A 72,089-nucleotide genomic window follows, 5' to 3' on the forward strand; every position below is an offset into this window, starting at 1 on the left:
AGAAACATGAACTTAAGAAATTCAATAAGCATTGTTTTTCTGAAAGTTAAGATGTTTATGAATACATGTCGAAGCTAGTGGGAACATAAGTGTTATGTTTTATAATAATCATCATGATAGTGGGAGCATAAATGTTATGATTGTATGATTATTAAGGCACGTATTGCAAGCTGGCAACATTAATTATAGAAAGCAAGAGTTATACCTTGCAAAGTCGTAAGGGTTGTAAAGTTGTTTTGCTATAATTAAGGGAGAGAATATTATGCTTCATTTCAAATCTAAAGGTTTAGGTTGAGAAATGTTAATAAATTTAGTCAAGGGTACATAGTGTGTTCTTAAAATTTCGATTATGATTACGTCATTCCTCTTCACAATTTGATTTTGAGAACATAGCCAAATAAAACATTATGCGCCGTGTCCCATACGCTTCGGGTATAGGATCGATTGCAAATGCTTTAATGATTGACCATTCTAAATTTTTCCAAATCTCTAGCGCATTTAGAGGGAAAAAGGACTAGAATCGGTTTTGACTAGAATAATTAAACAACTATCAAAGGACAATCCAAAGTTCGATGAGGATTAGTCGCTTGTGAGTAGTTGGAAGCATGGTATTGGATGGACCATATCGACATTATTATGAATAGAAACGATTCTATTAAGAATGAGTTGTCATATGGAAAATATGGAAATGTGTCCATATTGGATGGACCATATCGACATCATTATGAATAGATGAGATTCTATTAAGAATGAGTTGTCATATGGAAAATATGGAAATGTATCCATATTGGGAATTGAATATTAAAAAATCTATGACTAGATTAGAAACTTTTATGCAAAAGGATGTTCAAAGGAATGTACTTTGAGTGAGAGACATCATATCTAAGGAATTGTCTTGTAACAATCTCCGATACAAGACTTTGTAATATCATTGTCAATAGTCTTTGTGACTTTGGTGCATTGGCATTACGAAAGGGTAAGTTGCATAAAATGTTAGAATCTAGCATATTCTATAAGTGGCAAGAATTTGAAATTCTTAAACTTATGAAAAATGGATTTGAAGTTCTGAAATGAGAATGATTGGAAATGTGTTCAATGTGATCTATTTCACAAAGTAAGAACCATAGGTAAACATTGTATGCATGCTAGGAGCATGGGACAAGTGTAATAATTCAAGTACGAAGTTGATTACCCGAAACGACAAATAATGAGTAATCAATATGGTGATAAATAAAATGTGTTTTATTTATACTCAAAGGCTTGAGGCCATATGGGATTAGTATTATTCTTGTGTTTCACATTTGCATGTTTTGACTTCCAGAATAATTGAGTTTATTAAGAATAATCGAATTATTCAAACGGGCCACAGTCGTTCATATGTTGGAAGTAGATATGAATGAAGACTGTCATGAATTGGTGTGTGGATTGTTTAAAGAGCATTAGACATAAGCAAATGTTTGCTGCAACGTTCATGAGTGCTTATGAATATGAATTTGAGCATTGGATTAACCCACGCTCACTTGGATCACTCCATGAATTGTATCACGAGTAATTGGTGAGACGATAACATCTTATATTCTTGAAACCGAGATGTGTGAGTTGTATCTTGCGAATCGGTTGCACATTGATAATATGTGAACGCACTAGTAACTTGGTGTTATAAAACATATTGTTGTGTGTGATTTGGTTAGTGAGTGCAAGCGAGCATTGTATCAAAGTTTATCCATTCCTTTTATTCAAAGTAGGATAAAAGCGATATCTTTGGGCCCCTCGATGGTTTAGTGATGACAAACGTAAATGCTCGGCCGGGCTGGGGCTAATTTGATTTGTTCAATTAGTCTGTCGTCATAAATCAGAAATCGAGAAGTAGTACAAAGAGAATGATTTGAAATCATATCTCATAAGATATCTAGAATGGAGGAATATATGATCCCTTATCTAAGGACACGCGTATTTGATATGATCAGAGTTGACAGCGTCTTTGGAAATCTACGATTGCAAATCGGGATCCGAAGTCATACGCAGAATAGTTGTTAGACTTATCTAAGTGGGAGACTGTTGGATTAGTGTCTAAGTCCATAACTATTTTGGTATGTACTTGACCCGATGGTGCATGGTCCTTTTGGGTTGCCTTCACCAAAGCAACTTGGTTGGAGAAATAAATAAAGAGAGAGGTTATTATGATTTATTAATATGTTATAAGAATAATATATTAAAGGAGAAATCATATTTGTTTAATTAATATTGGTCAATAATTAATTGAGAATTAATTTTGTGATCAGATGTAATTAATTAAACTAGAGGGGCTGAATTGTAATTATGTGATAGTTGCAAAATAGGGCAATGGTTATCCTTGTTAAAGGATGGACGAATTCAAGGATAAGGATATCCTTGAAATCATTCAAGGCCTAAGAGATAAGGGTTTTTCAAGGATTATCTTATGGTTGCTTGATGGGCAAGGAACTAGATAAGGATAAGGACTGAAACCCTAATCCCAACCCTATATAAAGACCCCTAAGGCTCATGAATTCGTCCAAGCCTTCCCAAGAAGTCCTAGGGACGAATTCTAACACCTCTCCTCTCTCTTTATACCTTCTCCATTTGCTCTTGGTGTTTGTAAGCCATTAGAGGAGTGACACTTGTGACTCTAAGCCTTCCAAAGTCAATTCAAGGAGGAATTGGGATTGTTATTACTACATAACAATCAAGGTAATATCTTAAACCTAATTATATGTTAATATTGATTTCCATATGCTAGAATTAGGGTTTATAGTCTTGGATTCAAAGCATGTACAATAGAGAAACCTAGATCCAAGCATTAGGGTTTGTATGAGCACATAGGGTGTCTTATGACCAAAACCCATCAGTTATAAGAGAACTCAACCAATGGCAGATACGTGTCCCAACTCCCTTCGAAGTCCAACATACATGCTCGGAGCATGTCCTCAAGCGTCTGGATCGTCCGCTCGCTCTGTCCGTCTGTCTGGGGGTGGTAAGCGGTACTGAAGTGCAACCTCGTGCCCAACTCCTCGTGAAACTTCTTCCAGAGCCTGGAAGTGAAACGTACATCTCGATCTGACACAATCGAGATTGGCACCCCATGTCGCGATACCACCTCCCTCACATACAACTCTGCCAGCCTCTCTGCAGAAGAGCTCTCACTGATAGCAAGAAAATGTGCGCTCTTCGTCAGCCGGTCGACGATCACCCAAATTGCATCGACACCCCTCACGGTCCTCGGCAATTTGGTGATGAAATCCATGGAAATATGTTCCCACTTCCACAGGGGAACCTCAAGTGGCTGCAACTGGCCATGCGGACGCTGGTGCTCAGCCTTAACCTTGCGACAGGTCAAGCACCTCTTAACAACCCATGCTACATCCCTCTTCATACAGGGCCACCAGTAATCTTTCTTCAGGTCTAAATACATCTTAGTGGCCCCGGGATGGATCGAGAACCTCGATCTGTGCACCTCCTCCATCAAAGTGATGCGCGCTCCGCCCGTATACGGTACCCAAATTCGACCCTGAAAGGTCATAAGCCCATGGCTATCGGTAACGAACTCAGGTGCCTGCCCAATCACCCGCTCCCTCTTGCTGTTCTCCGGTCTCACGGCCTCTGCCTGGGCCTCCCGAATGGTGTCCAACACCGGAGTCATCACTGTCAATCTCAAACAAACATCTCGCATCGGGGCACTCTCCGCCCTACGGCTCAGGGCATCAGCTACAACATTAGCTTTGTCCGGGTGGTACAGGATCTCACAGTCGTAATCCTTTACCATGTCCAACCATCTCCTCTGGCGCATATTCAGGTTGGGCTGATCCATCAAATATTTCAAACTCTTGTGGTCCGTGTATATGGTACACCGAACCCCATACAGATAGTGATGCCAGATCTTGAGGGCGAACACCACTGCCCCCAGCTCCAGGTCGTGAGTAGGATATCTCGTCTCATGAGGGTTCAGCTGCCTCGATGTGTATGCTATCACGTGTCCCCTCTACATTAGCACCGCACCCAACCTCGATATCGATGCGTCACAATACACCACAAAATCCTCCATTCCTTCCGGAAGGGCTAACACTGGGGCTTCGCATAATCTCCGGCGAAGTGTCTCGAATGAGATCTGCTGCTCCGGACCCCATGAAAAAGCAACACCCTTCTGGGTCAACCTAGTGAGAGGCACGATGATCTTGGAGAAATCTCTGATAAATCTACGATAGTAGCCGGCCAATCCTAGAAAACTCTGATCTCGGTGGGGGATCTTGGCACCTCCCAACTCATCACTGCCTCAATCTTGGCCGGGTCGACCAATATCCCATTCTGGTTAACGAGATATCCCAGGAACTAGACCTCTCGTAACCAGAAATCACACTTGGAGAATTTGGCGTAAAGCCTCTCCGATCTCAAAACTCCGAGGATCTCCCTCAAGTGCCCCTCATGCTGCTCTCTGGATCTTGAATACACCAGTATATCATCGATGAACACAATCACCGAACGATCCAACATCGGTCTGCATACTCTATTCATGAGATCCATGAACGCCGTCGGTGCATTGGTGAGCCCAAAGGGCATCACCACGAACTCGTAGTGCCCATAACGAGTCTTGAACGCCGTCTTCTGGATATCCTCATCACGTACTCTCATCTGATGATATCCCGACCTCAAATCAATCTTGAAGAACCAAGACGCTCCCTGCAACTGATCGAACAAATCATCGATCCTCGGTAAGGGGTAACGGTTCTTGACCGTTAGCTTGTTCAACTCCCGGTAATCAATGCACATCCGGTGTGAACCATCCTTTTTCTTGACAAAAAGGATCGGCGCTCCCCAAGGCGAGCTACTCGGTCTGATAAACCCCTTCCCCAACAACACCTGAAGCTGTGAGGATAACTCCTGCATCTCTGGTGGCGCAAGGCGATAGGGCGCCTTGGCGATAGGCGCCGCTCCCGGAATCAAATCGATGCGAAACTCCACCTGCCTCTCGGGAGGCACACCCGGCAACTCCTCGGGAAAAACGTCCGGGAACTCACGCACTATCGGCACATCATCAACAGAACTCGGTCTCCCTGCTGCTACTCGTGTGTCCATCACATAGGCCACAAACCCACTACAGCCCTGATGTAGACTCTGTCTCGCTCTAGCAGCCGAACAGAATGCTGACCCTGAACGGGTACCCTCTCCGTACACCGTAAGAACTCCCTCACTGGGGTCTCGTATCGTCACCAACTGTTGCTCGCAGTCTATAACTGCTCCAAAACGGCTCAACCAATCCATAACCACTATAACACACACGTCCCCCATCGCAATCGGGACCAGATCAATCGGAAACTCAACACTGAAGATCTCGAGTACACATCCCCGAATCACATCCGTAGCATATACCGCTCGCTCGTCAGCTATGGAAACTCGTAGAGGTCGACTCAACGCCTCCCGATGGATACTGATGTGCTGACTAAATGCTAACGACACAAAAGACCAACTCGCACCCGAGTCAAATAACACCAAAGCAGGTACAGAACTCATAAGAAAAGTACATATGCATAACATTATATAAGCACAATATCTCAAACTCAGCATAAATAAATGAAAGATTACATACCAGCCACGACATCAGGCGCTGCACGGACCTCCTCCGCTGTCAACTAGAAGGCTCTCCCGCGAGCCTTCGGTGTCTCGGCCTTTGTTGGCCGGGTCTCAGTAGCTCGAGCAGCAAGTGCAGATCCCTGCGCTGATCCCTGCAGTAGTTGTGGGCACTCGGCCTTCCAATGGCCGGTCTGGTTACAATGAAAGCAAACCGAGAATCCATTGGGGTAATCCCTCGCGTAATGCCCCTCCTTCCCACACTTGTAACACACCCCAGCTCTGCACACTCCCTCGTGGCTCTTGCCGTACTTTCCGCAAGTGCTGCCCTTCGGACCCCCAAATCTCGAATCAACGGGCTTTGCCCGCTTGGATGCCGACTGCGTGTGTCGGTCGCCTGTCCCTCCTTTGAGACTCGGCCTCCTCCCTGACCTGAGTCTCCAACTCAATCTCTCTCTTCCGGGCATTTTTCTGAAGCTCGGCAAATGTCCGGTATGACGAGTTCGCCACGAACTCACGGATGTCCCTCCTCAGTATGCTCAAGTACCGGCTCATACGTGCCTGCTCAGTCGACACGTGCTCAGGGCAAAACAACGCCCTCTCATGAAACATCCTTGTAATCACTGTCACAGACCCAGTTCCCTACTTGAGGGACAAGAACTCCTGGGCTAGACGTTCCCTCTCCACAGGGAAACATACTCATCTCGAAACATCGTGGTGAACCTCTCCCAAGTCACCGCAGTAAGCTCTGCCATAGTGAAGTCTGCCGTCACAAACTTCCACCAGTCCTTCGCTCCCAAGCGAAGCTGGTTCAGCGCAAACCTAACCCTCAGATGCTCTGGACACGAGCAGGTGTAGAAGCATCCCTCGATATTAGAAATCCACCTCATCGCAGCAATCGGGTCCTGCGTCCCATCAAACTCTGGTGGCTTCGTGTTGCTGAACTCTCGATACAGCAACGAGTCACCCCCCTGCGGCCTGGCAGCAGCGACGGTTGCGGTGGCCACAGCAACAGCTGCATCAGTAAGAGCAGCGTACCGCTCATCAAAAGTCTCGATCAACATGGTCTTGATAAACCCGAACATCTCTGGTATCTCAGCTCGAATGGCAGCAGCCACCTCCTCATGAATCAACCTACGGATCTCCTCATCACTGGTACCACTGGTACCACTGCCTCCTGGGTGGTGGCGCGTCCCAACCATGATGTCTCTGAAATACAACACAAAAGAAATCAGAGATCTACTGGAGTATACTTTCACTCGATAACTCAACCCTACTTTTCCTCTGGTACCCAAAGGATTCTTACTTAGAGTGTGCACTGCTCCGGTGTCTTCAGTAGTACGGGCCCTATACTACCGTCCACACCGCATCAGTATTCACCCTAAGTCCTCCTCCTTGGATCCCAGATCACAAGTACTCTATATCTCACTGGCATAGGCTACCCTTCGGTAGACCTCTCATCAGCTCCTCACTGCTACCTACTGGCTCTCAAGCATCACATAGTAGCAAAAATCCATCCTAGGCTAAGGCATCACAAAATCAGGCCAATCTAGTCCTAATATGAATACCTAGCCAACTCTAGCATGCATATCATATCATAACATATCTCATAACACATAACGTAAGGGTATTTTGGGAAATCACCGTTCAGGCGCTGGCTGACCGTACACACTGCTCTGTTCTGCTCGTTTCAAAACCTTTTACTCTTTTAGAAAAAAAATTGTTTTATTGCGAAAAATTTCTCAATTCCTCAGTTTGAGTTCAGAAACGCCCGAAGGTGCGTCCGAATCCCTCAAACCAAGGCTCTGATACCAACTTGTAACGACGTAATTTTTCAAACAATTTTTCACATTTTTAAAACATACATTCATTCATAAAATATCATAGTAATCCAATGTATCTCATGTTATCATAATAAACAAATCCCAGAATCTCAAAAACATAATCTCCACGAGTGTGTACGGATCATGTCGGCGCCTTCCCGCGATCCTCGCTAGTACCTGAAACACATCACACAACTGTAAGCATAAATGCTTAGTGAGCTTCCCCAAAATACCACATACAACACATATGCCACTCGAGGCTACAGTACGACCCTCCGGTCGATGTGTCTCAGCGGGACCCTCTAGTCCCGTAGCTCGTTGGACCCTCTGGTCCGGTCATAGCTCGTTGGACCCTTCGGTCTGGTCTGTATCGTTGGACCCTTCGGTCCGGTCTATATCGTTGGACCCTCCGGTCCGGTCTATACAACACATAGCATACATATAACACAATGCACATAATCTCATATATACACATAGCATACAACGCTCTCTGGCATACACATAAATACCACTCTAGGTAATGTATAGTGAGAAGACTCACCTCGGGTAACTCGGTAATCTCGAACTCGGTAATATTTACTCTAGCCTCCGCCTAATCGCATGGAATAAGCACTCTAATCAATACAACTCTCAAGGCTAGACTGATCCCTCTCTTAGCACTCTCAGAAGGGTAAAAGACCATTTTACCCCTCTCATGGCTCAAAGACCCTAAAGTTGACAAAACCCTAAAGTCAACAAAAGTCAACTCTCCGGGTTACGCTGCGTGTACCCGGTGTCCTCACAGAAACGGGGTGCGCGACCCCTTACGTCGCGCGTACTGGGATTACGCCCCGCGTAACTCCCAGTTTCAGACTCTAAGCTCTTGAGGTCTTAAACAGTTAAGACCCACGTCCAACTTCTAGATCTGACCATTTCTAAGCCTCTTAATCCATAAAGTTGGTGACTTTAAGCCTTTGCATGGCTGGACAAGTCACTAACACCCATAACATTCCATTTCCCAACTCTAGGAAGCTCATAATTCAAGCATGACCTCATAACAACGACCAAGATGGAATTTTTATGGATCTATAACACAAATATCACTTAAATGGGACAAATCTAGGTCCATGGAGTACATTACACTCATAAAGTCTCCACCTTTAGGACTTTTAACCCTAGAAATGGTCCATGCAACATTAAACCAAATAAAGAGGAAAGTTTTGAACTTTATACCTCTAGATGAAGCTCCTTTCACTGAAGATCTCAGATCCAAACTTGCACTTCAAGCCCTAGCCTCCACAAGCTCTTCTCCTTCTTCTTCACTAACACACCAAGACAAGTTTAGCTCCAAAACACACACACTCAAGCTAAGGACGATGGAAGGCTCTCTCTTAGGGTTTCACTCTCTGATATGGAGGCTGAGAAATGAGCCTTAGCATCCTTTAAATAGTGCATAAGCCAAACATTTAGGGTTTGCATCTGGACCCATTACGCCCAGCGTAACCCTGGGTACGCCCAACGTACCTGGGTGAGTCTGCGTCCAAAATAAGCGCATGAGTACGTGCAGCGTACTCCCCAGTACGCCTAGCGTACTCATTTGCTACAAGAATTCTATCAAGGGACCAATCTTGACAACTTGACAAAATGAAAGGGTTAAATAGCTTTACCTGAATTTTGGGATGTTACATGAGGCTGTCTGACTGCTGCTCCGGAACTCCCCGACTACAAATCCCATAAACACTAAATCAAATACAGATAACTAATCTCAGGGTTAAATGACTATTTTACCCCTGGTCAAAGTCAACTTCCTGATCAAAGTCAACTTCCTGGTCAATATCAGCTTCCTGATTGACCGGACTCGCCGAGTTGGGCCGCCAACTCACCGAGTCCCTACCATCCATTTTAGTCCTCTACCCGCTTCTACTCGTCGAGCTTGGCGAAGACTCGACAAGTCCTTCTTCGATACTAACATCGAGCCTATCTTCATCCGACTCGCCGAGTTTTATGAACAAGTCGTCGAGTCCTCCTCCTTCATATGAACACGTCCAGTCTGCGACTCGCCGAGTCGTAAGAACAACTCGTCGAGCCTGAAGAACAACTCGTCGAGTCCAAGGCATGCTATTACTATACAGTCGATTCTAATCGATTTCAGTTCTTCCAAATCATAGATCTGAGCTTCTAGGACTGGTTTTACACGTAAAGTTTCCAACTTTACGTGCATGCATGAAGAAATGAGGCTAGAACATCAAAATAAGCTAAGAATGGGGTCCTAGGGTTTGGAACTCGACTTTGGGTGCATAAAGGCAGCTACATTACAGCGTAAATATACTCAGATCTACGATCCATTTCCTTATAGGAGTCCAAATCTCGAGTTTGGATCCAAAAAGTCCCAAAGAGAAGCACATCTAAGCATACAAGACTATCAAATGAAAATAACAAGAAAGGTACAAGCTTTAGTACCAGAATGTGAGGCTAATGATCAAGAGACTCTGGATCTTCTTCTTCTCATTTGGATCTTCCTTCTTTATTTCTCTTTGAACTCTCAAAAATGGCACAAAATACTCAACTTAGAAATGGAGGATTAGGGTTTACAGATAAGATGATCTAAAAGTGTTGGAGGCTGGGGTGGGAGGCTATAATGATGTTTAAATAGGGTGCAAACCCTTAAAATTAGGGTTTCATCCAGACTGGCAGACTCGCCGAGACCTAGCATATGGACTCGCCAAGTAGCCAACTTAAATCGCGTGATCATCCCGTCTCTACTCGACGAGTCGGTCTACAGACTCGTAGAGTACCCCTTAAGAAAATGAAAATTACTTTATCAAATCACATACCAGAAATGGGGCGTTACAATTCTCCCCCACTTATCTTAGACTTTTTCCTCGAAGTCTGCTGCTGCTGAATCTATGAATATCTCTGGATAATGCTCCCTCATCTCCTCCTCAGTCTCCCACGTCCACTCTGAACCCTTTCGGTGCTGCCACTGCACCTTCACTAACTGAGCCACCTTGTTCCTCAAGGTCTTCGCCTTCCGATCCAAGATCGCAACTGGTCTCTCGATATAATTCAGACTGTTATCAACCTGAATATCCTCCAAGGATACAACCAATGACTCGTCCACCAAACACTTCCTCAACTGGGAAACATGGAAAGTGTTGTGGATCTGGCTTAGCTCTGCTGGAAGATCCAACCGATAAGCAACCCGACCTACCCGGGCCAAAACCCTAAATGGACCAATGAACATGGGGCCCAACTTGCCCCTCTTCCGGAACCTGATAACCCCCTTCCAGGGTGATACCTTCAGGAGGACCATATCGCCCACCTGAAACTCCAAATCCGAACGCCTCCTGTCGGCGTAACTCTTATGCCGACTCTGCGCAGTCTGCAGTCTGCTACGGACCTGCTGGATTAACTCTGTGGTCTTGAGTACCACCTCTGTACTCCCCATGACTCGCTGACCGACCTCACCCCAACAGATTGGGGTCCTGCACTTCCTCCCGTAGAGCATCTCAAAGGGAGGTCGGTCTATACTGGAGTGATAGTTGTTGTTATACGAAAATTCCGCTAACGGAAGATACGTATCCCAACTGCCACCGAAATCTAGCACACATGCCCGAAGCATGTCCTCGAGAGTCTGAATCGTCCTCTCGCTCTGTCCATCCGTTTGTGGGTGAAAAGCAGTGCTGAAATGGAGACGAGTCCCCATTTCGTCATGAAATCGCTTCCAAAACCTGGAAGTGAACCGAACGTCTCGATCTGATACTACTGATACAGGCACTCCATGTCGTGCCACTACCTTGCGCACATAAATATCGGCTAGCTTCTCGGCCGATACGCTCTCCTGAATCGGTATGAAATGCGCGCTCTTGGTCAGTCGATCCACTATGACCCAAATCGAGTCAACCCCACGTGCGGTCCTGGGAAGCTTAGTGATGAAATCCACGGTGATATCCTCCCATTTCCACATAGGAATCTCTAATGGCTGCATCTTGCCGTGGGGCCTCTGATGTTCCGCCTTGACCTTCCTGCAGGTCAGGCACCTCTCCACGTACCAAGCTACGTCCCGCTTCATGCAGGGCCACCAATAATCGGGTCGAAGATCTTTGTACATCTTCGTCGCCCCTGGATGGATGGAGAACCGAGACTTGTGAGCCTCATCCATCAATACCTGCCGTACTCCTCCCCAGTACGGTACCCAAACTCTCCCATGAAGGGTCAACAACCCTCGACTGTCATAGTCAAAGGAAGCTACTCGGCCCATAATCCTCTCACACTTTTGCTTCTCCTCCTTCAGGCCCTCAACCTGTGCCTCTCTGATCTGCTCCAACAATGGAGTAATCACTGTCATCCTCAAACAAATATCCCTGATCGGGGCGGCTACCGCCTTGCGGCCCAGGGCGTCGGCCACTACGTTGGCCTTGCCCAGATGATAAAGGATCTCACAGTCATAATCCTTTACCACATCTAACCATCAGCGCTGCCTCATGTTCAGATTCGGCTGATCCATGAGGTACCTCAAACTCTTGTGATCCGTGTAGATGATACAGCGGACCCCATAGAGGTAATGTCTCCAAATCTTGAGAGCAAACACTATTGCCCCCAACTCCAAGTCATGCTTCGGATAGTTAGCCTCGTGAGGCTTCAACTGTCTAGAGGCGTAAGCTATCACATGGCCTCGCTGCATTAACACCGCTCCCATACCTGTGATCGAGGCATCACAGTAGACTACAAAATCCTTTACTCCCTCTGGCAGGGTAAGAATCGGCGCCTCGCACAATCTCTATCTGAGGGTCTCAAATGTTGCCTGCTGCTCAGGCCCCCAGCAAAACACCACCGACTTCTTGGTCAGTCGGGTGAGCGGAACTACTATCTTGGAGAAATCCTGAATGAATCTCCTGTAGTACCCTGCTAATCCTAGGAAGCTCCGAATCTCAATTGGAGACCTCAGAACCTCCCACTGCATCACGGCCTCTACCTTGGCCGGATCCACTAGTATACCCTTTTGGTTGACGAGGTGTCCAAGGAACTGCACCTCGCGCAACCAGAACTCGCACTTGGAGAACTTCGCGTAAAGTCTCTCCCTCCTCAGCGTCTCTAGCACCTCTCTCAGGTGTTCCTCATGCTGCTCCTGAGTCTTGGAATAAACCAAGATGTCATCAATGAACACTATCATAGACCGATCCAACATCGGTCTGCATACGCAGTTCATGAGGTCCACGAACGCGGCTGGAGTGTTGGTGAGCCCGAACGGCATCACCACTAACTCATAATGCCCACAGCGGGTCCTAAAAGCGGTCTTCTGCACATCCTCATCCCTGACCCGCATCTGGTGATATCCTGACCATAGATCAATCATGGAGAACCAAGATGCTCCCTGTAGCTGGTCAAACAAATCGTCTATCCTCGGGACTGGGTAGCGGTTCTTCACCGTTACCTTGTTCAGCTCCCGGTAATCTATGCACATACAGTGCGACTCATCCTTCTTCCTCACGAATAGGATTGGGGCTCCCCATGGTGAACTACTCGGCCTGATGAAACCCATGTCTAGGAGCTCCTGCAGCTGCATAGACAACTCCTGCATCTCTGAGGGAGCCAGCCGATATGGTGTCGTGGCTATCGGAGTCGTACCCGGAACCAAGTCAATTCGAAACTCGACCTGTCTGTCCAGAGGTATCCCAGGCAAGTCCTCAGGGAATACATCCGGATACTCTCGCACTACTGGTACATCGTCAACTGTCACCTTACCCTTCTCCCAGGCGTCTATAACGTAGGCGGTGTACCCTGTGCAACCCTGCTGAACGTAGCGTCTAGCTCTCGCTGCTGAACAAAGAACTGGTCCGCGCTGTGGCCTCACGCCCTGAATCACTAACTCTCCCCCACTGGGAGTGCGAACCCTCACTAACTGCAGTTCACAATCAATCACTGCCCCATTGGGGCTCAGCCAATCCATACCCACTATAACCTTATTCCCTCGCAGGGGAATGGGAACCAAGTCCACTGAAAACTGCTCATCAAATAACTACAGCGAACACGCCCTATGAACTCTCGCAACCCTGACGGTCCTGTCATCACCTATCTCAACCTCTAATGGGCAATCCAGCCCCCCCCCCCCCCCCCGGAGCTCTGCAAAAACCTCTTGCTAAGCGCAAGAGACACAAATGATCGGGTAGCCCCCGAGTCAAACAATACTGTAGCTGAAATGCCGTTCACTAAGAACGACCCTATACGAAAACATATAACCATGAGGAACAATCAATATCAATAAGGAGATAAGAGGAAAAATATGTATCTGTCACCACATCAGGAGTCGCTCGCGCCTCCTCTGCTATCATCTGGAAAGCTCTACTCTTCGCCACTGGCGTCTCACCCCGGCCCTGACGGCCGTCTGTAATCCTCAAAGTAGCAGGGGCAGGTGTTGCCACCTTCCCTGCTGCTGCTAAACTCGGGCACTGGGACTTTTTATGTCCCCTCTGATTGCAATGAAAGTAAATCAGATCAACTGTTGCGGTGACGGTAGTAGTAGCTGTACAATCTCTACTCATATGCCCGGTCCGGCCGCACTTATAGCAATCGACACTACCTGCCTTGCACGCCCCATCGTGCAATCTCCCACACTTGCCACACTGACTGTGGATCTGCTGTCCCCTAGATCTGTGATCTGACACCTTGGGATTTTTGCCCGAACTCCCTGTACCAGAGGCCACCTCTGGCTTCCTCTTCCTCTCCATCTCCAGATCTATCTCCCTCTCTCGAGCCCTCGTAATCATATCATCCAGCGTTTTACAGCTGGACCGACTCATAAACTGGCGGATATCACTCTGCAACATCTCATGATAACGGGCCTTCTTCATTTCCTCATCAACTGCGTACTGAGGAACAAGAAGAGCCCTCTCCCTGAACTTGGCGGTAATCTCCGCCACTGTCTCTGTAGTCTGAGTGAGATCCTGGAACTCCCTGGCTAACTGCTGCACCTCAATAACCGGTGCAAACTCGACTCGGAACCTAGTAGTAAAATCAACCCAAGTCATGGCATCAAGCGCTGCGTCATCCCCGATGACATGTCCGACCTCCTCCCACCAATCTCGTGCCCTGTCCTTCAAAAGACAGGATGCTAGTCTGACCTTGTCCCCCTCAGGACATCTGCTGGTGCGGAACGCATTGGCGACATCTGCCAACCACCTGGTACTCGCAATGGGATCCCGCGCCCCATGGTAATCTGGAGCTCCACAAGCCCGGAACTCCCTGAAGGTGAGTGTGCGCGACCCCATCATAGCCGCCACCTCGACACGGAAGGTGCCCAACCTCTCGTCCGTCAGCTCTAAAATACCCTCCTTGATCGAACCGAAGATCACAGGAGTCTGATCCAGTATGATGTGAGTAACCTTTGAAAAGAGGAACTCCCTAGTCTGCTAGTCCAACTGCCCGGCCCCCAAGCCTGATCCTGATCCCTCCCCGACACCTGAACTACCGACTGTTGGTCTAGGGCGTACAACCACCATTCTGAAAACATACCACGATAAAACGTCAGAAACACGGATATATCTCGAGGGATCGTTACTACTACGAGTTCCCTAGTCTCATCTTAGCATTACTCAATTCAAGTACGGATCCTTTGCTTTCAGTAGTACGGGCCCATACTACCTTCCACATCTATCCGTACTTTCCTCAAGCACTGCTTCGACTCCACCAAGTCACTTCTACTGCTGCTGATCTCTGATACTCTCATCCTAGGCTTGCCCTAGGGAAATATCTGACTCCACCAAATCCAGTCCTCAGCTACTGAAGGCCTCCTTGTAATGCCAATTAGCCATCGCCTGAATACCATCACATGTGACGAGGCTTGGATAATCCTTCGAGTAAAAGACTCGTCCCTACAACGGTTAGACTCAAACAAGAGCTACGCAATAGGGACAAATCCAGCACTCTGAGATTATTCAACCCTGATCACATGAGACGTGACGTATTCACCCATTGGCTAACTCCCATCACTCTGAGTCCTACAAAGCACGAAGCACGCAACATTCGGACACAGGAAAATACTCAAGCAATCCTATCTTAATATCAAGAAATTGTACTAGTATACAATGCGAAGCTCATACTACCAGGCATAACCTAAATAGGCTATCCTACTACTGTCTACTGAATACTAACATGCAATTCTCATAAAGCTGAGACACATATAACAGGCACATAAGGCATCCTCCTAGATCCTTAGTCCTATTCTAGCATGCTGTTCTACTGAAACTGAAACTGATCATCATAACATAAACTTGTACGGGTAATTTGGGAGTACTTACTTGAGCTTGACTGATCGCATGCACCACACTCTTTTCCTTTTCTCAAAACTCTTTTCTTTTTAGGTTTTCTTTTCCAAAAATCCCTTTGAAAACATTTTTCTTTTGAAAATCTTTCTACCATTTCCTTAGTTTAAGTCCAGTCACACCCGAGAGTGTGCCTGAATCCCTCAAACCAAGGCTCTGATACCAACTTGAAACATCCCAAAATACGACCCGAAAATTTTTGTTTTAATATTACTAAAAATCACATCATCGCATGTCATACATACTAAAAACCATAAAATGAGTAACTCAAAAGTCGAGTAATTGTGTCAAAACAAATACTGTATCAATCATATCAAAATATCTGAGTAAAACTCCCAAGATAAAACTGAAACTGTGGTATGTGCCATGCCATCAACCCGAGCTCTTCCTGTTACTTGCGGAAGTGCCTGAAACCAAAAACTGAAACTGTAAGCACAAAGCTTAGTGAGTTCCCCCAAACTACCACATACCATACAGTAACATATGAAGCAACTACTAGGCCTTGCCCCACTGCATTGGACCGAAATCTGGAACTAACCAGGGCCTTGCCCTCTGCATCGGACCGAAGCCCGGAAACTGCATCGGACCGAAGTCGGAACTAACCAGGGCCTTGCCCTCTGCATCGGACCGAAGTCCGGAAACTGCATCGAACCGAAGTCCAGAACTGACTGAACATAGCATAACATAATCACAACTACTGGCATAAACACATACACCGCATACTGCATCAGACAAAAGTCCGGAACACATAGCACAAAGACATGCTTGAATCACAAAGACATCAAGCACACTGAACTACTGCATCAGACCGAAGTCTGGAACTACTGCTAACTAAACGGGCCGGCATTGTGGCCGTAGACCCGTTCCTACTGGAAGGAAACTCACTTCGTAATGCTGGCTGCTGAGGTGCTAAATCTGAGGCTGTCTGACTGCTGCTCCGAAACTCCCCGGCTACAAATCCCATAAACACTAAATCAAATACAAATAACTAATCTCAGGTTAAAATGACTATTTTACCCCCTGGTCAAAGTCAACTTCCTAATCAAAGTCAACTTCCTGGTCAAGGTCAGCTTCATGATTAACCGGACTCGCCGAGTAGGGCCGCCAACTCGCCGAGTCCCTACCATCCATTCTAGTCCTCTACCCGCTTCTACTCGTCGAGCTTGGCGAAGACTCGACAAGTCCTTCTTCGATACTAACATCGAGCCTATCTTCATCCGACTCGCCGAGTTGTATGAACAACTCGTCGAGTCCTCCTCCTTCATATGAACACGTCCAGTCTGCGACTCGCCGAGTCGTAAGAACAACTCGTCGAGCCTGAAGAACAACTCGTCGAGTCCAAGGCATGCTATTACTATACAGTCGATTCTAATCGATTTCAGTTCTTCCAAATCATAGATCTGAGCTTCTAGGACTGGTTTTACACGTAAAGTTTCCAACTTTACGTGCATGCATGAAGAAATGAGGCTAGAACATCAAAATAAGCTAAGAATGGGGTCCTAGGGTTTGGAACTCGACTTTGGGTGCATAAAGGCAACTACATTATAGCTCAAATATACTCAGATCTACGATCCATTTCCTTATAGGAGTCCAAATCTCGAGATTGGATCCAAAAAGTCCCAAAGAGAAGCACATCTAAGCATACAAGACTATCAAATGGAAATAACAAGCAAGGTACAAGCTTTAGTACCAGAATGTGAGGCTAATGATCAAGAGACTCTGGATCTTCTTCTTCTCCTTTGGATCTTCCTTCTTTCTTTCTCTTCTAACTCTCAAAAATGGCACAAAATACTCAACTTAGAAATGGAGGATTAGGTCTTACAGATAAGATGATCTAAAAGTGCTGGAGGCTGGGGTGGGAGGCTATAATGATGTTTAAATAGGGTGCAAACCCTTAAAATTAGGGTTTCATCCAGACTGGCAGACTCGCCGAGACCTAGCATATGGACTCGCCGAGTAGCCAACTTAAATCACGTGATCATCCCGTCTCTACTCGACAAGTCAGGCTACAGACTCGTCGAGTACCCCTTAAGAAAATGAAAATTACTTTATCAAATCACATACCAGAAATGGGGCGTTACAAGTTGGTTAATAAGATTAAATAAATATCAAACCTAAAGTGTAATCATATACAAACTAAATTTCAATATTAAAAGAATATCTTTACTTCTACTTATAAAGTTATGTTTTTTAACTTTTTACATATTATACTTAATTTATTAGTTTTAATATATTGTTTGATGTAAACCATTATCATTTTAAAGCTAAAACTTTTGAACAATTTATATAAAATATTAAAATTATAAACTTAAATATAACATTACAGGACCAACATAAATATAAATTTTAGTTTAACTTAAACAACCCAAATAATATTTTGTAAATAGTTAAAAGTGATAAATTGCAGTGTCTTTCTAATAATGATTATAATTTGGTTAATAAGGTTAAATAAATATCAAACCTAAAGTGTAATCATAAATAAACTAAATTTCAAAATTAAAATAATATCTTTACTTCTACTTATAAAATTATGTCTTTAGCTTTTAACATATTATACTAAATTTATTAGATTTAATATGTTGTTGTATGTAAACCATTATCAATTTAAAGCTACAATTTTAGAACAGTTTGCACAAGATACTTAAACTGTTAATTTAAATATAACATTACAATGTCAACTATTATATAAATTTCATTTCCACTTAAAAAACCCAATGAATATTTTGTGAATAGTTAAAAGTGATAAATTATACTGTTAAATTCAAAAACTAAATTATAATATCAATTTAACTAAAACAATTTCTAAAGTTAATTGTATAATCGTTAAAAGTTTTCAAATAAGTAGTTTAAAATAACTTACAATAACAACAGTTAAAAATAACTCTGTATAAATGATTATATTGTTACCTTTAAAATAAAAAAAAAAAACAATGTCTGATGTTTTAAATAATTATAATGATAGAAATTAAAACGTTAAGAAAATAACTTTTAAAAAATTAATTAACAATAACAAAAACTATAAATAACATTAAGCCATATATTATATTTAATTTTATTCATGAGTAACTCGCATGTAGAAGTCATTCAAACGGTTGAGATTATACAGTTATAATAGATGTATATATTATCAAATAATTCAAAATAATCAATATATTATATCAGTTTAGTATACAAATTATTATATCAAATTTAACAAAAACATTATTGTTATAATTAAAAAAACATATATTTGTAAAGATTTCAACTATATAGATGTTTCTGCGCAACACGCGGGTATTCGCCTAGTATACTTATAAAACTAGCATTTTTTCTTTCACCACATTCATTTGAAACTCCCATGCATTTTTCCTTTCACCACATTCATTTGAAACTCCCATGACTTTTCAATTTCTTTCTAATAATAATTATAATTTGGTTAATTATGTTAAATAAATATCAAACATAAAGTGTAATCATATATAAACTAAATTTCAATATTAAAATAATATATTCACTTCTACTTATAAAGTTATGTATATATGTTTGTATGTTTGTGTTGCTTTAAAGCAATAATTAATTAAAAATAATGGATATGTCATATTATCCATATAAGTCTCTTTAAAAATTCAAATTGTCTATCTTATCACTTTATATTTTAGTATATGTTTAATATTTTAATTATATTAATAAGTGTTTTTTAAAAGTTTTCTTTCACTTATTAATAATAATAAGTGGTCTTAAAATTAACGAACATTAGTTAAAATAATAAAAAAAAATTATAAAAATCATGGATATGTTATATTATCCATGCAAGACTCTCTTGAAATGCAAATTGTCAATCTTATCACTTTATTACTTAGTATATGCTTCATATTTGAGTCTTCTTTAACTTATTAATAATAATAAGTGGTTTAAAATTAATAAAAAATAATTTTAAATGATAATAACATCACATTATAAATTACATAACGTTAGCTACAAATAAATTGTATTTAAATGAACATCATTAATGAAATTAGAAAATAAATGCATAAGTAAAAAAATTAAAATTAATCAATCATAACAATTGTTAAAAATAATACTAGATAGATAATTATATTTAATTCTATTAATTAGTGTCAATAACACAACCATTATAAACATATATTTTTCAATATTCTAACAATATATTTTTTAATCTACGTCGCGCAACGAACGAGAATTCGTCTAGTATACTTATAAAGGAAGCATTTTTCCTTTCATCATATTCATTTGAAACTCCCATGTATTTTTCCTTTCACCACATTTATTTGAAACTCCCATTACTTTTCAATTTCTTTATAATAATAATTATAATTTGGTTAATTAGGTTAAATAAATATCAAACCTAAAGTGTAATTATATATAAACTAAATTTCAATATTAAAATAGTATGTTTACTTCTACTTATAAAGTTATGTTTTTTACTTTTAACATATTATTCTTAATTTATTAGTTTTAATTAGAGGTGTAAGTGAGCCGAGCTACTCGCGAGCTACTCGGGATCGACTCGTTAAAAGCTCGACTCGAGATCGAATTAAACGAGCCCGAGCCGAGCTCGAGCCCAAATATGAGGCTCGTTTATTAAACGAGCTCGAGCCGAGCTTCAACTAGTGGGCTCGCGAGCCTAAATGAGCCTAAACGAGCCTATATATATACATATATATATATATATATATATATATATATATATGTGTGTGTGTGTGTGTGTGAGAGAGAGAGAGAGAGAGTGTGTGTGTGTATATATATATATATATATATATAGGCTCGTTTAGGCTCGTGAGCTCACTAAATTGTTCACGAGCCGAGCTCGAGCTTCATTTTAAGGCTTGAATCGAGCTCGAGCTCGAGCTCGAGCTTCTTCAAATTAAACGAGCCGAGCTCGAGCTTGGTTAGGCTCGGGCTCAGCTCAGCTCGTTTACACCCCTAGTTTTAATATATTATCGGATGTAAACCATTATCATTTTAAAGATATAATTTTTGATCAATTTGTATAAAATACTTAAACTATTAATTTAAATATAACATTACATGGTCAACTTAAATATAAATTTTAGTGTAACTTAAACAACTCAAATAATATTTTGTAAATAGTTAAAAGTGATAAATTGTAGTGTCTTTCTAAGAATGATTATAAGTTGTATAATAAGGTTAAATAAATATCAACCTAAAGTATAATCATAAATAAACTAAATTTCAATTTTAAAATAATATTTTTACTTCTACTTATAAAGTTATGTCTTTAACTTTTAACATATTATACTTAATTTATTAGATTTAATATGTTGTTATATGTAAACCATTATCAGTTTAAAGCTACAACTTTTGAACAATTTGGACAAAATACTTAAATTGTTAACTTAAATATAATATTGCAATGTCAACTTAAATATAAATTTTAGTTCCACTTAAAAACCAAAGAATATTTTGTAAATAGTTAAAAGTGATAAATTGTAGTGATAAATGCAAAAACTAAATTGTAATCTCAGTTTAACTTAAATATTTCCTAAAGATATTTTTATAATCGTTAAAAGTTTTCAAATATGTAGCTTAAAATAACTTGCAATAACAATAGTTAAAAATAACTCTATATAAATGATTATATTGTTACCTTTAAAATCAAAAAATAATGTTTGATGTTTTAAATAATTATAATGATAGTAACTAAAACATTAAGCAAATAAATTTTAAAAAATTAGTTAACAATAACAACAACTAAAAATAACATTAAACCATATATTATATTTAATTTTATTCATGTGTAAGTCGCGGGTAAAAGTCATTCAAACGATTGAGATTATGAAGTTATAATAGATGTATAAGTTATCATATAATTCAAAATAATCAATATATTATATAAAATTTAACAACAAAGTTATTGTTATATATATATATATATATATATATATATATATATATATATATATATATATATATATATATATATATATATATATATATATATTTAAAGTCTTCAACTATATAAGTGTTTATGCGCATTACAATGTCAAGTTCAATATAAATTTCAGTTCCACTTAAAAAACCAAAGAATATTTTGTAAATAGTTAAAAGTGATAAATTGTAGTGATAAATAACTCTATATAAACGATTATATTGTTACCTTTAAAGTTAAAAAATAATGTTTGATGTTTTAAATAGTTATAATGATAGAAATTAAAACACTAAGCAAATAAATTTTAAAAAATTAATTAACAATAACAACAACTATAAATAATATTAAATCATATATTATATTTAATTTTATTCATGTGTAACTCGCGGTTAGAAGTTATTCAAACGATTGAGTTTATGAAGTTATAATAGATGTATATATTATCATATAATTCAAAATGTTCAATATATTATATCAATTTAGTATACAAATTATTATATCAAATTTAACAACAACGTTATTGTTATATTAAAAAAAAACATATATTTATAAAGACTTCAATTATATAGATGTTTCTGCGCAACGCGCAGGTATTCACCTAGTTTAATATTATATATACTGGGTGTATATAGATTTACCCCAAAACAATAAGTCAAACATTTTGGTGTGCTCGATTACCATGCATAACTGGCTAATTGATTGAAACTTTTATTATTAATTTTATTAATACTTAAATGATATAGTTTGTTTAATTTTCTTTTTCAAAAATATCATATCATATCATCATATCATGCTATATTATAAAGGAAACATTTTTCCTTTCACTACATTCGTTTGAAACTCCAATGCATTTTTTCTTTCACCACATTCATTTGAAACTCCCATGACTTTTCAATTTCGTTCTAATAATAATTATAATTTGGTTAATAAGGTTAAAAAAATATCAAATTTAAATTGTAATCATATCCTTTCTAATAAATGAAAGTTTTTTTTGTCACTTGTTAAATTCTCAAGAGTTTTGTCACATGTAATTTTGTGGGAATTTTAGAACTATTATTTTCCACTTGTCATTTTTTGGGAATTTCCATTTTTTTAAAAATAAAATTACACAAAATTCTAATGAGTTTTATAAGGAAAGAGAATCATTCTATTAATTTGATAATAAAGTGTTATAAATGTTCTAAAGAATAATTAATTTCTTTTATAAATGTTCCAAAAGATTACATTATGTTATGGAAAAATATTACTTTATAAAATATTTAATGTTTAATTATTGATATTAAATTTTTATTTTTAATAAACATGTGTAATACACGGGTCTCACACCTAGTATAAACTAAATTTCAATATTAAAATAATATATTTACTTCTACTTATAAAGTTATGTTTTTTTAACTTCCAAAACCAAGTCGTGTACCGTCCGGTTTGCAACCCCCTTCCATCTTTCCTTCCTTCCATGTAGGCCTCTTGCTATCCATATTGAAAAAAGAGAAGAAAGGGAAATGAAGACTTTTTAACATATTATACTTAACTTATTAGTTTTAATATATTATTGGATGTAAACCATTATCATTTTAAAAATACAATTTTGGAACAATTTGCATAAAATATTAAAATTATTAATTTGAATATAACATTACAGGATCAACTTAAATATAAATTTTAATTTAACTTAAACAGCCTAAATAATTTTTGTAAATAGTTAAAAGTGATTAATTGTGGTATCTTTCTAATAATGATTATAAGTTGGTTAATAATGTTAAATAAATATCAAACCTAATGTGTAATCATAAATATATTAAATTTCAATTTTAAAACACCATCTTTACTTCTACTTATAAAGTTATGTCTTTAACTTTTAACATATTATACTTAATTTATTAGATTTAATATGTTGTTGTATGTAAACCATTATCAGTTTAAAGCTACAACTTTTGAACAGTTTGGACAAAATATTTAATTGTTAATTTAAATATAACATTATCATGTCAACTTAAATATAATTTTCATTTTTCACTTAAAAACCAAAGAATATTTTGTAAATAGTTAAAAGTGATAAATGCAAAAACTAAATTGTAATCTCAATTTAACTAAAATATTTCCTAAAGATATTTTTATAATCAATAAAAATTTTCAAATAAGTAGCTTAAAATAATTTACAATAACAATAGTTAAAAATAACTCTATATAAATGATTATATTGTTACCTTTAAAATAAAAAAAAATAATGTTTGGTGTTTTAAATAATTATAATGATAGAAATTAAAACATTAAGCAAATAAATTTTAAAAAATTAATGAAGAATAACAACAACTATAACATTAAACTATATATTATATCTAATTTTATTCATGTGTAACTCACGGATAGAAGTCATTCAAACGATTGAGATTATACAGTTATAATAGATGTATATATTTTTCATATAATTCAAAATAATCAATATATTATATCAATTTAGTACACGAATTATTATATCAAATTTAACAACGTTATTGCTATATTTAAAAAAAACATATATTTGTAAAGAATTCAAGTATATAGGTGTTTCTGAGCAACGCGCGCGCATTCACCTAGTTATTAAAAGAATTGGCAAGTTGCTAGCACAAAACATATTACAAAAGACACTTAAATAAATGGGGAGCAATACCATTCCGACCAATCTAACACATTAAATTTTGACCTATGCTTAATTCAATTCAAAGCCAAAGATTGGATGTATCTGTGACATCCCCAATTTCACGGCCAGAAAAGACCGATTTCGTTTATGCTTTTTAAAATAAAATCAGAGTAATCATTTGATTAAAAGTGTTGTGGAATTTGTTCCCAAAACCAAACATGATAAAAATTTATCAAAACCTTTCTTTAAGAAATATATATATTTTTATTTCATAACAAAACATCGGGATGTCATGTTCCGATACAGATCAAAAGCATAAACAAGACATTATAAGCCTTACACAGTTATTTACAACTACTGGCCTATAATCCAAAATCACTCATCGTCATCATCCGACTATGCTCGGGGTCCACTACTTGTAATATAAAAAGTTGAGTGGGTCAGGCTTGGAAGCCTGGTGAGCATATAGGGTTTTCAACCTACAATACATAAATTTATTATGCTTAAACATCAATCAATCAACCAAATTAACCCTAATTACCCATTCCCGTTATCCTCACCTTACGTCCCTAAAACAACTATCACAAGGGACCTAGCCTAAGGATTTTCATTAGGGGTGACAACATTGCTTCGGGGGTTCCTCAGCAATTTATGTCAAATAAGACAACCAACGGGGTGACAACATTGCTTTCCTCAGCAATTTATGTCAAACCAGACATCCTAACATAAAACAACCAATAAGGTGACAACATTGCTTTCCTCAGCAATTTATGTCAAATAAGACCACCAACGGGGTGACAACATTGCTTTCTTCAGCAATTTATGTCAAAGGGTGACAACATTGCTTTCTCAGCAATTTATGTCAAAGGGTGACAACATTGCTTTCTCAGCAATGTATGTCAAATAAAACAAACACTGGGGTGACAACATTGTTTTCCTTCAACAATTTATGTCAAATGGGCACGAAGTCACATCGTCGCCAAGGTTTATACAACAGGCACTAACAATATCGATCCCCACATACTAATCCTATACAGTGATCTTACTAGATCTAGTCTAAATGATCGATATGAACAACCAACTAACGAAACTGCTTCAGAAATCCCCTAGCAGCAAACAAGGATCGATAAAGATATCGAATGAATGGAATAAGTTTAACCACGAACCTTTGTTCGTAAAAGAAAGAACCACAAGACAATTAAGTCAGGGGTAGTTATCAATGCCTAGGTTGTGGTCTGAATATCGTGAGGTATATAACCCCCAGACGCACCCTATCCGGCAATGGAAACGCTGACTAATGCCTAGGCTGTGGTCTGAATATTGTGAGGTATATAACCCCCAGACTCTCCCCTATCCGACATCGGAAATGAAAACACTGACTAATGCCTAGGCTGTGGTCTGAACCCCCAGACTCACCCCTATCCGGCATCGGAAATGAAAACACTGACTCATGAAGCTCGTCCGATCACTTCACAAAAGAAACGAAGACTCCAAAGCTATTCAAAATAAAAGCATAGGGAAAAATACTAATAAAGTACTCCCATACGCTCCCGTACCTCGACACGTAATAGTGTCAAAAAGAAGAACTAACGGATGAACACATAGTTCAAAAACACCTAAGGAACATATAGTTCAAGAACACTTTATGAACATATAGTTCAAACATACGTACCGATTACAAGTCTACTAACGTTCCACTGGACTATCTAAAATAGTCTGTGGCCGTTGTCTATACTCTGCTAGATGACTAGATCATCTTAAACATCGATACCTCTCATCACTTTTATTTCATCTCACATCATCTAGTTCATCTATCCATGTTTTACCCAACATATTTGTAGATAAAAATATATATACAGTTTAAAACTTGTATAAAACATCAATTCAACAGTCACCTCAAATAAACAATTAATATATTTACACATAACACGTATTTTAAGGTAAATACTTCATATCTATGTGTAAGGTGAAAGTGACTATACACTCACCTGATTTAATGAAAATTGGGCAGCAATTCGTTTCCTAAAACGATCGTTTCTAATAAAACCAGGAGTTTTATTGAGAAACCGGGCTCTGCGAAAGGTCGGGCTTCGAAACCGAAAAGATAAATTTTCCAGGCTTCTCGGGCACTTCGTGGCGTATTCCAGGGGTTAGAGTCGATACCGGGGCTTCGAGGAAGGTTAAGGTGAAGAAAATATGGAAAAAGGGGTTAAAAGTGGCAAAATCCCAAAAGTACCCGGGAGGGTTCGCATACCCCTTGTATTTATAGGGTCCGAAGTCGGTTCTGGTGGTGGGGTCCGCAGACGAGGGTCCGCAGGTGGCTGCACGTGCGAAGGCCTCGGTGGCAGTTGCTGATTAGACCGAGGTCTACTGGTCCATGTGTGAGGCTCGGAGGCTAGGCGGTGCGAGGCTCGGTCCAGCTGCGAGCTTCGGATTGGGCCTCCCTTCGGTCGAATCAGAATCCGACACGCGGCTACTGTTCATGCGAGGGAAGGCGACATGTGGCTTCGCATGACTCACCAATTTCGGACACGTGACACTCTTTCAGCGAACGTGCCGTGGCAAAACGTGACTATGCGAATTTTCTCGATTTTCGCGCCAAAACTTCTAAAATCCATAACTTTCGCATACGAGCTCCGTTTTTGACGTTCTTTATACGCACGAGTAGGTAAAATTACGCTCTACAACTTTCGTTTAGACTTCGTCGGCTAATTTTGACTTTAATTTTTATATTATTATTTTTAACAGACCGGGACAGGAAATCCGTTAAAAATTCATAACTTCTTCATCCGACTACCGTTGTGCTACTAATGACGAGACATTCGATTCTAGTTTAGGTTGTGTCGGCTAAAAATCACTCGATCTAAAATTCGAGTTTTTAGCTGTCTACTGCTAAGCTGAAACTTCGAAAAATCATAACTTCCTCATACGAAGTCAGATTTGGGCGTTCTTTTTATCGAACTTCTCGGTTTAACGAACACTACGAGTTTCATTTAGATCACCAAGGCTAAAAAGTATTTTATCAAAAACTCACTTTTTACGACATTCGGCACCGTGTCAGTTTTGTCGCGAAACTTCGACAGGTCATAACTTCTTTGTTATAACTCGGATTTCAGCGTTCTTTATATTTTCGGAAACCTTGAGACATATACTACAACTTGATTAAGATTAATCCTTATAATTAATCTTCCATCAAAAAGTCATTTTTCGATGCTTATCGTCTCTAAATTGACTAGTCTGGATCTACGGGCGTTACAGTATCCGTCGTCTTGAGAGAGCTAATGCTTAGAACTTGGAGACCAACGAGCTTATGCCTCTCCAAAATAAGCCACATGGTAGAATAAATAAGGGAATTCCTCAAGAAAACAAGAGCCTTGAACACCGTAAGCAATTCTGAGACCTTACTCGGGATCAAAGACAGCAAGGCCGACCACGGCTCCAACCAACTCCAAACATTTTTCGCATAACCGCACCCAAAAAAACATGATCCACAGATTCTTCATCTTCATTACAAAGGCTACACCTAGTAGAGGTGATCAACACTCCTTTCCGACTCAGAATTACAACAACCAAGAATTTGTTTGTTGAGAAGTCTCCAAACGAAACAATTGATTTTAAGAGGAACCCACCTAACCCAAGTAAAGTTGAAATCAGCCCCATCAAAAGCCATGACTGCCATCAATGTCTATGCGATTTGACAGAAAACTTCCCTGAGCCATCCCCCAACCGACATTTTTTAGGAGGACCAGTTACTAGTTACTGGAAAGCAGCAACATCACTCAATAACTCCTCTAGCTGTCTCAATTCTCAACCCCTCCTTAGTGCCCTCAGCCAATCCCATTGAAAGTTAACAACCGAAACATCTCATTGCACGATTCTAACCTTCATCAAATAGTTTTTGTTAGAATCAACAACAAAGAGGTTAGGAAATTTGCCTTTTAAAGGCATCAGCCAGACCACGCCAAACATCTTTCTAAAACATGTTGTCACCTAACCCCAAGACCGTTTTAAAAATACCATCCAAAGAGACACTAACGACCTAACAACTCTTCCTTAATATTGGAAATACTCAACCACCCACACATAATGGATTTTTTAGCAACAACTTTTCCATCGATGTGAGTGAGATTATGGAAGGCTTTAACACAATCAAACCAAAGATGCTTTCTATTAACACAATCACTAAAACAAAAGTAAACAAGCAAAAAATAAAGTATTAGCAACAAAATCCAATTTATTTCGACTCATAAAATTCTGAATGTTTCATTACAATGTATATCAATCTATTGAATCCAACTGTATAAATAAATAATAATAACAATAATAAAGTTAGGTTGAAAAAGGAAACATTCTATTTTTTTCAAAGAGCCATTACATCCGGTCGGTCATATAATCGAATTTGTTTGAACAATCCGACCTGTACATAAAAAGTTTTTTCCACTTAAATTTTTGGGAAAATGACTTGTCAGGGTAATTACTTTTTCATCTTGTTCACATTTAGTCAACTTTTTGTTTTGTATACATTTAATCATTTAACATGTTAAATATGTTCACATATTATCATTGTCATCTGTTATTTCAAGTGAGAATGGTAACATGTCAACACATTTAACAAGTTAAATGGTCAAATGTGTACAAAGAAAAAAAATTCCTAAATGTGAACAATTTTTTTTTATAAATTTCTTAAGACTTTTATGATTTCTTACAATATTTTTATGATATTTTTTCCCTATAGGTTTTTCTAATACAATGTTTTAAACTTTGCTTATAATTTTTTTTAACTTTTTTTTATACTTTCATATAATTTTAATACAAGTGCTTTTAAACTAAATATTTTCCAGATATTTTAATTTTTTCTTATAAGTATTTAATTTTTTTTTTTCATACAAATTTTTTATAAATTTCGTATAATTATTTCTAAACTTTATTTTACAATATTTTTAAAAAGTTTCATAGAATTTGTATGACAATTTAATACTTTTTTATAACATTTTAAAATACTTTCGTTAAATACTAGTTTAAAACGTTGTATTAAAAAAAGTTTATAAACTTTTACTTAAAAAGTATAAAAAGTTGTAATATTTTTAAAACATTTATATTATATAGACTTTTTTTTTATTTGCTGTGATATATATATATATATATATATATATATATATATATATATATATATATATATATATAAATATATATATATATATATATATATATATATATATATATATATATATATATATATATATATATATTAAAGACCCTCCATACTTATTATTACATATTTAATTTATTTAATTTTATTGTTAGATACTATTTACTTTAAAAATATTGTATATGTTTAAAAACAAAAGAAAAAAAAATAAGAGGCTATATAAAATATTTCAAAAAAAAAAAAACATAATCATTAAGTAAAAAGTAATTTTTAGAATTTATCAATATTTAATTAATATTTAGGATATTATGAAAGTAAGTTTTTGCTAAAAATAAATTAGTAGAAAATTGATTTGTCAAATTAAAAGATTATAAATAGGATAAATAATCAATCATTATGGATACTTAAAAAATACTGTTTGAAAAAAAATAAAACAATCAAATATAAATAATAAAATCGCCATTAAAAGTGGGAAAAATGACTTACTAGAGTAACTAATTTTCCGTTTTGTTCACATTTAGGCAATTTTTTTTTTACACATTTGACTTTTTAACTTGTTAAATATGTTCGCATATAACAAGTCAAATGGTCAAATGTATATAAAAAAAATTGCCTAAATGTAAACAAAACCAAAAGTTAATTATCCTAGTAAGTTATTTTCCCTAATTTTTTCTTCGAACATAATCTTGAATATGTTGATTAACCTAGACCAAAAAACTAGGTTACCTAAATTAGGAAAATAATAAAAGTTGGGTGTCATACCATGTTATTCCCCTCATTATATAATTAAATGCAATTCTGTATGGTACAAAAAATATTTGTTTTCTAGTTGTGTCCGAGTATTTTTTTGATTTCTCGGTTAATGGTCAAGATTTAGCATAATAATTCTGAGTGGTTATATAACCAACCATTTGACATTAGTCCATCTTGTAGTTATCACTTATCAAGAAACATAACAATCATATGAAAGGGATGAGAATGCTTGAGCATTTAGTAACAACAGATACAACATATTTCGTGAACAAAAAGTAAAGCAGAAATAGATCACGGTTCCTAAAGCATGAACACATCGAACCCAAATAAGCCAAAATGAATTAAGTCCAATCATGAATCTGCACACAAAGATATAAACTGAATTCAGAGCCCAAATAAAGCCCAAAAAGAACCTAGGACACAAAATGTAGGTTCCATCCCTTACACTCATGTAGCTAATTATGAACTGCTTTGGGTACAATAACTAAAAGAAAAGGATGTTAACTAAATTAAGAATAAAAAATAAAAAAGAAATCCTATGCCATAATAAATTATTCCCTTTTATGCAATTTCCATTGAAAATTGAAAAAAGAAGAAGAAGAAGAAGTTAATAAATCACTAGGCTACAGACTCGTGTATTACACGAGTTGACAACCGATATTGCAACAGATGGTACGAACCGGGATAAGAGACGTCGCAAAAGAACACGATGCACACACCAGATGCACTATGCACACTTGGAAAAATCACCTATAAATAGTTCATGTCGTATAACCTCCTCACCCGTTACCCCCTAGAGCCTCTCTCTCTCGATAGTTCTTCGGTTTTAGCTCTTTTTCCTTTGTTTTTATCATGAAGCGACACCCCTAAGCACTCATTTGAGTAGTAGCCTTCGAGTAGGAAATCCCGAGTCAGTATTTTGCCCGCTTAGATCCCAGTTTTCATCTAGGATACTCTGTAAGTGGACTAGACTTACTCTGCTTCCGTATAATTTATGATTATAATTATAGTCATCATTAGGAACCTATAAATGTTAGATCCGTCAGTAAATCCAGTCATAATACCGATTGATCTACTTACGGGAGAGGTGTCTAGAATGGTCATGTTGGCTTGGTTGTTGGATTTCAGAAAGGCTATACGTTGAAATGCTTCTGCATCCCAACTGTCTGGTCTGACTAATCCTTATTTGATAGAACTTTCGGTATTCATTGGGATTAGTGAAAGATCTAGTTTTCATTACTAGATCGTTAGATCGTCATAGGAATTAATAGGTTAAAGTATTATAGGTTAATACTTGTTCGGTGCGTTATCCGCCAGTTGAATCGCCAGTAGAATCGCCTAGATAGTTGTCAATCTTCCGAGTCATTGTCAAGGTGAGTTCATCTCACTATATTATGTATTCCAGTATATATCCATATATGTTATGAGCCAGTAGAGTAGATCACATAGTGTAGTTTTTATGTGCCTGTATCGGTAGACTTGTTAGGTTGTTGCTTGTAATGTTAATTGTATATGTGATCGGTTAAGGGCTGAGGCATTCCCGCTTCGTGCGGAAGGCTAAGATGTGGGCAAATTAACTTTATTCTAAAGGCCAAGGGTGAGTTGATGGCAATAACAACTTAAGCGGTTGTAAGCCTAAATAATGGCAATAGAAACTTAAGCGATTGTGAGCCTAGATACTCAGGTGACGACAATAGCAACTTAAGTGATTATGAGCCGGATAACGATAATAACAACTTAAGTGATTATGAGCCTAGATACTCGATGTATGAATGCATATGTTTTGTAATATATGATATTTTAGAGACCTTGCTAAGTCTAGCGTTTACCCAGTTGTTATAAATGTTTTTAGGCACGTCATCGGTTCATGAGAAGGGCAAGACTCGACTATACATACATGCATTCGCAATCATGTTTCTGCATAATGTAATTATACTCTGATGTAATCGAATTTTTTGAATAAATAAAAAATATAAATTTTGGATTGAAAATTGGAACGTAACAGATATTTTCACAAAATGGCTTCTATCTTCTCTATTTAGATCCAGTTTGAGCGTTCTTATTATTTTAGTGGCTATTATGTGAAAAGTCCAAAATTTTAGCCTAGCTTTTACAAAATTTGTTAATACTTGATTTTATTTATATTTTAACGAAATTTCACACTTGAGATAACCTAAAACAAAAGTGAAAATGTGAAAAATGACACTCGGTTTCTATAATTACTTCTTATGTATTTTAATAAATATGTCATCTCTCTTAAATTACACAAGTAATCGTTTTATTCAATAAAAAAATATATGATTAATAAACTCGCTACAACAAGCGTTGGCCATCACAAGTGGTTATATTTAAATGCAGTTTCTTGTAACTATAAGAAAAGTATTTGTTATTCTAGTTTTGTGTCTGATATTTTTGATTTCTCGGTTAAAGACCAGGATTTAGCTTAACAATTTTGAATGGTTATATTACCAACCATTTGACATTAGTCCATCTTGTAGTTATCACTCATCAAGAAACATAAATCATGATTTTGATCAAAACAAACATATGAAGTGATGAGAATGCTTGAGCATTTAGTAGCATCAGATACCACACATTTCGTGAACAAAAAGTAAATCAAAAAATAGATTGTGGTTCCTAAAGCATGAACACATCGAACCTAGTGTCTTTCAACAAATGAAGTCCACAAATCACTTTGATCAATCAACCTCTTGAATCTACACACACACATATCATATCAGAAACCATAGCAAGATATGATAGAGGTAGGTAGAGTCAAAAACTACAATGAAAGATGACAATGAAGATGTTTGACAACTTATAGTACACATTTACACAACCTTGTTGATGAGATTGAATGTAGCACACAGTAATTTAAAGAAATCCGCAAATAATTGAGAGAAGTTAGGTAGCTTGACCAAAGAAAGAATATTGTTGATTGTGTTGCTCATATTTAGATTTGTCAACTCGTACATTTGTTCTTTGAGTACAATAACTAAAAGACAAAAAAATGTTAACTAAATGAAGAATAAAAAATTAAAAAGAAATCCTATGCCGTAATAATTTATTCCATTCTATGAAATTTCCATAAAAAAGTTAGTTTTTTTTTTTTTTTTTTTTTTTTTTTAATAAAGAAGCATAAGTGATGGCAAGACTTGATAACCCAGGAATTTCCCTTTTTATTTTTTAATATGATAACATATTTGGTTGTGTCATGTATGTGCATTTTATTGATACTACATACCTCCCGAGTTTAATCAAGTATGTGAGACTTCCTTTGGGATAAAGCTCTAAACCACACGATTCGTTCTGATGAAAACAGATAAAAAGGAATACATTAATTATCATTCACATACATCAATTTGGACAAAGTAGTTGTAGTTAGGTCCCTCATTGAGTTAGGTTTTGATCTAGATCCATATTCCATTCTGATATATTTTTGTGACTCACAATATCGATTAACAAAAACAATACTTGGGTCTTGGATTGATCCATGTTTCATGTGGGATCGATCCATTTAGAAATTTAAAATATAACTTTTAACTTTTATAGCCTAAAAAAACTCTTAACTCAGAGGCCAATAAGATCAATTTGTGCTATAGTCCATTTATTACAAATAACTTGTTAATTATGATCCATCGATTGAAAATGAATGGCTCATGATCCACTTATATAAAACAAATGACCCAGTATCCATCTACTTAAAGAAGTTTACCTAACTATGTAAGACAAGAATATCCCCATCTAAGGCTATTATTATACAACACTAAAGAGGTCAACTAGCAAGTCAAACATATAGTCAACCCATTTCTTCTTACTAGGAACTGGAACAAGGTTAGATTACAATTCATTAGTTAATGGGTCGGATCATTATGAATATAGTTGGATTATACTTCATGACAATAAAAATACTTGATAAAAATGAAATCTACCTTTAAAGCTGGAGTCTTCTCCAACAAATTGATGATCATAATTCACTTCATCTGCATGCATCATAAATCGCCTGGTGTTTAAGATGTATTCTCCCGTTGTTGTTTCAAAAGGAGAAAGATCTCCACCAATGATATGATTCCATGACTTGTAATAACCCAACACATTTTCTTCTTCTTCATCAGTCTTTCCATTATCATACACAAAACTCACCCCACACTCCACCCTAGTTTGTCCAGGTTCCTCTGTTACAGTAACAGTAACCTCATTACCATCTTCCATCTCATTCTTTCCAAACATCCAATGGCTTAATAGTACTAAAAACTCCCCACCTACACTCACTTTGTCAATGTAATGTTGATACATCCAGGTGTAGGACTTTGTTTTATTAGTAATTATCATCATTGGCAAATAGAAGAAATCGTCTTCTTGAAATAGAAACATGTGTTGTACACAGCAGAAATTTAATCCCGTGAGGTTTTTAGAAGATGATGGGATTGTCAATGATATTGATTGCCCTTGGCTTATATCCGTAATCCAACTCGGCATATCTTCAGCTCCATAAATTGTGCTGAATATTCCAAATTGATGATACATCTAGCATATACAAATACAAATTACAACCACCTTAATTAATTAATTACCATAAATCAAATATACATACATATAATTAACTAGATTTCTAGATCAAACCTGGATTTCAGATTTCCCTGATTCTCTATTCAAGTTAGGAGTTTCAATGCACTGTTTGTTAAGGAAGTCTAGCTTAGTCCAGCCCAAACTACTTAACAACTTTTCCTCAACAGCTACAATCGGTTGGACTTTGATCATGCCTTCAAATTCAAAAGATGAAGGTGCAAATGATTTCCACTCTATTAGTAACCGGAGTGGGGACATTTCTGGAAGAAATACAACTTTTCTTAGAGAAGGTTTATAAATCGAATACAGTGTCAACTCTCTTAGTGTGTGTGGAAGAATGCTCAATTGACATCAGCCTTTTACAGTTACTTATACCAAGTTTCTTAAGCACAGGAAGGCTTCTCACACAATTGGGGAGGGAAATGATAGGATTGTCATCTAAATATAGTTCTTCCAACTTAGATAACCAACTGAAGTCTATGGGAAAGGACTCAGTGGACAAATTATTATTTGCAAGTGACAATTTTACTAAAGATTTCGGTATAGAAATCGCTGTAAAATCCAAATTAATTGGTATAGGTGTAGCCTCAGGAATGGTGGAGGAAGAGGTTATTGTGTTTATGCCAGTGTTGTTAGCCTTGAGCATTTCTAGTGAATCCATATTCCCAGTCTCGATTCTTGATCCACTAAGACTACAACCATCAAGCAATAGTGTTTTAACCTTTTTTAACATGTCTATAGCTGTTGGAAGTTTTTCAAGCTTTTCACAATATCTTAAATCAATGAGGACAAGTTCGATACATGTCTTAATTGATTCACAAACTTCCAGCAAACTGGTGCAATTTGTAGCTATTAATCTCTCAAGTGATGGTAGTTCATCAAAGCTGCCCAGACATTGAAGCTCTTTACAGAAATTTAATTTTAAAATCTTTAATGATCTAAGCAACGTTTTGTCTTTTGAGGATGATTCAGTCAACTGGTGAAATGGAGATATGTTAGAAAATAGGAGTGACCAGTGAGTAATGAGTTTTATCAACTTAACATGAATGAAGGGTAAATTTAGATATGTTACCTTTTGTGTACTCTCAAATTGTTGTTGATTACTATTACAAATACCAAATGATTTGATTTTGCTATATGACATGTCGAGAGCAACCAGATTCTCCATGTTTAAGTCTTGAGGTATAGAGTTTGAAGGAAACCCATGCATACACAACCATCTTAATTGTCCTGGAAAGTCCTCATAAGACCCATTGATTTGCACGTAATTGAGTTGTAGTAGCTTCATCTTATGCATCTTACTCAATGCATCTGTTTTTAACACAAATGTCTCACGAAACTTTTGCTGCTCTAGCACTTTCATGTCAAGAGCAAGACCTATAACCTTTTCCTTAGCCTAAGAAGAAAGGAAGTGCCAAAAAAAAATTAATTGTTATACATACATCTACATAGACAATTCAAAATACTCTAAACAAGTATATATGATATCTTATTCTTACCTTTTTTTCTTTCAACACTTCCAGTGACTCCTCATGACACCATAATCGGCTTTGTTTCCATGGCTTCTTAGGTGATTCTTCACGTACTTCGAATCTTCCCATCTTTTGAAGCAACTGATGCATCACCAATTCATTATTCCACCCAATACTAATAAGGCATCTATCGATGAGATCCTTGAATGCAATATCTGTGTTTATACCACATGCATTTACTATTGTTTCAGTAACATATCTATCCATTCCAACAAAAAAACAAGCAATATGCTTAAACAATTCCCTATCATCATCGTATGGCAAAGACTTGAAACTCATTCTCAATACATTATTTAAAGGATAATCCTTTTCTTTCATTAGCCCTTGTATGCGCCCCTTCCAATAAGCTACATTTTGGTCATGTAGAGACTTACCCAAAACTTTAAGAGCCATTGGATTTCCTTGACAATAATTCACAATCGTTTCTGAAACCTTTTCATAACCTTCCTTGGGATTGTAGGACATGAATGCATGATAACACAAAATTTGTTGTGATGCAGTCTCATGTAAGCCTTGAAGCAAGAGTGTTTTATGCTTGGAGTTGATATTCATCTTGAATAGTGCACAACTCTTTGTCAGCCATTTGTACTCTGTTGTTACTATAATTTTGCTTCCTAGATGAAAAGCTTTGCTTCCAAGTAATGCATCCAACTGGTCAAGATGATCAATGTTATCAAGAACTAGAAACACCTTTTTACAGGCTACTGCTTTCTCTATCTGTGAGGTATATCTTGAAGCATCATGAACTTGAATTGAATTTGGTTTTGAAATGTCATCACAAAGTTGTTTTTGTAAATTAAGCAACCCATTATATTGGTTATGACATTTGCCACTGATATCTTCAATAAAGCTGCTTGAGTCAAATTCATGAGAATGAAATGCATGGACATATTTGGCCAAAGTCGTCTTCCCAATCCCAGCCATACCTGAAATAGTGAGTATGTCTGCTGTATGTGAAGATGCAGCATCTTTCAACCATGAAGTGACAAATTTCTTGGAATTGTCCCTTCCAATAAGCTGTGGAAGAACACTCCTTGAGGTTATGCGTAATCTACTGGAGATGTCCTTTATAAGTTCTTCAATAAACTCCGTCTCTCCCCTGAAATTTGCTTTTATTAAGAACCACAAAACACAATCTACAAAACTAATATACCAGATTTGGAGATTTAACTTCCAGTTTTTCACATCATATGAGACAGAGAGAGTGGTTACCGGCTGCCGTTTAAATGCTCCCCCTTTAATCCAGCAACTTGTGTAAGCGCTTCCTTCCACAGGTTGATCTTTTGAGCCAATTCACTTCTTTTAGTTGGATCGGTCTCTGCCTCCATCTTCTGTTTATGCTTAGCCATTGCAACTCCGAAGCTTTCTTCTTGCTTCTTGATATATGTGGGTGCAACATGATAAAAGATGGGGAAAACGATATGTCTGGATGTCTTACGTTGCTGAAGAATCAATACCAATTCATTAAGGCACCATGTGGAAGTGGCGTAATTCTTGGACAACACGATAACAGAAGCCCTAGATGCTTTAATCGCCGTCTCCAATTCCGGCTTCAGATCTTCCCCGGTTTCAATTTTTTCATCGTCCAAGAAGGTTTCGATTAAGTTAGCTTTGAGGGCCTTATGAAGGTGATCGGTGAAACTATGACGAGTGCCTCACCTCTAAAACTTAAAAATACGTCATATGTATGACCAGGAGTTGATGAAGTAGATGAAGGTCCTTCTAGAAGTTCCGAGGAAGATGAAGATCCTTCTTCAAATTCAAAAGAAGATGAAGATCTTTGTGCGAATTTAGAGTGAACAGTCATTTTGATTTATGAGAAGCTATGCGTGATTTGAGACCAGATTTATGGATGTACCAAGATGGTTTGAAACATGGGACCAATTTTGTTTGGACAGTTGACGTTGACCCCAATGTTCCGTTATCATCATTTTTATAATTTTATATTTTGCAATAGATTATTTTTCATTAAAATTTAATAGTGATAATACCCGAACTAGTATATAGTAATTTTTTTTTGGAGAAATTAAATATCCTCCTACAATTTCTTTGTAATTATCTTTCTACCCATTTGTGACAAGTAGATTAAAATATTATTAAAGAAAATTAAATATGACACATGTCATCATATGACATTTGACATGGATATGATGATAGTAGGAAGATATTTAATTATTTTTTTTGGATCGACTATGTAATAGATAGATTTGATTAAGTGCTTGTATGAATGTGTGATTCGATTAACACATATAATATTGTATTTTTGTATCTTACAAACATACTCTTGTTAAATCTGAATGAAATTTGATTGTTTACATATCCATTGTTATATTATATTGGTAAAAAAAAAAAAAAAAAAAAAAACAAAGTAGGTTGTTATATTCTGTGACCTTTACTAAGCAAAAAATTTTAAACAAATATTCAAACTGAATATCCCTAAACACCTCTTGTTATAATAAGTTATAAGATACAACATTTCATTTTTATTCCATTTTTTCATCTATACAAATGGTACAAAAGGAATTGGAAAAGGCCTTCAAAATTTATGTAAAATAGAGTGCTATTTTGAGAAAAATCGAAATTTTTAAGTGACCTGCCAGAAAAGCACAGGCATGCATTTTCCAAGGCTTAAAAAACACAACTGTGTTTCCTTATGAGAAACGATTAGGTTGCCACTCATTTGTCTAACTTGAGTTTGATTCATCCGTTTGACCTAATTCCAATTGCATTAGTTAGAAATGATTGAAAAATTATGTTAGAAGAGTTTATAACTTTTATGACTGTAACATCTCATTTTCACAACCAAAAATTTTCACTTTAATTAAGGTAAAACTTCACAATTATATAATCCATGTTAAGAAAATAATTTGTTCCAGATTACATTAGTTGAAAATCAGAGTAATATAATGAACGTGGAATCCTCAATGTTGCTAATGAGTATGTATAGTCACGCCTTCACCTTCCACAATCATCGATGGTACTTGAAAACATAAATAACTGGGTAAGCACGAAACTTAGTGAGTTTCACCACAATATCATACACCTCAAAACATATACAAGCATGCATAAGGGGCCCACAGTCACCAGACTGGATTGTCCCGGATATGTTGGCTCCTTCTCTCTCATGAACCTACTGGCTCAAATCCTACTGGCTCCTTCTCAAACTTGCCCTCAAGTTTTGGAACATGTAAAGTCATCTTATTAACTTTAGTTCCAACCTCTAGAATTTTAAAAGTTAAAATTCAACCCTTATACTTTATAATATTATAAGTTTTATAATATATATATATATATATATATATATATATATATATATATATATATATATATATATATATATGTATAAGATCAAGTCGTTTTACCGTTAGTAGGCCTCATTCACGAAGCCGGTCTATAAGGGGGGTATAAGGTTGTTGCCTATAAAATGGCAGCTTAATGGGTGTCCACTCTCACCCACCGCTTCCTTGACTGGTGGAGGGTCGTTAGCCGAACGGGTAGGACAGTGACTTAAAATTCTCATTAAAAAGTATAATGATTATTATAAAGTAACTAAATGTTTTATAAAATTCCCAATCTTAGTTACTTTAGGAAAATGTGAATAAGGTGCTAACCCATGAAATTACACTTTGCACTTTGATTAAGTCGTTGGTGGAGCATGTGTGGTTAACCGGCACACTAACTTGGACTTAACAAGGTAGGCAAAGGGTGACTTAAGGTTTTTCATAGGTCGGTGGAGCGCGTGTGGTTAACCGGCACATTGATTGAGTGAAAAAGATTAAGGGCACCAAGTGATTTGCATGGTTACTTCACACCTTGTTTTGTGATCCTCGGTATCCCAGTCACAAAACATGAAGGGCACACTCGAGATTGAAACATGTCATTTTAAAGTTCAATGAATCTCAAAAGAATCTAGGAATTTCTAAAAATCCAAATAAAACCTAATAATTTATGTTTCGTTTTCATGGTGGAAATTGGTGAATCGTCATTCACCTACCTTTCAAATATGTTATAGCTTGGATTACGGGATCCCTCTTCTAAGTTATAATATATTGTGATTGGATCCTAGCCTTAATATTACATTTGGGTGTTTTATTAAGGACTATCTCAATATCTAAACTAAACTTGTTTTCTTCTTTTCAGATGTCTTCCAACAGTGCTACTCCTGGCTCAAATCCTACTGGCTCCTTCTCTCTCATGAACCTTTGTGGGAGAGTCATCTTTGATGGATCCAACTTTACTGATTGGATCAGAAACATCAGGATGGTCACTCGATACGAGAACAAGGAATATGTTCTCGACAAGGAGCTTAAGGTACCTGAGCCAACTGCTACTCCTGAGGAGTTTGCTGAATATGAGGCACATGTAAGAGATGCTACAAAAGTGGCATGCATCATGATGGCCACTATGACAACCGAGCTCCAAAAGTCCTATGAGGACTACTATCCTTTTGAGATGCACCAGGATTTGATGGACCGCTACCATCAGAGTGCTCGTCAAGAGGGATATGAAATCATCTCCTCTATGATCACAACCCGAATGAAAGATGGTGAACCCATCACAGGCCACATGCAGAAAATGCAAAGGTTTGTGGACAGATTGATGAAGTTGAATGTGAACTTCCCAGAGGAGTTAGCAATAGATATTATTTTGCACTCCTTACCTTCGTGTTATGATCAATTCCGCATGACATACCACATGAACAAGGAGGAAGTTACACTTAGCAAACTTCAAGGACTCCTTAAGACCACATAATCAGGTCTCAAAGGCAAGTCGGTTGTGACCACTCCTACTACTACTCCAAACTCAACACCTGTCCTGGTAATCGGGAAAGGTAGAGGGAAGAAGAGGAAGAACCCTTCGAAGGGTACCAAGGGTAAGACCCTTGATGGATCCTCTTCTGGCGGAACCAAGAAAGGTTTCGTTACACCTTCTTCTGATCCCAAAGAGGGTGAATGCTTCTATTGCCACGAAAAGGCACACTGGAAGCGGAACTGCCCAAAGTACCAACAAGATTTGAAGGATGGGAAAGTGAAACCCAACCATGCAGGTATTTACACTATCTTATCTAATAACTCACCCTATTCTAACTCTTGGGTCCTTGATACCGGTTGCGGTATTCATATTTGTTCTGATTTGCAGGGACTAAGAAGAAGTGAGAATGTGGAGCATGGAAAGATAAACTTGATCATGGGAAATAGGAAAGTTTCACCTATTGGAGTTTATACTTTGTTGCTAAGTAGTGGGTTTACTTTAGATTTGAATAAATGTTGTTATTCGCCAGAAATTGCAAGAAATGTTATTTCCTTTCATGCTTTGTACAAACAAAGTTTTACCTTTTCTTTTGATAATGAAATTGGTGGAATAAATGCTTTCTTTAATAATGTGTTTTATTTTAAAGCATTACCTTGTGATGGTGTGTATGAAGCTGTGTCTGTTGTAGATGATTTAGGAAATAATGTGTTGTGTATTGATTCTACTAATGATAATAACTTGGATAAGGCATCATTATGGCATTGTTGTCTTGGACATGTAAGCAAGAAACGCATAGGCCAACTCCAAACGGATGGAGTTTTGGAATCATTTGACCTAAAGTCAGATGATAGTTGTGAATCATGCTCACTTAGAAAAATGACAAAGTCACCCTTCATAGATTCTTGTGCTACGGGTGAAGGTTTGTTGGATCTAGTGCACACGGATGTATGTGGACCCTTCAAAACTGCCACAAGGGATGCTAATCGTTATTATGTGACTTTTACAGATGATTATAGTAGATATGGATATGTCTACTTAATCAAGCATAAGTCAGAGACTTTCGAAAGGTTTAAAGAGTTTAAACAGGAAGTCGAGAATCAATTGGGCATGAACATTAAGATGCTTCGATCCGATCGCGGTGGTGAGTATCTTAGTACTGAGTTCATTGACTATCTAAGGGAATGTGGGGTTGTCTCACAATTAACACCTCCCAGGACACCACAGTTGAATGGTGTAGCTGAGAGGCGTAATCGAACCTTGTTGGACATGGTTCGTTCCATGATGAGTCGAGCTATGCTACCAATCTCATTCTGGGGGTATGCCTTAGAGACTGCCGCCCATATCCTGAATCTGGTCCCTACAAAGAAGGTTGCCAAAACACCTCACGAGATGTGGACTGGAAAAGTTCCCAATCTAGCCCACATTAAAGTTTGGGGGTTGCGAGGCTTTCGTGAGACGCGAGACTCACGACAAGCTCGAACCTCGAAGTGAGAGGTGTATTTTCATCGGCTACCCATAGAAATCCTTTGGTTACCTCTTCTACAGACCTAGTGAGAATGTGGTCTTTGTAGCAAGGAGGGGTGTCTTTCGAGAAAGAGAGTTCATAAGCCAAGGAAACAGTGGGAGGCAAATTGACCTTGAAGAAATTCAAGAGTCAAGTGGTGAAGGAACCTCAAACCCTAGCAGTCAACTTGAGGAGGAAACTCCTATTGATCCAATTGACGAATCCGTACCTCTGAGGCGTTCCACAAGGGTTAGGAATGCACCTGAGCACTACTATGGTTTCCATATTACTGCGGAAGGTGAGACACTTATCAGTGATGAGACATTGGTAAGTCTGGATGAACCTAACAGCTACGCGGAAGCCATGGCAGGCCCTGAGTCTGCTAAATGGAAAGAGGCAATGGACAGCGAGATACAGTCCATGTATGACAATCAGGTCTGGGACTTGGTTGACAATGTACCAGGTCGTAAGACAGTAGGGTGCAAATGGATCTTCAAGAAGAAGACCGACATGGATGGTAATGTACACACTTATAAGGCAAGACTGGTGGCAAAAGGTTTTTCTCAAACTCCAGGAGTTGATTATGATGAGACCTTTTCACCAGTGGCCAAGATTAAGTCTATTAGAGTATTGTTAGCCATAGCTGCATTTCATGACTATGAAATATGGCAAATGGATGTCAAAACCGCTTTCCTCAATGGAAAGTTGGCTGAGGATGTTTACATGAACCAGCCAGAGGGTTTTGTAAGTACAGAATACCCTAATAGAGTGTGTAAGCTTGAGAAATCCATTTATGGATTAAAGCAAGCACCTCGCAGATGGAATCTTTGCTTTGATGAGAAAGTCAAAGAGTTTGGCTTTTCGAGGAGTGAAGATGAATCTTGTGTATATGTCAAGGCTAGTGGGAGTATAGTTAGCTTTGTGGTACTGTATGTGGATGACATACTACTCATCGGAAATGATATCCCGACCTTGCAGGAGGTGAAGTCCTGGCTCGGGAAGTGTTTCGCTATGAAAGACCTAGGAGAAGCTGCCTATATTCTAGGGATAAGGATTCTGAGAGATCGGAGTAAAAGACTAATTGGGCTTAGTCAGAGTACATACTTGGATAAGGTGCTGAAGAGGTTCAGCATGCAAGATTCCAAGAAAGGAGAGTTACCTATCCAGAGTAACGCTAGACTGAGTAAGACTCAGAGCCCGAGTACCGAGGTTGAGATAGCAGAAATGAGTCGAGTACCTTATGCTTCTGCAGTAGGCTCGATCATGTATGCTATGACCTGCACTTGTCCTGATGTAGCCTTTGCTTTAAGCATGGTTAGCAGGTATCAGGGGAACCCTGGTAAGGCTCACTGGACAGCGGTAAAGAATATTCTCAAGTATCTGCGAAGGACTAAGGACTGGGTCCTTACCCTTGGTGGGAGTGATGACTTGAGAGTTGTAGGGTATAGTGATGCTAGCTTCCAGACTGATAGGGATAATTTCTGCTCTCAGTCGGGCTGGGTCTTTACCTTAAACGGAGGAGCTATCTCTTGGAAAAGTTCCAAGCAGGAGACAGTGGCTGATTCAACTTGCGAATCAGAGTATATAGCAGCAAGCGAGACAGCAAAGGAGGCGATATGGCTAAAGAACTTCATTGGAGATCTTGGAGTTGTACCAACTATTAAGGAGCCTATGGAAATATTCTGTGATAGTGAAAGTGTTGTTGCCTTAGCAAAGGAACCAAGGGATCACGGGAGATCCAGACACATTGACAGAAAATACCATTTCATTAGACATCGTATAGAAGAAGGACTCCTTCTGGCAAAGAGGGTATCATCGGATGAGAACCCGGCAGATCCCCTCACGAAGGGACTGGGTAGGGTTAAGCATCTCCAGCATGCAAGGAGCATAGGGCTGAAGGATGATATTAGTTTTAGTAGTTAGATAATTTTGAAATATGTAAAGTGTAATTGACATTTGATGATGAATAAAAGTTGTGTTTATTTATGAGTAAAGTGTTGTTATCTTTTGTCAATCGTTTACTATTATTTCTTTTGCATGTTTTGACTTCCAGAATATTTATGTTGTGTTTACATATTATTCAAATTATCCACAGTCAGTCATATGTTGGAAGTAGATATGAAGTAAGACTGTCATGGGTTGGTTGTAGAGGTCTAAGATGTTGGACATGGCCTCAACACTCATGAGTGCTCATAAGTTCTGAGTATTGGATTCAACCCACGCTCATTGGTATCACTTCATGGAATTTATCTCGAGTGATCGCGAGACGGTAATATCATATAAGTCTTCAAACCTAGAGATATGACTTGTTGACTATGAGTTAGTTATGCATTGATCGTGCGAAAATGCATTGGTAACTCGATGTTATAAAACGTGCGTTTGTGTGTGATTTAACAAGTAGTAGAACAAGCATATGACTCGAAGTTTATCTGTTTCTTCTTGGATTAGAAGCGATATCTGGGCCACTCGATGATTTTGTTTTGACCCATGTACCGGGCCCGGTCAGAATTAAGTTGATGTGTTCAATTAAGTTCTATGTCAAACAAATCGGAAATCGGGAAACAAACTGCTGGACAAAAAGTAAGACACTGTTCCATGTATTTGTCCGGCTGATATCTAGAACAGAGGATTATATGATCACTTATCTGAAATGGCGTACCATCATCTTCTCAGTTCAGAGAAACCTTGAAAAGAGCTACGATTGCTGATCGGTTCCTGAAGTCATACTTGCAGTTATAGTTATTAGACTTATCCAAGTGGGAGACTGTTGGATAAGGTGTCTAAGTCCATAACTATTTCTGGTATGTACTTGACCCGACCCGGCATGGTCCATTTGGGTTGCATGGCATCATGAATTTGGATAGACTAAATGAGAAAAATAACACTTGTGGTTTATTAATATATTATAAGTTCTAATATATTAATAGTATTATTATTTAATTAGTATTGATCAAGAATTAATCTAGGATTAATTAAGTGATCAAAAGATGACTAATTAAATATATGGGTTGATTATGTAAATCATCCATAACTTGTATAGTGGGCTAAAAGGCTTCATGGATAATCAAGTTGGGTTAAACCTATTGGATGCTCCATGGAGGCTCCATGGGAGTTACAAACCCATGGGTCATGGAAATGAAGAGTCATGCCACATTAGGGTTTACATGGTGTAACCCTAGATGTGACACACTATATAAGCAACATGTTCTCCACCAAAATCGGCTACACAGAGTTACAAGAGGGCTTGGCCGATTTTTGCAAGTGTTACACTTCTCTCAAGTTTACTCCAAAAGCATTTGGTGTTGTGTGAAGCATTTGAGGCATCATACTTGGGGTGCTAGGCTCTCAAGGTTTCAAGGAATCATAACAACTACAAGGTATGTATTTCTAGCTATCTTTTATATTATAAAGTTCCCCATGTATGCTAGATAGGTTTATGAACCTTGGAAAAGTATTTTGCATGTATTTTAGACAAAAATAGATCCAAGGGTTTCTAGGGTTGCATGTACACTTAGGAGTGTTAGAATTGCTCAAAACCCTTCACCTTCCTCTTCTTACCCTTCCCTTGCCCAATAGCCAAAACAGGGGCAGCGGTTGGAGCGGGAGTTGATGCAACAGAATTATCCTTGAGATTGCTCTCATCAGTCCTAAGCAAGCCTTGAAGCTTGCTCAAGGTGACCTCTTCCTTATTCATATGGTAGGTCATGCGGAACTGGTTGTAGTAGGGAGGCAATGAGTGAAGGATGATATCAATCGCCAACTCTTCATCAAAGTTAACGTTCAACTTTAGAAGGCGATCAACATATCTCTGCATCTTTTGCAGATGAGCGGTAAGGGACTCTCCACTACCCAGTCGGGTAGTGATCATCAAAGTGATGATCTCATATCTCTCTTGCCTCGCACTTTGGTGGTACCGGTCCAGCAAGTCTTGATGCATCTCATAGGGATACATGTCCTCATAGGACTTTTGGAGTTCGGAAGTCATTGTCGCTAGCATGATGCAATGGACTTTCGTGGCATCATGCTCATGGGCCTCGAAGGCAGCGATCTCTTCGGGAGTGGCAGTGTTCATGTCAATCTCCTTCAGCTCCTTGTCAAGGATATACTCTTTGTCCTCGTAACGGGTGACCATTCTTATGTTACGAATCCAATCATTGAAATTGTTTCCATCGAATATCACCCTCCCACACAAGTTCATGAGTGAGAAAGAGCCGGAGGAACTCGAGCCAGAAGCATTGTTGTTGTTCATGTTCGACATCTAAAAAGGAAAAAGAACAAAGTTTGATTAGAAATGAATCCCTAATTAAACAACCAAATGAGAAATTAGGGCTAGGATCCAACAACATTATTTACAAATTAGAAAAGGGATGCCGTAATCTAACAAGTAAATAATTTGAAGGTAAGTGAATGACGATTCACTAATTCTCCACCATGAAAAACGAAAAAGATTAAGTTTTAAATGTATTGAAAACTCCTAGATTTTTTGAGATTCATTGAACTTTTCAATGGCATGTTTAAATCTCGATATGCCCCTCTAGTTTGTGACTGGGATGCCGAGGATCACAAATCGGGTGTGAATAACCATGTAAATATACATGGTGCCCTCATTATTACAGTCACCTATTCGATGTGCCGGTTAACCACACACGCTCCATCGAACTATGACAAACAATGAGTCACCCTTTGCCACCTTTGCTTAGAACCCAATTAGTGTGTCGGTTAACCACATACGCTCCACTAACGTCTTAGCAAGGGTACAAAGTGTAATTTCATGGAATTGCATCAATTCACTTTTGCCTAAAGTAACTAAGATTGGGAATTTTGTAAAAACATTTAGTTACTTTATATAGATTCATTATACTTTTAATGAGGAAAGGTTTGCCCTATCCTACCCGTTCGGCTAACGAACCTCCACCAATCAAGGAAGCGGTGGGTGAGAGTGGACACCCATTAAACGACCATTTTATAGGCCATAACCTTATACCCCCCTTATAGATCGGCTTCGTGAATGAAGCCTACTAATGGTAAGACTAGCATTTTAGGTTATACATATATATATTAATCTTATAATATTATATAGCATAAGGTTGAATTTTAAACTTGTAAAATTCTAGGGTTTGAAATTTAAATAGTTCAAATTAAACATTTCAATCATAAAATTTAAATTTCAAAACTTGAGGACAAGTTTTGAACTTTTCAAAACACAAAGGATCTAATATAAACTTTTCAAAACACAAAGGATCAAATAGCAAATAATTTAAATTAAACAATTAATTTAATGATTATCTAAATTTGATCTAATCCATTTTATTTACAAGATAATTTACCAAATAATTTAAATAATCAACTTTTATCATATAAGGAAGTTATTATTCAAATAATTAGAAATTATCTTTTGTTTTGGGAAGGATAATTACATAAAAACAATAAAATACGGATTTTATAATATGAAAACGATTTTAGTAATTATCATTCAGGAAAACAGCAATAAATCCCGAAATATCTTCTTTATGACGTTCCGACTCGCCGAGTCCCCTTATGGACTCGTCGAGTTCATCCTACTCGTCGAGTCCACAATGGGACTCGTCGATTCAGTCAAGCAGATTGCACAAAAAACGATTTTTTCAAGCAAGATGAAAACATATAGCATCATATACAATTGAAACCAGACAAAGCTCTGATACCACTGATGGGTTTGAGTCATAAGAACATTCCTATGTGCACATGCAAACCCTAATACCTGGATCTAGGTTTCTCTATTGTACATGCAATCTATCCAAGATTTATAGCCCTAGATCTAGCATACATATTACAAAAAAAATGTAACTAATGAGATCTAGATGATTACCTCTTTAAGAACTCTTGATCTTTCTTCTTCCTTGAGCTTAGAGTCACAAGTGTAACTCCTCTAATGGCTTACAAACACCAACTAGCAAGAGGGTAGTATATGAGAGAGGGAGGAGGCTTCTTGAAATTGGCTCTATGGCTCTTAGGAATAGGGTTCGCCGATTTCTGTAGCCTAGGAGTCATATTTATACTGTGAGCAGCTGGGGTTTCAATCAAAACCCTAATGGACAGCTTAAACCCTAAGCAGCCCATGGAACCTTCTGGAATACAGGCCATGGACGAAAATATGACGGGCTCCCATCATAATTTTGTTCACCCCTTAATCCATTAGGTTTCCCAGCCCAAAAATTCAACTATCACACATTTGACAGTTTCAGTCCCCTTTTCCAATTAATCTCTTTTAGTCACCAAATTAATTCCTAATTAATCTATGACGAATATTAATCAAATAATATGATTTCTCTTTTAATATATTATTCTTATAATATATTAATAAACCATAATATCTTCTCTCTCTCCATAAATTACCCTGTCAAGTTGTTATGGTGAAGGCAACCCAAAAGGACCATGCACAACCGGGTCAAGTACTTACCAAATATAGTTACGGGCTTAGACACTAATCTAACAGATATGTGTTATACTGGTAGATCTGTAGAACCACCTATGATTACTGGTTGTATAATTATCTATCTGCTAAATATGTTTGTTATCTGTTATATGTCGGCATGTTATGTTGGGGTTGAGATTATACTGCTTTGTGCTGCCAGTCAACAAACCCAGGGCAATCCAACTGGGAGGTTGTGGATCCAGTATGTAGTATGTATGACAATCCAACCAGGAGTTTGTGGGCCATTGTACTCCAATCGGGAGGTTGCAAGCCAGGGTAATCCAACCGGGAGGTTGTGGACCCATCATATATGATTGTATATGTTATTCGTTTGTGTGGTGGTACTTTGGGGGAACTCACTAAGCTTCGTGTTTATTGTTTCAGGTACTTCATATGATCGTTACAAGGCAAAGGTGTGATCGTACACATCCTCTTGGTTTTGATGATACTGATTTGGGGACACCATGATATATGATTTCTATTTTAAAGAACAATGTTTTGTAAACGAATGGTTTTGATTTGGATGGTATCTAAAAACAATGATTTTACTTGATATTAAAATGAAAATTTTACTCGGATTTTTAGGATGTCTCAAGTTAGTATCAGAGCCCTGGTTTGAGTGAATTGGATGAACATTCATGTGAATCCAGACTCAAACTAAGGATCTCTGAAAGTTTTCAAATTATTTTCAAGTTTTTTTAAATTATTTTTGTAACACCCTGTTTGCAGATCAAATCGACTTAGGGCTTCAAGGAGTCAAAGACATGGTTTTTGGGTAAAATCAGGGCTCACGACGTGACCGTTGAAGGGTCACGACATGAGAAGATATTTAATGAAGATTTTGATTTAACTAAGCTCACGACTTGAGCATTAAGAGCTCAAGACGTGAGGTACGCTGCAGCCCAAGCCCACGATCTTTTAGGGTTTCGATCGTATTTAAACCCTATAAACTTCATTTTAGGGTTCCAAACCAGCCTCCTTCATCCCTAAACTAATTAAATCCCTAACCCTAGCCTATCCTTGTGTTTCTTGAGCTTTTGCTGGAGTTTTGGAGGTTTGAAGAAGAAGAGATCACCATGGAAGCATAGTTGCAGCTTGGAAGCTTCATTTGCAACCTTTAGCCACACTTCTGGACCAATATGAGTAATCAAGATCCAAGATTTATGTTTCCTTATTGCTAGATCTAAGGTTTTATGCATATGTATCCAAGATCTTAAGAGTTAGAGTGTTGGGACTCCATAAAGTTGGCAACTTTATGGGTCCTTAGGGTCCCTAGATGCTTATACGTCATGGATCTAAAGTTTGAATGATGTTGGAGTTCATACATGAGAATTTATCTTCTTTTTTTTTCTCCATGAATGACCTAATTTGAGCCCAAGTATTGTATGGGACACACAAAACCTTAAAGCATCGATTTTTATGATCCTTGGAGTGTTGGGAAGCCTCCTGGAACATATGGATTAACGACTTAATGGATTAAGAGGTTTTTGAATCAATATGGAATTCAGATGGACCTCACGACGTGAGGATACGCATGTCACGTTGTGAGGGTGGTCAGACTCGAGTATTTTGTCCTGTAGTGGCTCACGACGTGAGCCATAGCTGGTCACATCGTGAGGGTCTACTGACCGTTAACTTTCGTTGACCATTGACTTTTTGACCAAGTTTGACTTTGGGTCAAAGCTGAGGATTTTGGGCTATTGATTGAGATTCTATCTAGTTCTAGTGTTAGTGGATTCAGGAGCAAGCAGTGCTAAAAAGGGTCGTATCACAGTGTTCAGAGTTCTTTGATTCAGGTGAGTTTCACCTCATTGTATCGTGGATCGAAGGCACCAATGTCGGCCCACTAATTTTGGTTATCTGTAAGTAGAAGGATGCCTTAGGGACTGTATATAGTCATGTAGGATAGAATGAGGACTCTTGGTCTAGGCTCTCTTACCTGTTCCTTGTTTGGTTGTGGTTCTAGAGTAGGACCACCCACTACTGCAAAAGACCCTTTAATGACACGCATTACGTGTCATAAAAGCCACAGATGACACGAAAATGCGTGTGAAGGAAGGCCCTGCCATAAAGGAAGACGACACACATTTGCGTGTCGTAACCTTACGACGCGCTCTGTGATAACCCGTTATTTTCTACGTTGTAAAAGTCAACTCTAGTCAAACTCCTCAACTAAAAGTCAAACTTGTGCTTAAAAGTAATCTTAAGGTTAGATTAATAACTTTTACATGATAAACACTTAGAATAAATGTTTTAGGAGTTAGAAGGAAAAGCAATCGAGAACCTCGTTCTCGGCTGTGAACTCGCTTCTGACCGTAAACGGTTTATAGCCGTAAACCACTCCTCGGACCGCAAACCTTCAGATATTATCACCTCGGGAAGTGTTCTCAGCCACAAACTCGCACCTATATATTTAAGAAGTCCGAAATTTTCTCTCATTCTTCACATATCAGCCGAAAACACACATTTTCCTCTTAAGATCTTCAACTAAAAACACCTTTTCTCTTTCAACTATCATCCAAAATCCTTTGAATATTCTTAGGATCTTGTTTGGATCTTCAAGTGTTCTTCATTTCATCAAGAACACTCAACCGTAAACCATTGAATCTCCTTCATTTCATCAAGAACACTCAACCGTAAACCCTTTAATCTCCTTCATTTCATCAAGAACACTCAACCGTAAACTCAAGAACACTAAGATCTTCTTGGGCCGTGAACACTTGGGGATGGCCGTAAACTCCTAGCAGCCTTCCATTTAGCTTCTAACACTCTTATTTGTAAGTTAAACTTACAAATTAGTCCAATTCCTTATCATTCTTATGTTTATATACACTAGTTGTTTGCATATATATTACATATAATGCTAATTAGGACTCGGTTTTGCTACGGGACTTCACTCGTGGAAATAACATCCTATATCGAACCTTCAAACGAATCACTCACAAAAAGTGAGTTCATACCCCTACATTTTCACTATTATTACAATTTTTAAGGGGGGGGGGGGGGGATACAAGTCTAACACAAGGAAATTGTGTTGCAACCAAATGGTTTCAAATTATTTTAAAATGACATCAAGTCACCAAACATCTTTTATAATTGTTAAACTCTTTAAAATGTTTTACAAACTATTTTTAAACTTATATTTTGCCAAAAATCATATATATATATATATATATATATATATATATATATATATATATATATATATATATATATATATATATAAGATTTAAAGGGCTTAGGACTAATAACTCGATTTATTTCCTTTTCCTTGTTTGGATGTGGGCTTAGGGTATAATTATTTGTCTGAATGTCATTTAAATTTTAATTATATATATTTATATATGTATATAAGTATAAAAGTGTTTCCAATCAGTTTCATTACCCTTTGTAACATGTCGAGCAAAGGGTTGCATTCATGAACAGTTATTACCAATACAGAACGTACATATAAATTATAATAGGTATAATTTATGATTCAAGAACACTATTTCACTAGTCAAATATACAAGGTTACACTATTTTACAAGAACAAGGATTTGATTCAAAACTAACCATGTGTGTATAACCTACATTAATTACATTTCAAGTATATTAAACAAGGAACATACTATCAATCATTTATTTCAGAATGATTGGGTTTTCATTATTATACACGTAAACGTCAGTATGGTTTCTGTGAGTCATTCGTTCACTAGCTTATTTACCCAGTAAGTAAGCAAACACTATTAAAGTCCTGATGATTATAACCAGATTCTCCCAACAGAGAACGAGACAGATGTGTATAGATCTATACGGGAAATACTATTAAAGTCCTGATGATTATAACCAGAATCTCCCAACAGAGAACGAGACAGATGTGTATACATCTATACGGGATTGACAATCCTGCACCCAACTGCTAGCTACAGTTAGGCCTACAAGCCATAGGGTGACAAATGTCGTTACAGTTCTGGTGCCCGTAAGCATCGTATCAGGCCCTCGAGTCATTAGTATGGTTATAATAACTCACTAAAAGATATTAACAATACGGTTAGTGTATAATTAACTAAACAAGAGTACATTTTCAAAGTACCAGTTTTACAAAGATACAATTTACAGTATTACACTACAGTTTACAATAACAGCTGGTGGAGCCAGGCACTCTCACATTTACAGGGTTTACAAAGGAATACAAACACAAAATACTAATTTATGAACAAAGAAGCATACAATACAACAAACATTCATATTATAGTTTCATTCTGAACTAAAACTATGTCATACTATTTTATACAAGTACAACAATACTTACACATAACGATTTTGTGGGATTAAAACTACTTTTCAGTTACATCAGGAAATATAGGATTTTTTGGAACAGCAAACATACTCAAAGAACAGAAAACAAGCTTTTAAACATAAATACTTATGAACTCACTCAACTTTTATGTTGATACTCTCTTTTTCAAAATACTTGTATTCTCAGGGAATCAGTAGACATGTATCTCCCCGAGCTTTTAAGAAGACGGAACAGTTTTGAGTTGCGTCTTTCAGTTTTTACTACATTTTTGGTGTCAATATGCTTTGATTGAACACACATGTAAAAACTATTACTTATTTAATGCGATGGTTATTGTACTTTGATTACTATGACACATGTGTTGTGATACTTAAACATGAAGTCATCCACCCCCGGACGTTTCCGCCGTCAGGTTTGGGGGTGTGACAGATTGGTATCAGAGCATTGTTTATAGTGAACTCAGTAAATCAGTCCATAAAAGATATACAACTATAAATACATTGGGGCTAAAGAGCTCTGACTACAAGTATACTTTTTGTTGGGTTAAATAAGTGTTGCGTCATGGGCTCGGTCCTTAGCCCAGTTTTGATATCCGGTTTGGGCCTGTCCAACCGTGATTTGTTTTATTTAGGGTTTAGTATTTAAGGTGCATGCATGCAGCCTTTATTGTTAACGCTTGGATAATTATCATTGTTCTGTAACTACCAAAACCCTAGCTCGCCTCTACAATGGAAGTTCTTTGTCGAGCTCTGCTGAGGCGTGACTACGTTTGAATCATTCAGCATTATTTGATTATATATTGTGTTCTCTGTGTTCATTTGATTTTATTGTTTAATCTGTTGAAGATCTAATCGATCTAAGAGTTTTTCAACTCAACAATTGGTATCAGAGCAGGAGACTGTGTAATTCATACACATCTCTTCTGTTGAAGAAGATCTTAGGGTTTTCCGATTAGATTAATATTTATAGAGCCGTCATCTGCTATTGACGTGATTCTTTGAATATTTGATCTTACCCTAACGTAATTTACAAGTCTGATCTTAAGCAGGTTTAAACAAGCATCAACACATCGATGGACGATTCTCAGTCAAACCCAATCAACATCTCAAACAGCATAGGATCAACAACAAGGATTCCGATTATGAGGTCTGGGCGAATCACTTTGAAGACTACGTGATTGGTTCAGAAGATAATGGATACTTAATCTGGGGGGCAATTACTGTTGGTCCGTTCGTACATGCAAGTACCTCAAGAGTTGTCAAAATTCAAAAGGAATATAATCAACTCATCGGTGACGTGAAAGATATACCTCAGGACGAGAAAGAAAAGTTTCAGTTCAACATCAAAGCTTTAAGGATGATAAGGTTTGCATTACAGTCAGACACACTTCGGCTAGTAAGCTCATGCACGACAGCAAAGGAAATATGGGTCAGGTTGAAGGAATTGTACTCTACAGATGAAGATCTTGAGCACTCTATCCAAACACTACTGCTCTCAGAATTTGGTGATTTTAAGCAGAAGCCTGAAGAGAAGCTCATTCAATCCTTCGATCGCTTCAATCATCTCTTGAGCAAGATGATTAAGCATGGAATCGAGAGGAAGGTCATTGAACAAAAGGTAACATTCATGAATGGGCTTAGATCGGAATGGATGGCTGTGGTGTCTACAGTAAAGGCACATGAACAATTCAAAAGTTATTCTCTTGCAAAATTGGTGGGAATACTTAAGTCACATGAGAGTGCCTTGACTAAAGAGTCTAATGTGGTATTTGGCATGGGATCGTTGGCTCTAATCTCCAAAGGTAAGAATGCTGTTGAGGAAGAGGAGGATTTAGATCTCTCTGAATATGATCTAACAAGCGAAGAGTATTCTTTGATGGTGTCAAATCCCAAGAAATTCATCAAGAGAAGATTTCCAACAAACAAAAACCGAAACTGGCAAGGCGGTTACAGCACCGAGAAAGCAAAGGAGGAACCGAAAAGTGTTTCTCAGTCGGAAGAACCAAAGAAGGAAACGAAACTTGGAGGTGACTCGGGCTTCACCTGTCACTACTGTGGAGGAAAAAATCACTTCGCAAAAGACTGCATGCTTAGAAAGATGTCTGGGAAGAACGAAGATGAGGACGAAGAAGCGAACCTCACAAGGCGTTTGGAGGAAATCAGGAAGAAGAAAGCAGGATCTAACAACAACATGAATGCTCTTATTGTGCAGGGAAATGTTGTCGATGATGAATTTGGAGGCGTTGAAATTTGGTCGACTGATTCAGAGGATGAAGAAGTGAGGAAGCCGACTCATGGCAAGGCTCTGTTGGTGAAGGAAGAAGATAATACAGGAAGGTGTTTGATGGTGACGTCTGGAGTGTCACATATGCGAGGCTATACCACTGATGGAGGAAATGATGGAGAGAAGGAGAGAGAAGACCGTTGTTTCGCAGCTAAGCCTGTTAGTCAACCAATCAACGATTGCGACGAGTTGATCCAGAAGGTACAATCTATTCTTATCTCTCTGAAAATTCCAATAACTGACTACGAAAATGAACTCAATAGATTAAAATCTAAATTTTCTAGTTTAAGTGGAAGTTTAACTCAAACTCGCGTCACAAACTCTAACCTAACTGATCAAATCAGCAGGGTGTCATCGAAGAGTGAGGAGAGGCGAATGTGGATTGAGCAGAAGGAGAAGGAGTTGATTAGGTCTAGGGATGAAACAATTTATTTGCAAAGAGATAATTTGAAGCTTTTAAAACAACGAAATGTGTTTTGTTTTATTGCTAAGCGGTTATATTCCAATATTACTCAATTGCATCTTGATTGTGAAATAGGGAAGAAGATACATCATATGATTTTACCCTTCCTTGAGTTAAAGGAGGATGAAATCGATGCCGACGCATACGGCTGTGAAAACGTTGTTTCTTCTGAGGATATTTCTCCTGCCTACAGAATTGGTCTTGACAAAATAGAGTCCTTTATAAAGTCCAAAGACCATAAGGACATGCTTAAAAATTTGTTGGATGAAAATGACAAATTGAAAATCCAAACTGAAACCGTACAGAAATTTGACTTGTTGAATGCTAAGTTGAGTTCAGAAAATAAAAGTGTTGTTGAAAATACTTCTGAATTCGATGAGGATGATGATATGAGTGACATTTCTGTAGATGATGTGGTTGATTGTTCAGAATTTGTTAAGAGCGAACCCGAAACTAACAAAAATCTTATTTTTGAAAATTCGGTTGAGTTTGCTCGTTTATCCAAAGACAAGACCAACATCCTTAAAGAAAAGGCCGTTGTGTATCAAAAGGTCCAAACTACTCCGAATCAGGTATACAAAGTTAATGGAGTCACTCTGCAACAAACCGCCGAACTGACATCAATTGTTGCAGAAGACAATGCTGAAGGCTGTGATGAATTTTTCTGGTCAGCACCCATTGATAACGCTGATGAAACAGTAGGTTTGTCACAGAAAACTTCGTGGAGAGTGAAAGGAAGATATGTAGCCGAACCACTTAATGATCCTACTCGTTTTGACGAGCCTAGCACAAGTGGTACCAAAAGTCCTTCAGCTGAACAAGTCGCAATCTCAAGCAAAACCTCTTCACTTAAAAGCGAAACTTATGCTCAAAAATCTGAGAAAAAGGATAACATTCATGGAAATTCGAAACAGGTGAAAGATCGAAAGCATCAAAGGAATGTGAGGTACAAGAAAAACCTCACTGAAAGGAAGCAGTTCTGGCATTCTCAAAATCCCAACTATGTTCGCTATGAAAAACCTTCTAAGCAAAAGGAGGTAGGAAAAGAAAATTCTAGCACTCACACTCATGGCGGAAACAACCGAAAACAGAGTTTCGGTCCACAATATCAAACCAACCGAAAGAAGAGTTTCGATCCTCAGAACAATCTCGACCAAAAGCAGTATAACGCTTCTTATCATTACTCCAACCGAAAACAGAGTTTCGGTCCACTAAAGAATCTCAACCGAACACAAGACTTCGGTTCTCGAAATGAGAAGAACCGAAAGGGTGGTTTCGGTTCCAGACTGAGCAGTGAGCAGAAATGAAAGGATGGCAATTTTCATTCTAAATCACAAAAGAGCCCTATCCAAAAGGCTAACTCCGTTTCCAAATCTAATTTTCCTAGCTCTAACCTTCTCTCACAAAATGATCAAAAGGGAAAAGAAAAGCTTTGTCCAGCAAATTCAAAGGATTCGTCAACTAAGCCTAATGTTGATCGAAAGTATGCTAACGTAAATTACACATATTCGGCAACTCCATCTAAAGACAAAATTAAAGTTTTCACCTTAAAAAGAAAAGATGAAACGACGTTAATAAAAAGAACCTTTTTAGTTGATATTTCACTTACAAATCCCTGTTCTGTAAAAAGTTCACGAGGGCCCAAGACACTTTAGGTTCCTAAATCTGCTTAATTTTGCAGGTTATATGTGACGAGCAGTTTGATAATGAATGGTACATAGACAGTGGCTGCTCGCGTCACATGACAGGAAGAAGGGAAGAACTGAGGGAATTTCGGTCTCTTACAAATGGTGGACGTGTCAAGTATCGTAACAACTCCTATGGCACGATCAAAGGTTATGGTATGATTACCAATGGCGAGTTCTCAATAAGAAAAGTGGCATATGTTGAGGGTTTGCAACACAACCTTATCAGTGTTTCTCAACTGGTGGTTGGAACGGGACTAAAGGTGTCTTTCGATGACGAGGGATCAGAGATTACTGAAAAGAAGTCTAACAATGTTCTGCTGAAATCAAAGCGAAAAGGAGAGATGTACCCTTTGAATCTCAATCCCATACGGGGAAAACCAGCTATCTGCTTGTTATCAAAGGCTCAATCAAACGAAAGCTGGCTTTAGCACCGAAGACTCTCCCATCTGAATTTTAAAGACATCAACAAATTGGTTCTTGGGGATCATGTTCGGGGTCTTCCTGTTCTGAAATTCGATAAAGAACACCTATGTGCGGCATGTGAAATGGGGAATCAAAGTCGACAGAGTCATCCTTCTCGCATCAACACAAAAATAATTGAACCACTTGAATTACTTCATATTGATTTATGTGGTCCATCTTCAATCGAAAGTGTTGGGGGAAACAAGTATATACTTGTCATTGTAGATGACTTCTCTCGATTTACTTGGGTATTCTTCTTAAAACAGAAATCAGAGGTCACTCCTAAACTAAAGCTCTTCATCCAGCAGGTCGAAGTTCAGCTGAGAAAGATTGTTCGTAATATAAGAAGTGACAACGGGTTGGAGTTTAAGAACAAAGACTTTGAAGATTTTCTTGCAGATAAAGGAACAACTCACAATTTCTCGGCTCCATACACTCCACAACAGAATGGCATTGTCGAAAGGCGAAACCGTTCTCTGAGTGAAGCAGCCCGAACCATGCTAAGCTTCGCTTCACTACCTCTGTATTTCTGGGCTGATGCCATTGCTGCTTCTTGATTTACATAGAACAGATCTTATCTCAACAAACGCTTTTCGATCACTCCATATGAGATCTTAAACAACCGAAAGCCAAATGTCAAGTTTTTCCATGTGTTCGGTTCAAGGTGCTTCATCTTTAATTCTAAGGAGCACCGAAATAAGTTTGATGTGAAAGCAGACGAAGGAATCTTTCTGGGTTATTCCTTAACCTCCAAAGCATATAGGGTTCTCAACAAACGTTCAAAGAAAATCGAAGAGACCTATTATGTTACCTTCGACGATAACTACGTCAAGAGGCTCAAAACCACCAAAGGCTCTGTGGAGGATATATTTCCAACTTCTGGTCAAGTTACTATTCCTATTTCAAACCTTTTTGAACAATACATGTTGTTGTTTGATGAGCCCGAAAAGGCTATTCTCTCTGAATCCAAAGCAGCAGACAACAAAGTAGATAACTTGAAGAAGATAATCGATGAAGTTGCAGCAAATATGGAAGAAAACCAACCTGTTGAAACCAACAAGCCAGGCACTAGTGAACCTCAAAAATATTGCTCTCATGCTCAGGGGGAGGGTTCGTCTGATATTCCAAACCCTGTTTCAACATTCCAGGGGGAGAGCTCTGCAACCGAAAGTCCAGTCCAAATGGAAAATTCTGAGCCCGAATTTGAGGTGTTATCACCTTTCGAAGGGAAGGATTCTAATCCTGCAACAGAAAACGCATCATCGCTCGAGGGGGAGAATGTGACCATTAACGATGATGACACTCAGTCGGAGGTTGAAGTAGAAGTGAACGCTGAACTGGATCCTTCATTCGATCATAATTATCCTCCACTCATCAAATGGACCAAAGATCATCCCCAATCACAAGTCATTGGCGATTCCACAGAAAAGGTTCTCACACGATCTCAATTAAAAGAGAAACGAACAACACTCTTCTCCAAAGTAGAATTTTGCATGTTTAATTCATTCGTCTCAAAAGTCAAACCAAAAACCGTCAAGACTGCACTTGATCATTCCGATTGGGTACAGACGATGCAGGACGAACTACATGAATTCGAACGAAATAAAGTGTGGAGACTGATTCCAACACCAAAGGATGCTTCTGTAGTAGGATTAAAATGGGTGTTCAGGAATAAGATGGATAAGGAAGGCAATGTCATACGCAACAAGGCGAGGTTGGTTGTGAAAGGCTACTGTCAAGAAGAAGGCATAGATTATGAAGAGACCTTCGCTCCAGTAGCAAGGCTAGAACCGGTTCGTATATTTCTCGCCTATGCTGCACACAAAAACTTTGAAGTCTTTCAAATGGATGTAAAGTGTGCTTTCTTAAACGGAGAACTGGAAGAAACTGTGTATGTAGAGCAACCTCCAGGCTTTGTGAACGAAAAATATCCAGATCACTGCTACATCCTGGATAAGGCGGTCTATGGTTTCAAGCAAGCTCCACGTGCCTGGTATGAAACTCTAACTAGATTTTTGAAAATGTCCAAATTTAAACAAGGATCGGTTGACCCAACCTTCTTTCGTAAGAAAGAGGGTAACCACCTTATGATCGTTCAAATTTATGTTGATGACATCATCTTCGGCTCCACAAATCCGAGCTTAACTGCTGAGTTCAGGAAGCTGATGGAAACTAAATTTGAAATGAGTTCAATGGGTCCTATTAACTTTTTCCTTGGTCTGAATATAAGACAGGGTCCAGAAGGCATTTTCATTGATCAAGAGGCCTACACAAAGACATTGCTTGCCAAGTTTGGTATGATGGGAGATTCAAAAGTAAAGGTTCCTATGGCGTTCGACACAAAGCTCACCCCTTCACTGGACAAACCGGCCGTAGACATGACTCTTTATCGTCAGATGATTGGGTCTCTAATGTATCTCACTGCTAGTCGGCCAGATATAATGTTCTCTGTTTGTTATTGTGCCTGGTTTCAAGCAAATCCATGTGAACCTCATCTGTTATCTGTAAAGAACATCTTTCGGTATCTAAAACGAACTACGTCTCTCGGCCTGTGGTACCCAGCCAAATCAGGTTTTTTTGTCCAAGCATTTTCAGATGATGATCTTGGGGGATGTGGTCTAGACCGGAAGAGTACCACTGGAGGATGTCAATTTCTGGATGGCAAACTCGTAAGCTGGCAATCGAAGAAACAAACATGTGTATCTCTCTCTACTGCCGAAGTACATCGCCGCAGCATCATGCACATCTCAGGTCATCTGGATACAAAGTCAACTTCGTGACTTCGGCCTAAATATGAAGAAAATCCCACTATATTGTGATTCTGAAAGCGCAATTAGGATTTGTCACAACCCAGTGCAACACTCAAAGACAAAACACATAGCACTGAGGTATCATTTTATTAAAGATCATGTGGAAGATGGTAATGTTGAAATTCATTTTGTAAGAACCACTGATCAATTGGCTGACATCTTCACTAAGGCCTTGCCCGAAGCAAGTTTTAATAAAATCCTGCAAGGCTTAGGAATGATGGAAGCTGAATCCGTACCAAAATCTCAATAAAAGTTAGAACCGAAATAAAGCGAACGCTTGGTCCATTTCGGGTTCGGTTCTTCTGGGAACCGAAACGCACCGAACGCTCGGTCCATTTCGGGTTCAGTTTCATCGGGCTAGATTCGCCTCTAACTTCTATCTTATGGTTTCGGTTGTATAGTATGTCCACTCTTTTATTTGCAACTTTCTTTACGCATTTCTTGATTATTTCATATAATCCAAAAATATTTCTGTCTGTTTTTAATTCTTTTTCAGAAAATTTCATAAAATCCAAAAATATTTCTTTCTGTTTTTAATTCTTTCTCAGAATATTTCATAAAATCCAAAAATATTTTTCTTTTCATTTTCGTTTCATGCTTACTTTCTGTACAAGCATTTCTCTCACTGGTGGAGGTGGGGCAGGTATCAATCTCACTCTATGTATTAGCTAAGTGTCCCTAGAAGCATGCTGCTGTATGTTGACCAAAGCCTCGAACAATTTTGAATAAAGCCTTAATGACTTGATATATACAAATCTTGTCTCACCAATCAGGCTGTCAAATTTACTCTAATCTTGAGCTACCTTACTCTTCTCAAATTGAGTCAAGAGTTTTTCTGCTTTGTCAATCTTTTATGGCAGAGGCACATTCGGTTCTCTTACCCACCTCATTTTTCTCCATCACGGTTCGTGTCATATTTTGTAACCCTTGAGACTCTCAAAAATAACCACTGAGGTTTATGGTTACACAATTTCTGCGTTGATGATCTTTGATTCGTCCACCACGAATTAAGTGAAACCCAAGATCCAACTCCCATAATGAATTAACGGTGAACTCTTCAAAGTTCTAGTTTTTATTTGTCACCTTAGGATATCTCAAATTTTCTTTTTGCGAGATCTTTATGAAATTGTTTTTCGCCAAGACTATTTCTTCCAAAAGGATCCAGTTTTAATTTTTCTTGAGATTTCCTGTCTAAAATTGTCAAACAAGTCACTGAATATGTTTCCTAGCTATTTGTTTAACAGGCCACATTGGTCTCACAAGTACTTCGTTCTGTTTCGGTCTTATATCAAGTATCGAAATCATGAATTGAAGCGAAAGCCACCCTTAATAGCTTTAATTCAAAAGATGCCTTTCAATGCTTCTTAACAAGTACTTGATCGTTATTCAACGGGAATCCACACAAGCACTTTGAAGTCTCTCTTGACTTTGAAGGAAGAGATTCGTGCCCGGGATCAATCGCTTTATGTTTTAACAAGACATCACAGATTTCCACAAAATGTTTGCTTTATTTCTTTATCATTTACATTACCACGCACACACTTTCTAAATTCCAAAAAGGTTTACTTTGGTTCTTTGCAAGTTCATGCCAACGGTTTCAAAATTAAAACCGATGGTCTGGTGTAACGTCTTTGCGTTATTATGGAAATCGCAATTTTCTTAAAGATTCATCTGATGACTCAGCCGGAAGTTTAAACGCTTGATGATTTGAATTATGGATAAGTTTCGAAGGCCCCAGAATTTAAATTGGTCAGCATGCATCATCTCTACTTTATCGGGGTAGCAAGCTGTCAAAATCACGCCTTTTCAGCAGTTGTTTCCAAGATTTCAGCAATCATAACCTACGATTTTTCTCTTTCCAAGATCGTATATAAGGGCTACCTTCAGTGCGACTGTTCCTTACCACACTTCAATTCTCTAGAGCAAAAACAGACGATTAATCTCTCACTATTCATCATCTTCCTCGACACGCTTCATCAATGGCAGAATCATCTTCTGTTCAGGAAACCACAGCACGCTCCACTCTTCTTGCAATCAAGCCAAATCAGAACCTGCTGATCGATCTCTCACCCTTCCTCTACGATACGTACATGTATCAAGTGGTGGAATGTCTGAAGTATTCCCCACTCGCTAAAGCCCTAACCACAGTCGAAGTTGTTCCAATGTCCTGTCTCTCTCAAATCTACTCCACTGCAACGTATGACAAAGGGGCGGATAAAATTTTCTTCGCTATTCTTAACCAAAAAGCCTCAATCTCCATGAATCGTTTTTGCTCTCTTCTAGGGCTTGCATATGAAGACTCCATGGTTAATCCCGATTCTATTGTCACAGGTCAACTTTTCTCAATGTTCTACAACATGGGTTATACTGAAACCCTAACCACTGTGACAAGGTTCAAGAAGTCCTGCCTTCCTCCTCAATGGAATGGCCTCTTCACTCTACTCTTCAAAGGGCTTTCAGAACGTAGTGCTGGTTCTGAAGGAGCAAGTAAATCCTTCATGACTTTACTTTATGGTGTGTACCATGGTCTTAATCTAGATTATGGAATGGTTTTATGGCTTCAACTGATTCAAAGTTTATCATCTTCTTCACGCCACACCGAAATCTCTTGTGCTCGCTTCTGGACTGTTATCACTCAATGGACAATGGATCGTTTTCATGTTCCTATCATGGCAGACTCCATGATCTCTTCCATTGCTACTTTTCACACCACCAACATCATTGTTACTCATCCTTCAAAATTTTCTTTTGTTGGATCCATTCCTGAGTCGATGTCTGTCTTTGTGCCTCCTTCAAGCAAGATTATACAGGAATACAAGACGCTTCCCTCCTCTGGTCCAAGGGAATTTACTGTTGAGATGGTGAAATCAATCGACAAAGCAGATAAGCCGGCCAAAAGAGGCAAAAAGCCAGAAGTTAAAAAGGGGGATAAAGGGGGCCAAGTCTCAAAAGTTCAAACCCCTAGGAAGCGAAAGTCGGAAAAGGCTGCACCGACTCAACCGAAGCCGAAGAAAGGAAAGAAACCTGCTCGCCGGCTTATTCTTCAATCCTCGAGTGATTCTAATTCTAAGTATGTGCCTCCTAATCAACCAACGAATACTCCAAGTGAATCTGGCAGCGAAAGCTCAGAGGATGAAGGTTCGGTTCGTGGTGCTACACCTCCTCGCTCGCCTACACCTGAGGTACCTGTTCGGTCCCAAGCTCCTTCTCCTCCATCAGTTTATGTTCCTGTCTCCATCCCTCTGATTTCTCCTATCATTACATCTCAACCATCCTCAACTATTCCCATTTCTGCACCCATCTTCACTGAGGCTACTACTACCACCACGACTGGAGTTCGAACCAACGTATCTGATACGGGGGCCCATTCTTCAGCACCCGAACCCTCGGTCACTACGGAACCCCCTGTCACTACCGAACCTCCAGTAACTACCGAAACTACATCACCTACCCCATCTACCGAAACCAACACTGTCCTTGGAGGCGAGGACTTGGAGTTTGATTCCACTTACTTCAGTCCCTACCGCGTTCAAAGTGATGATGATGACGATGCTCCTGTTACCAAGCGCCATCTAAAGACGGTTACTGACAAACTCGATCAACTACTTTCTTCCTCATCTACTGGTGCTTACTCTGACGCTGCTCTAAAGGCGTTATTTTCTTCTGTCGTCAAAGAGCATGATGCCTATCTCTCCGCCGCAGCAAAGGCCATTGATGCCTCAACTTCCCAATGTCAGAAGGCCTCGCTTGCTGTTGAGGCCTCATCGAAAGAATGCAAAGATGCGACCGCAAAAGTCGAAAAACTAGTCTCTGAGGCTCAGTTATTCCTCGATTCATTGCAAGCTGCTGCTCAAAAGAATGCTCAGACAGTGAATGCTTCCGTTGAAAATCTTCAGCGCTCTCTTGAAACCGAAAGGTCTAATCTTGAAGCCGCTTGACAGGCCATTGGAGCTGCCAATGAAAATCTTCATGATAATGTCAAGGAGTGTCTGACTCCGCTGGAAGCCGAACTGGCTGTTGAAAATCGCATTATGGATGAGCTTGACAAACGTACTTCTCAGCTCAAAATTCAAAATATTAAGCTTCGCTCTGCCACAACTCAGCTTAATGATTTAAAGTCTGAAAGAGAAGTAATTCGAAGCTCCGTGGGTAACGTTCATTCTATTTTGTTACATCTTCTTGACGCCCATGACTCTATTCTGACTATATCCATCAGACGTCATTTAGCTGGAAAAACTCAGACCTGCGTTAGAAATCCTTAGTCGGATAGAGGGTGTTTCGGTGACTTCTGTCTAGCCGAAACAAGGGGGAGAAAAGGAAAAGGAAAAGGTCAATACTCAACCTCCTCCCGAACCCATATCAACAGCTGCACCGAAGAATAATGTAGCTTCGGGCAGCAAAAGGGATAAGAAGAAGAAGAAGATCGGAGAAGATGATGAAGATGATGATGATTTTGAAGATATCTTGGGTGAAAATCCCTCTAAGCCCTTTCAGAAATCAAAACCAACTGACAAGGAGCTTGCTGAAAAGGTTAAAAAGGAATCAGTTGAGTTGGAGAAGAAGCTAAAAGAAAAGGAGATCTTAGACAAAAAGAAGTCCATTTTTCCATAATGGACCATCGATTCGCTCCTGAGTAGATGAACCGAGTATTCATTGGCTCGAACCTGTTATGTCGTTCGGCCTTGAAAACTCGAAGGACGTTCAATTTGATATGCCAATCACTCGAAAGGCATTTATCTTTCATTGCTTCAACTTAACTGCTGTTATTCCCTCTCCGGACCCGAAGGTGGATCGGGATCTGTTGGAGTTTTATCTGGAATTCGCTCAGCCACAGTACTTGACCTGGAGCTTACAGAAAATTACCACAGTCAAGGTACTGAAGCCTTATTCAGCTGGGAAATTTGTCAACGTCAAATTTAAAGTGACCCGAGGCTCTGAAGGCTCGGTTCATAATTTTTCCCTGGCTGATCTACCGAACCTTAACCCTCACGACTGGATACTTCTCAACAACATTCTGCTGTCCAATCCTCAGGAGTATCAGCCGATAATAGACCATATCAAGCGAATGCTTGTTTGCTACATTCATGAAGTAGCGAAAATGGATCAAGAAATTGCATCTGCCATTCACAAGCGACCAACGATCAAACCAACTGGAAAAACTGGCAATGTGAATGTAATGGTCAAAGGCAAAATCAACCCCAAATCTCATACAGTGATGTTCATCAGGGGTGAAAATCAAAAATGTATCTTTGCTCTTTGTGATAAGCACCTGTTCTCTACTGCTTGCTTGGAGCATATTCTGGAGATCATTCACAGGTGTAATCAGAATTCTGCAGCTGACAAGAAGTTGTTTACGGACATGCTACGTTGGTATATTCAATTTCGGCAGACACTTCTTGCTATCATTCCTCGGCTGTTCAAAGTTGTGAAGACAGTGAAGGCTACTCAACAGAAATAATCTCTCGCCTCATTTGACGCAAAGGGGGAGATTGTTGGGTTAAATAAGTGTTGCGTCATGGGCTCGGTCCTTAGCCCGGTTTTGATATCCGGTTTGGGCCTGTCCAACCGTGATTTGTTTTGTTTAGGGTTTAGTATTTAAGGTGCATGCATGCAGCCTTTATTGTTAACGCTTGGATAATTATCATTGTTCTGTAACTACCAAAACCCTAGCTCGCCTCTACAATGGAAGTTCTTTGTCGAGCTCTGCTGAGGCGTGACTACGTTTGAATCATTCAGCATTATTTGATTCTATATTGTGTTTTCTGTGTTCATTTGATTTTATTGTTTAATCTGTTGAAGATCTAATCGATCTAAGAGTTTTTCAACTCAACACTTTTAAAAATTTAAGTATTTTTACAAGAAGTATACTAACACTCATACATACAAGGTCAGTATCACAGTCATAACAACACAAAAGTATTTGGATGTTGGACACTGCAGTCAAACCTGGACAGTTATGTAATCATATCTGGGATAAATATAGCATGATCAACTATATTTATTTGAGATACGACGAACATGTGTTTGGGAGTGATGGTAGTGTTGCGACAGGTCTAAAACTTATCAACTACATATACAGAACTCTAGAACAGAACATAAAGTTAAAATACTATAGGAGTATTTTAGGCACTATTATACTAAGAACAAACTACATGAAAACAAAGGACTATTGCTGATAGTTCTATAAGTACTAAGTGCATGCATTACAGTTATATATGATTAAGGTTTTATAGACTTTGAATGAATGGTCTAGCTTTACTTCCTTTTCCTTGTTTGGATGTGGATATAAAGTAGGATCGTTTATTCGAAGGTCTATTCAACCCGCGTTGTATATAATTAGTATACACTATGTGCTCATAGAAGGACCCAGTAGGAGTCATACCGTACAGAATACATTACCTGTTAACTGTAAGTTTCTCTTAAAGAGACTTGAAATTGTTTACTTGCTTTTATTAAATTATTAGAAATTTCTTATATCCCTATTCTCGCTTAGATAACAATGGTTGGATTCCATCTACCCGGAGACTCGTACTTTCCCAATCAAGGGAACAGAGGATGGCTCGACGCAGAACCAGAAGAAGATCTTGTAGTCCCCATAGAAGAGGACTTTGAGAAAGATTTTCCAAAAGATGCTGATTCAGGATCAGAAGCCTATAATCCACCTCAAGTTGCCCAGAACCCCAATCCTCGACAAAATTTCCAAGGCCCGACGCCTCTGTAGGCAGTGAACTTGGATAGGTGGAGTAACGAGCAGGGTCATAACCATCCTTACCAGGGAGACCGAAGCTTCTACAATCTTAACACAGGAGGATCAACAGATAGAGCCCTCCCCGTGTTAGTTTTTCGTGTTGTGTGTAACGATGAACAAGGAAGAGCTGTTATCGACCGAGTCATGCAGGTTGGTGCTGCTACTGGAGTTAACACAGTTCTCATTCGCAACCTAGAAGACAACCATGAGGCAACAAGGAATCGTACTAATGTCCTGCAAATGGAACTAGCTGCATCCCAAGCTGAAGTTAGAGAACTTCGAGAACGATAAGCTACATTAGAAAGGCGTATGTTCGAAACAAAACGCCAGTTGGCCAAATTCAGGGTCGGATCTAGTAGAAAGTAGATCATATTCTACTCACTCTCTACTTACTCTTTTGGTTATAGTTTAAGTCTACGGAGATACTCTAGCGCTATTTTTCACGTTTTCAGTTCGACCGCGAAAATTTCATTTTCGGTAGGTCGGTATGATGTTGATGTTTTTCCTAGTATTGTGGTATATTGTAGACCTACTTTAAGGTTAAATTTTCCGAACTCTATGTATTTAATATACCAATACAATCGACATGCATTTTCATAGTTTTTGAAAAATAGCCACTCAATTTCATATTATCCTGTTACAAGTTGTTACTTGTAGTAGACTTCTATTACCAACCCCTTAAAAAATTCATGTTGAACTAAATGTTTTTAGTTCAGAGATATCAAATTCATATTCATTCTTGATATCTTACTATCTTTTCATCTTTTAATTCTTAAAGTAAAAGATGCCTCCACGGAGAAACCCAAGGCATGTCAATGTTAATGCTACGCCAACACCACCTCCGCCACCACCTCCCCAATTTGACGCTGCTATGTTTTAGGCAACGGTCACTACAGCTGTAGCAGCTGCTATGTCTCATATAAATACCTCGGGTGCTAGTGGGTCAGGGAGTGGGGCGCATCTCTCCAATCATGGTGAAAGTCATGGACACCCTCGGGAGTGTTCTTATAAAGACTTTACAAATGGTAAACCTAGGACCTTTAATGGGACTGGGGGAGTCATGGATTTAAGCCAATGGATAGAGAAAAATGAGGCAGACTTTGAGATCTGCTCATGTCTGGAAGGTAGCAATGTTAAATTCGCTTCCTGTACCTTTGCTGATAGAGCCCTAACATGGTGGAACGACCATGTTAAGTCACTGACTCTCATTGTGGCTAACTCAATGAGTTGGGAAAACCTGAAGTCAATGTTGATGCAGGAGTATTGCCCGCGGGGTGAAGTACAGAAGCTCGAACAATAGCTTTGGGGTCTTACAATGGTTCGTTCAGACATAACAACCTACACTAATTGGTTCAGTAACTTAGCGATCCTATGTCCTGGAATGGTTGCTATGGAGAGAAAAAAGATCGAAAGGTACATCTGGGGACCGTCACCTTAGATACAAGGAAGTGTGATAGCTTCCAAGCCAGTTACTTTCGATAGTGCCAAGCAACTGGCACAGTCACTTGTTGACCATGGAGTCCGTCAAGGCTTCATGACTGTTATTCCAGAACAACCCAGGGGAAACAACAACAACAATAACAATAACAACAACAACAACAACAGCAACAAGAAGCCCTGGAACAAAAGGAAGGGTCAATCTTCTCAGGAGCCTTCGAAGAAGCAACAGTTGGTGGCAGTCCATGCTGCTACTGTACCTACTGCTATTCCTGCTAATCTTACACCAGCAAAGCCATATGTTGGTAATCTCCCAAAATGCAACAAGTGTAATTTCCACCACAATGGAAATTTTTATGAAATGCAGTGTAGGAACTGCAACAGAAAAGGGCACACTGCCCGATTCTATAAATCACCACCTCAACTAATCAACCAAGTACCTGTCGCTGGAGTAGGTCAGGCATGTTATGGATGCGGGGAAGCTGGACATTTCAAAAGAGATTTTCCAAAAGCTAGGAATGACGGTGGAGTAGGAAGGATACTGGAAATTGGTCATGAAGAAGCCGTGGCAGACCCTACGGTGGTCATGGGTACGTTTCTACTCAACAATACTTATTCATGCATTTTATTTGATAGTGGTGCTGAGAAAAGCTTCGTGAGCCATAAATTCGAACACCTACTAAAACAAATTTCCCAACCACTAAATGAAACCTTCACACTAGAAATGGCCAACGGGAAAACCAAATACACTAACGATATATACATAGGATGTACCCTTACCCTAAATAACTTTTCTTTCCCAATAGACCTTATGCCGGTCTCTATAAAAAGTTTCGATGTCATTATAGGCATGGATTGGTTAAGTTCTAATCATGCCGACATCCTATGTTACGAAAGAGCCATTCGCCTTAACTTGCCTAGTAGCGAAACGCTTATCATTTATGGCGACAAATCCGGTACGAACCTATAGATCATTTCTTGTATCAAGGCACAAAAGTATCTTCGCAAGGAGTACTGTGCTTTCATAGCTCACGTGGTAGACAAAAAGCAAGTGGTGAAAGACATCGCAAGCATTCTTGAGGTCTGCAAATTCCCTGATATATTCCCTGATGATCTCCTAGGAGTGACACCCGAACGACAAGTCGAATTCAGAATCGACTTAATCCTTGGAGCTACCCCTATAGCCAAATCCCCATATCGTCTTGCACCATCAGAAATGCAGGAAATATCCAGCCAGCTGAATGAACTCCTTAGCAAAGGCTTCATTAGGCCAAGCTTCTCACCATGGGGAGCACTGGTCTCGTTCGTGAAGAAGAAGGATGGATCATTCCGTATGTGCATAGACTACCGCGAGCTAAATAAACTTACCATTAAGAACCAATACCCTCTACCTCGCATTGACGATCTGTTCGACCAACTTTAAGGTGCAAGCTACTTTTCGAAGATAGACTTAAGATCTGGGTATCACCAATTGCGAATTCTTGAAGAGGATGTTCCCAAAACAGCTTTCAGAACTCGTTATAGTCATTACGAGTTTATAGTGATGCATTTCGGATTGACAAATGCACATGCTGTGTTCATGGACATGATGAACAGAGTGTGTCGTCCGTACCTGGACAAATTCGTCATAGTCTTCATTGACGACATTCTTATCTACTCAAGAATCAAGGAGGAACATAGCCAATATCTCCGTCAAGTCTTACAAACACTGAGAACAGAGAAACTTTATGCGAAGTTCTCAAAGTGCAAATTTTGGATCAGGAAAGTAGATTTCCTGGGTCACGTGGTCAGCAAGGAGGGAATACACATGGACCCTTCCAAAATAAAGGCAATCGAGAACTGGTCAGCACCTAAAAAACCTACAGAAATCCGACAATTCTTAGGTCTTGCTGGCTACTATCACAGATTCATCCAGAATTTCTCCCACGTTGCTAAGCCACTTACCACCCTGACACAAAAGGGTGTAACTTTTAGCTGGGAAGAGAAACAAGAAACAATGTTCCAAACGCTGAAACGAGCCCTGTGCAGTGCACCTATCTTGTCTCTAGCTGAAGGGACAGAAGACTTCGTAGTGTACTACGACACGTCTAATCAAGGGTTGGGATGTGTTCTTATGCAACGAGGAAAGGTTATATCCTATGCCTCAAGACAGCTAAAGACACATGAGGTCAACTATACAACACACGACATGGAATTGGGAGCAGTGATATTTGCTCTGAAGATCTGGAGACATTACTTATATGGCACGAAATGCACAATATTTACGGACCATAAAAGTCTTCAGCATATCTTCGACCAGAAGGAACTGAACATGAGACAACGACGCTAGGTGGAGCTATTGAACGATTACGAATGCAAAATTTGTTATCACCCCGGTAAAGCCAATGTGGTAATTGACGCCCTCAGCAGGAAAGAATACTCGGGACGCCGAGTAAAGTCATTGACCATGAAAATCCATTCACATCTGTCTACACAGATCAAAGAGGCTCAACTCGAGGCCTTGAAACCCGAAAATGTGACAGGTGAAACCTTAAGAGGAATGGATAAGAACTTTGAAATCAAAGGTGATGGAGTCTATTATTTCATGGACCGGATCTGGACACCAAAGCTCGGTGGTTACAGAGACGTGGTTATGAATGAAGCACACAAAACTCGATACTCTATTCATCCAGGTTCAGACAAGATGTATCTGGACCTTAAGAAACTTTATTGGTGGCCTAACATGAAGGCTGAGATTGCTACCTATGTGGGCAACTGCCTTACTTGTGCCAAAGTCAAGGTAGAGTACCAAAAGCCTTCGGGCCTACTGCAACAACCGGATATCCCTGAATGGAAGTGGGAGCGGATTACAATGGATTTCATAACTAAGTTACCCAAGACAACGGGTGGTCATGACACCATTTGGGTAATCGTCGATAGATTGACCAAATCCGCACACTTCTTGCCAACAAAGGAAACCGACAAGATGGAGAAACTAACAAGAACCTACA

The 72,089-nt window shown here is 38.5% G+C and overlaps 1 protein-coding gene across 5 annotated transcripts; it reads right to left on the reverse strand.

Moving 5' to 3' along the window:
• Positions 1 to 32,629: 32,629 nt before the first annotated feature.
• Positions 32,630 to 38,103, reverse strand: LOC145039955 (disease resistance protein RUN1-like). 5 transcript variants are annotated; one of them, XM_078987952.1, is made up of 6 exons: positions 37,429 to 38,103; positions 36,184 to 37,315; positions 34,739 to 36,080; positions 34,048 to 34,642; positions 33,360 to 33,424; positions 32,630 to 32,832 (listed from the first exon to the last, which is right to left on the reverse strand). In XM_078987952.1, the coding sequence occupies exons 1-3, from the start codon at positions 37,563 to 37,565 to the stop codon at positions 34,977 to 34,979; spliced, it is 2,373 nt and encodes a 790-aa protein (XP_078844078.1). In that variant the 5' UTR covers positions 37,566 to 38,103; the 3' UTR covers positions 32,630 to 32,832; positions 33,360 to 33,424; positions 34,048 to 34,642; positions 34,739 to 34,976. The 5 variants fall into 5 exon arrangements, with proteins under 5 accessions (XP_078844078.1, XP_078844086.1, XP_078844094.1 ...); XM_078987960.1 differs by having other exon boundaries at positions 32,761 to 33,110; XM_078987968.1 differs by lacking the exon at positions 32,630 to 32,832 and having other exon boundaries at positions 33,159 to 33,424; positions 36,184 to 36,371; positions 36,591 to 37,315.
• Positions 38,104 to 72,089: the final 33,986 nt, after the last annotated feature.

The sequence above is a fragment of the Lactuca saligna genome, chromosome 1 (assembly GCF_052625555.1).
Source record: "Lactuca saligna cultivar CGN05327 chromosome 1, ASM5262555v1, whole genome shotgun sequence".
Lineage (NCBI taxonomy): Eukaryota > Viridiplantae > Streptophyta > Magnoliopsida > Asterales > Asteraceae > Lactuca > Lactuca saligna.

Coding starts and splice junctions, on each gene's coding strand:
- LOC145039955 (XM_078987952.1), bottom strand. CDS start 37,565: ATGGCTAAGCATAAACAGAAGATGGAGGCAGAGACCGATCCAACTAAA. Junction 37,316..37,428: donor GAGCATTTAAACGGCAGCCG/GTAACCACTCTC, acceptor AGCAAATTTCAG/GGGAGAGACGGAGTTTATTG. Junction 36,081..36,183: donor AAGTGTTGAAAGAAAAAAAG/GTAAGAATAAGA, acceptor CTTTCTTCTTAG/GCTAAGGAAAAGGTTATAGG.